This window comes from Homo sapiens, chromosome 9 (genome assembly GCF_000001405.40).
Source record: "Homo sapiens chromosome 9, GRCh38.p14 Primary Assembly".
NCBI lineage: Eukaryota > Metazoa > Chordata > Mammalia > Primates > Hominidae > Homo > Homo sapiens.
The window spans coordinates 67668586-67739899 of record NC_000009.12 but is presented as its reverse complement, the minus strand read 5'-3'; the positions used below and the strand labels follow the sequence as shown (position 1 = coordinate 67739899).

The following is a 71314-nucleotide window of genomic DNA, read 5'->3' as shown; positions in this document are numbered from 1 at the left end:
AATACTTCCAGGTCCTCTTAGGGAGAAAAACTGGTGACACTGGAAGGTTTTAGAATGAATGCATTGACCAGTAGTGCTTATCTACCTGTGATATGGCTTTGGTCCATATTGGATGTCAGTGACCATGGTTCTCACTTGTGAGTGCATTATTGGTATTGACCCCCCGCCTTCTTGTAGCACAAAAATCACCATTGCCTGAGGGGACATACTCTTTGACAACTCAGAATTCAAGCCATAACAGTGGGGCATATCCTGCCTGCCACCTAAACTACCCAAGCCCCAGTGGATTATTTAACAAAAGCAGTACTACATGGTAAGTGGAGAATAGGACATTACTTTATTAATTCAGGACTACAACAAACTATCCCTTTTAAGCAGCCTGTAAGGATCCATTGGATTCTCCTGTGGCAACCTGGGGCCCAGGACTCATAGACATGCTTACTGACAGCATGGCATTGTCATGCATCAGTGCATCAGTGTGAAGAGACTACCAAACAGGTTTTTTGTGAGCAACAAGACTGTTTATTTCACCTGGGTGCAGGCAGGCTGAGTCCAAAAAGAGAGTCAGTGAAGGAAGATGGGGTGGGGCCGTTTTATAGGATTTGGGTAGGTAGTGGAAAATTACAGTCAAAGGGGGTTATTCTCTGGCAGGCAGGGGTGGGGGTCACAAGGTGCTCAGTGGGGGAGCTTCTGAGCCAGGAGAAGGAATTTCACAAAGTAATGTCATCAGTTAAGGCAGGAGCCAGCCATTTTCACTTCTTTTGATTCTTCACTTGTTTCAGGCCATCTGGATGTATACGTGCAGGTCACAGGAGATACGATGGCTTAGCTTGGGCTCAGAGGCCTGACATTCCTGTCTTCTTATATTAAAAAGAAAAATAAAACAAAATAGTGTTGAAGTGTTGGGGTGGTGAAAATTTTGGGGGGTGCTATGGAGAGATAATGGGTGATGTTTCTCAGGGCTGCTTCGAGTGGGATTAGGGGAGGCATGGGAACCTAGAGTGGGAGAGATTAAGCTGAAGGAAGATTTTGTGGTAAGGGGTGAAACTGTGGGGTTGTTAAGAGGAGCATTTGTCATATGGAATGATTGGTAATGGCCTGGATGCAGTTTTGTATGAATTGAGAAACTAAACGGAAGACACAAGGTCTGAATAAGTGAAGGAGAAAAACAGGTATTAAATGACTAAGAATTGGGAGGACCAAGGACATCCAATTAGAGAGTGCTCAAGGGGGTTCAGCATAATTACTTGTTTGGTTGGTGAGTTTTGGGGCTCTATCCTTGACAGAGTCCTCTTTTTTAAGTTTTAAGTTGGAGGCTGAGCTTGGTGAGGTGTGTTTTTAAAAGACAATTTGTCCGTCCTACCATTCCTGAAGATTCAGGATGGTAAGGGCTATAAAGGTTTTACTGAATACCAAGAGCCTAAGAAACTGCTTGGGTGATTTGACTAATAAAAGCTGGTCCGTTATCAGACTGTATAGAGGAGGGAAGGCCAAACCAAAGAATTATGTCTGACAGAAGGGAAGAAATCATCGTGGTGGCTTTCTCAGACCCTGCGGGAAAGGCCTCTACCCATCCAGTGAAAGTGTCTACCCAGACCAAGAGGTATTTTAGTTTCCTGACTCAGAGCATGTGAGTGAAGTCAATTTGCCAGTCCTGGGTGGGGGCAAATCCCTGAGCTTGATGTGTAGGGAAGAGAGGGGGCCTGAATAATCCCTGAGGAGTAGTAGAATAGCAGATGGAACACTGAGAAGTGATTTTTTGAGGATAGATTTCCACAATGGAAAGGAAATGAGAGGTTCTAAGAGGTGGGCTAGCAGCTCGTAACCTACATGGAAGAGGTTATGCAATGACAACAGAATAGAATGGGCCTGTGAGGCTGGAAGGAGATATTTTCCTTGGTCAAAGAACCATTTGCCTTGTGTGGGAAGAGATTGATAGGTGGAAGTTTCAGTCGGTGAGTAGGTGGGAGTGACCGATTAGAAGGAGAAAAACTGGCCGTGAGGGACAGAAGTTGGAATGCTAGCTGCTTCTTTAGCTATTTTATCAGCATAAGCATTGCCCTGAGCAATGGGATCTGATGCCTTTTGATGGCCTTTGCAGTGAATGACTCCAGCTTCCTTTGGAAGTAAAGTGGCCTTGAGAAGAGCTTTTATTAAAGAGGCATTAATGATGGAGGACCCTTGCGCAGTGAGGAAACCTCTTTCTGCCCATATAATGGTATGGTGGCGTAGGATATGGAAGGCATATTTAGAGTCAGTTTAAATATTGATGTGTAGTCCCTTTGCAAGAGTGACGCTCGAGTTAAGGCAATGAATTTGGCTTGCTGAGAGGTAGGGGAGTGGGGCAGAGCGGTAGCCTCAATGATAGATGTGGAAGATACTATAGCATAGCCTGCCTTTGCTGGTGAGTGGCAATTAGGCCTGGTGGAACTGCCATTGATAAACCAAGTGTGATCAGGGTGAGGAACAGGAAAGAAGGAAATATGGGAAACGGAGTGAATGTCAGGTGGATCAGAGAGATACAGCCATGGAGGTCAGGTGTGATATCCGGAATAATGTGGGAGGCCAGATTGAAGTCCGGGCCAGGAAAAACGGTAATTGTGGGAGACTCAACAAAGAGTGAGTACAGCTGAAGGAGCCAGGGAGCAGAAAGTATATGCGTCAGGTGTGAGGAAGAAAATAGATTTTGGAAGTTATGAGAAATGTAGAGAGTGAGTTGAGCATAGTTTGTGATTTTTAGGGCCTCTAAAAGCATTAGGGTGATGGCAACTGCTGCACGGAGACATGATGGCCAGAGCAGATCCTGAACTAACATGTAAGACTTGTCTGGAGTTTGAATAGGTAAAATGGGAGAATTGTAAGGAGAGTTTACAGGTTTTACAAGCCCATGCTGTAGCAGGGGAGTGATAACAGGCACCAAATGTCACACACGTCCATGTGAAGAGACCACCAAACAGACACTGCATGAGCAATAAGGCTGTTTATTTCACCTGGGTGCAGGCGGGCTGAGTCTGAAAAGAAAGTCAGTGAAGGGAGATAGGGGTGGGGCCGTTTTATAGGATTTGAGTAGGTAGTGGAAAAGTATAGTCAAAGAGGATTGTTCTCTGGCGGGCAGGGGCGGGGGTCACAAGGTGCTCAGTGGGGGAGCTTCTGAGCCAGGAGAAGGAATTTCACAAAGTAATGTCATCAGTTAAGGCAGGAACCAGCCATTTTCACTTCTTCTGTGATTCTTCACTTGCTTCAGGCCACCTGGATGTATACGTGCAGGTCACAGGGGATATGATGGCTTAGCTTGGGCTCAGAGGCCTGACAGGCATGGTTTACTGATAGCTCTGCCAGACGACATGCACTGGACCACCATTCAGCCAGTGGTTGGCTATCTTTTGACTGAGACTGGACATGGGCATTCTACCCAACGGGCCAAACTAAATGCAGTGGTGATGGCCATGCAGGCTACCTCTATCGCGTATCTTGCTATATTTTCAGTGACTTATGGGCCATTGCCAAAAGCCTGGCCATCTGATCAGGACAATGGCAATGGAAGGATTGGACTGTTAGAGGATATCCATGTGAGAACAAGGACTAAGAAAAACAGCTTGTTGTCTGAAAAAGACAAATATATGTCAATCATATGGGTGCTGAGGCAACTATAGCCACACTTGAGAGGAATTTATGCCATCCTTTTACATAGCCCATGGGATTTTACTTGGACCAAGGAATATTTTTTACTATTCAAGCAACTAGATAATGGGTACACATTAGTGAAAAAAGATGGGCTTTTTAAGTACATTGTCATCCTCAGGCCAATAGAGTTATTGAATAATGGAACTCACAAAGCAACTGAAGAAAGAACATCAAGATGTCCTGCTAGTGAGGGGGTAGCCCATCTGACTAGGGCAATAGGGACACTAAACACTATGCACCAATGCAAAGGAAACAGCACTGCAGTGCATATTGAGGGACACTGAGCTTGGTTGGGTTGGAGGTGGATGAGAAACCCACCTGACTAGGCTGTCTGTGCCTGTAAAGTCTCAGTCTGTGTTCTCAACCATTCTTTTTCCTTTTCCCCTATAGAGTACATGTCCTGGGGATGAATTGCAGTTCAGGGTGCCATAGTACCCCAGAGAGGCCACCCTGTCTCTAATCTGGAGTTTATACTTCCCTTGGGTACCTCCCCTATAAGGGGATTCCACAGGGGTCGGGGACAGGACTAAGGAATGACAGACTGCTAGAATCCCTCTAATGATGCTGGATGCCTCTGATCCTTCCATTTGGGTGGATGATGTTATGAGATATGCCAGCTTTGTACTGGAGTGGATGATTGAGGCAGAAAGGTTTGAGTCAAGCAACAAGGGCAATGGATGTCTGCAGAAGTAGCTTGGGACTAAAACAGACAGACCGGGTTGCTATACCAACTCAGCCTAATTCTTATTCAATAGGTAGAGAACATCTGAGACCCTGGAAAGGGTGAGAGGTGGGCATTAAACTGTCAGTCTGCTTTTCCACATGGATGGGGCATTATAGGCCTGTGAGCATAATGCCTTAGTGGCCTCTTCCAAAGTGCCATGGTTACACCATGGGTAACCTGACAAAGTGCTGGATGCTCCATCCACGACCTCGTTCTCTCATTGACTAGAACGATCCTTTCATCTTGCCTGTGGTTAACTACTCCAGCACTCCTAATGCCACAGAGTACAGTAATGGACCCTAAGTCCTAGCTTACTGAGTGAGGACCTAGCACATGCCACATAGGAAGAATTCAAAGGTGCTATCTTTTAACTTAAATAACTTTGTGGAAAAATGTCATGACCACAACTAATGAATCTTTGGTGGGCAGGTGCTTTGATGCACCAGGCTCCTTTAATTACAAAGATGTGTGCTCATGATGATGAAGAGAACAAGTATCGGAGAGTGCTAGCCCTCTGCATAGAGGCTTTAGGATTGTATGGGGTAAAATGTATGATGAAAACTCAGGCAACTACTGCCATCAATGAGACTTAGCTAGTGAGTGCCAATACCTTCATCCTCATAAATAATACTAGCACAGGGGGTCTGTGTGTGCCAGAGGGCTACATCTTTATCTGTGGGCAATCTGGGGTGACTGAAATGCAGGGTGGGCAAAGTCATGCCTGGAAAACTTACAGGTCCTGCCCCATTGAGTGTGCTAGGGATGCTCCTAGAATTCACCCCCAAAATGAAGTGCTCCATTGACTCAGGAGCCTAATGCTGTATACCAGACTTACCAAAGACCTGACTGGATGTGTAACTGACTTTGGGTTTACGTCTTTTATGAGATCTTTGGTACCATTCATAGGAGTTATTGCTCATAAAAAAATGAAAATAAACCTGTCCCAAACCATGGCAAATATTGCCTCCTCCATTGCCACTGTCTTAGAAGCCAAGGAAACATCTCCCAGATCCACCTAGAAAGTTATTTTAAACAACAGAATTGTTCCAGACTCTTTTTGTTTGAGATGGAGTTTCGCTCTCGTTGCCCATGCTGGAGTGCAGTGGTATGATCTCAGCTCACTGCAACCTCTGCCTCCCGGGTCTAAGTGATTCTCTTGCCTCAGACTCCAGAGTAGCTGGGATTATAGGCGTGCACCACCACTGCTGGCTAATTTTGTATTTTTTTTTTTTGTAGAGACAGGGTTTCTGCATGTTTGTCTGGCTGGTCTTGAACTCCTGACCTCAGGTAATCCACCTATCTTGGCCTCCCAAAGTGCTGGGATTACAGGCATGAGTCACCGCACTCGGCCCTCCAGACTTTCTTTTAGCTCAACTGGGAGAAGTGTATACAATTGCCAGCACCTCTTACTGTATTGGGATAAACATCTTAGGTATTGTAGAAACATAGGTAGAGGAGATCCAGAAGCTGACCCATTGGTTGTAGACAGTGGGGCCACCTGAAGAATCCTTCTTTAACCTCTATGGCAACCTCTTACCTAGATCTTTGAGACCCAGGGCTAAATTACTACTGCAGAGAGGTCTGGCTGTGCTGCTAGTGGTAGTAGTCCTCCTGGGACTAGTAAAATGTATTCTGGCTATGACTCAATTATGTTTCACTGAGACAGAGTCAGCCAAGGTGTTACATTGATCTGACAAGACAAACCTCCACCTCCAGATCTGGAGAGGTCAATGGGCATATGAAATACACCAGCTTTTCTAAGGGAAATATCTTGGTTGGAGCAGGAGACTGCAGGTCAACTTTCCAGGTGTCCTTGGACTGACCCAATTATCCCCTCTTTCTTGCTTGCAGTTGTCAAGAGCAACTGTAGTATATGCTGAGAATGCAATATCCTGAGACAGGGAAGAACTGCCTGAAACAGCCTAGGCCTTGTTACTCTCTCCCTTGACAGAGAATGTTCTTCAAAACTTTAGGCCATAGTTTCCCATTGGTCCTGAGGTGTGTAACCTAGGGCAAGCTGTCTTGTGGGGTCCCTCAACTGTGGTACAAGTGGGCCATGCACAATCACTCCATCCACTTCAGGCACTTCACATGCATTCCATCCACTTCAGGCAACTTTGTTGAGCCTTGGGCTACTGGCTCGTAATGGATCGGCTCACATAGGTACCTGTTGTCTCTTGCTGTTTGTCTGTAAATGATACATCTGCTTTATGTAATTTGTTGCATATGAGTGTGTTCTGTTTAACTGAACTCAGACAAGCTAGTAAATAGTACACAGTGTACCTGCCCCACACCCAGGATGTACATGCTAAAGCTAAACAGTGTGACTGCCTGCCAAAAGGAACAGTTTAAATAGAGCTCAGAATTCTCTGCCATGATAGACAAAATGTCCAGAATATAATTACAAATCACCAATCATACAAAGAACCAAGAAAATAACAATTTGAGTGAAAAAAGACAGTTAACTGACACCAACACCAAAACGCATCAGATGTTGGAATCATCTGAATATGATTTTAAAATATCTAGCAAAAATGTTTCAACATCAAATAGAAATTATCTTAAAATATATAACAAAATCGCAAAATATTAACCAAACTTGATTTGTAAAAAAACAACAACAAAAAAGAACCAAATGTAAATTATAAAAGCAAACAAACACTGTAACAGAAATGAAAAATGTGTTGGATGGAGTCAATAGTGCCATTGAGATGCGAGAAGGTAAAATCAGTGAATGTGAGGGCAGAATAGTAGAATTTAACCAATTTGAACAACATAAATAAAACAGACTGATACATAAAATGAACAGAGATGTAGGTATGTGTGAGGCAACAACAAAAGATCCAACATTTTTATTACGTGTACCAGAAAAAAAGTAAAATGAGGCTGAAAGAATACTTGAAGAAATAGTGCTTCAAAAAAACCTCAAATTTGCAGAAGACACAAATGTATAGATTCAAGAAGCCTAAGATACCCTACACGGAATAAACACATTTCAAGAAATATTTTGATTAAACTTTTAAAAACTAAAGACAAAATATTTTTATTTGGTAGTTTAGAAACATAAATCTACCACTTTAAAATTATAAAGGTCAGAAATCTTAAATGGTTTTCATTAGGCTAAAATCAAGGTGTCAGCAGCACCGCTTTCCTTCTGGGGACTCTAAAGGAGAATACATGTTCTTGCCTTTTCCAGCTTCTAGGGGCTGTCTTCATTTCTTGTCTCTTGTCCGCTTTCCCCATTCCTTGTCTCTTGGTTCTTTCCTCCAGTACAATTAGCAATGTAGTATCTTTAAATATTTTCTACCACACTCTTCCACATTTAAAGGATCCTTGTGATTAAATTGGCCCCCCCCCAGATAATCAAGTATGATCTCTTATTTTAAGTTCCGCTGTTTAGTAAGCTTAATGTCATGTGCAACCTTAATACTTTCTTGCATTGTAACATCATATATTCTTATATTACATAGCATATCCTTCCTGACATGGAGAATAGGACAGGGACAGTCTTGTGGGGGGTGGGGGGGGCATTATTCTGCTTATCACAGTTAGCAAACAAAGATTTTGTGCCATGAAAACATGGAGGAAATACGCTTATCCTTATTTTTCTTCAGTCTTTCTCATCAAATAGATCTTTAGATCCAAAAGAGAAGACTCAACATTGCTTTTAATTAAATCTCAAGATGAACGAAGAGGCACTATGAGCCCTGGGCCCTAGTATTGGAGTAGAACTCATTCCAAAACAATAAGAAAGTTTAGGAAAGAGATTTTTAAGTTGCTCTAGATATCTTTGAGGATTATGGAGAATAGTAAAAGTTTTAGAAGACAAGAAATGGGCAGTGTACTAATTTTTTAAAGGAAGATAGATCTCATAAACTATAGGTGAATGAGTTTGACATTACTTCTGGAAGCAATTTTAAGAAGCATGAAAACAATACTTTAAAAGCACTTAAAAGAACGCTTTGCAATCATGAAACAACATGGGCACACCGAGAAGAAATTGTATCAGAAAAATGATATTTCTTCCTATTTTTTGAATCTTTATCTTGTCCTTTTATTGTTAGTTGGCATGCAATAATTGTACATATTTATGGAAACAGAGTGATATTTTGATACAGGTGTACAATGCGTAATGATCAAATCAGGGTAATTAGCATTTCAAACACCTCAAACATTTATCATACTTTTGTGTTGACAACATTCAAAATCTTCTCTTCTAGCTTTTTGAAAATATACCATAAATTATAGTTATTTCCATGTGACCAGCTATAGAGCACTACAACAGAACTTATTCCTCCAATATAGCTATAATTTTGTGTCCATTAACCAACCTCTGCTCCCACATCCTTCCCAACATCTAATAACCACAATTCTACCATTTACTTTAATGAGCTCAAATTTGTTTAGCTCCTGCATATGGGTAAGGACAGACAGTATTAATTTTTCTGTGTCTGACTTATTCCACTTAACATAATGTTCGCTAGTCTTATCCATGATTCTGCAAATGACAGAATTTCATTCTTTTTATGGCAGAATATTATTCATATATATATATATGAATGTATATACAAATTTGGTATATGTATATACCACATTTTTTATCCATCCATTGATGGATATTTAGCTTAATTCCATATCTTGGTTATTGTGAAGACAGCTGCAATAAATATGGAGGTGCAGATACCTCTTAAGTGTAATGATTTCCTTTCCTTTGGATAAACACCTAGTAGTGGGATCACTAGATCATATGGTGTCTCTATTTTTGTTTTGAGAAACCACCATACAGTTTTTCATAATAAGTGAAATAATTTAACTTACCACCAACAGTGTATGGTAGTCTAATTTTTCATGTCTTACATTTAAATTTTTAATCCATTTTGAGTTTATTTTTGTATAAGGTGAGTGATAGGAGTTTAGTTTCATTCTTCTGCATATGGATATCCAATTTTTCCAGAAGCATGTATTGGAGATTGTGTCCTTTCCCCAATGTAGGTTGTTGACAAAACTAAAGACAAAGTCTTAAAGGCAGCCAGATAGAAACAGTCACCTATAGGTGAAACATCACCTATAGAGGAAAACCAATGTAAATGAAAATACGTTTTTTCGTCTGAAACAATGGAGGTCAGAAACAAGTTACACAATATTTTTCAGGTAGTGAAAGAAAAGAGCTGCCAACTCTGAATGCTACAGATGTTGTAACTATGCTTCTGGAGTAAAGGAAAATTATATTTTTTGAACTGTTTAAAAAGTTGTTGTTAGCAAGCTTACCATTAAATGTTTACTAAAACTGTTATTCAAACAAAATAAAGAAAAAAAAGGAATTTTGAACATCAAGAAAGAAGGAAGATATATTAATAGAATTAGCAGAAATATGAATACATCCAATAGATGTGTTTTCCTAGTGAGTATTATAAATCATAGTTGATGATAGAAACAAAAATTATAACTCCACTTGATACTAAAGGAAGTGATACTTAAAAGTATAGAAGATAAAGGAAAATAAATATAAGCTGAGCTTCCTTGCTTTAATCAAAAGTGTAAAACCATTGGTATTTATATATTGTTTTATAAATCGGATATTAAATCAGGTATTAAAATATGAAGAGTAGCATAAAAAGTATATACAAATTTCCAAAGCAAAGATTGTATATTGTAGATGTATTCAAACATTGTAAGTAAAGCAACATGAAAGCTCGAGTAGCACACAGTAAGTCCAAAAAAAAAGGAAAACTGAAAAATGAGAACAAAACAAATGAATATGTAGTAAATAATAAAATGAAATGCTTAGGTGTTAGTACATTAATAATTACATTAAATATAAGTGACATAAATACACCAATCAAAAGAGAAATTAGCTGAATAAATTAAAAAATGCAACCTTAACTATTGCTATAGTAAGAAATACACTTTAATTCAATAGTATCAGTATGTTGAAAGTAAAATAATATAAAAATACATACCATGGAAATATTTATCAATAAAAGGGCAAAAGTGGCTATATTAATATCTGATAATCTAGAAGTTAGATTCAAAAAATCTTACAAAGAACATTACTAACAACAGAGGAGGCAGTTAGAGGCTGGCTAGGCAGATAGAGAGGAAGGGTCTTGGGAGAAAGACAGCACCCATGGGAATGCACCTGCACTACCTTTGTGGTGTAGCTAGAATGTGGAAATGTGGTTAACAACTTCCTCTTATACCAAGATGTCTCTCAGAAGGGACTGTCCCAATTATGTTTCAATAAATCAACTAAATGTCCTTAACTTGACCCAGAGCTAATTGTAATATCATTAGCATTGCAGTTTTGGTGCCCCCATGAATTTTGCTTAGGCACTTATGACTAATAATCAAGATGGAGTCACTGCTGCCAAACCTAGGTATGCACAGACAGAACACTCCCAGCAGGGAATTTTACCCCTTCCATTAAGGCAGGACCCACAAAGGACTTCCTTGTTTCTGTCACATAAAGGGATCAGAACTCAGCCCCATTTCTGGCAACCCTTGTTTGGGTCCACTCTTGCTGCTGAGAGCTTTTCTGTTGCTTAATGAATGTTAATTTGCCTTACTCACTCTCTGGTATTTGTGTGCCTTATTCTCTTGGTTGTGGGACAAGATCTTGGACCTCACTAAATTAAGGAGTGAGGAGACTGCAACACTAATAATAAATGGATCAATTCACCAGTAAACATAACAATTCCAAATATATATGCACCAAATAACAAAGTCTTAAACAACATGAAGAGAAAAATTATAGAACTAAAAAATAATAAATTATAGTTGTGGGTTTTAACAGCCTTATCTCAGCAATTGATAGAATTATTGGACAAAAATTTGACAATCAGCAAGCATGTAGAAGATCTGTACAGCACAATCAACCAACAAGATTTTATTCACACACACAAACTCACACACACACACACACACAGACACACATATACAGATAAATATATGTCAATTATATATATATCTCTCTCTAAATATAGAATCAGTCCACAAAAAACAGCAGAATATACAGTTTTTCAGGAGCTCATGAAATATTAACTAAAATACTAGATGATTTCTTGCACCATAAAACAAACCCTGATACATTTAAAAGAATTTATGTCATATAGAGTATGTTCTCTGACCATAGTGGAATTAAAATAAAAGTCAGTAACAGAAAGAGAGCAGGAAAATGTTTAAATGCATTTCAATTATGCAACACAGTTCCAAATGATCTATGGATTAAATATAAAGTCTTAAATAAAAATCTAAAAATATATTTCAACAAATGAAAGAAAATACAACATATCAAAATATAGGAAATACAGCTAAGGCTGTGGTGGGAAAGAAATTTATAGTACTAAATGCTTCATTAAAAATAAGAAAAGATCTCAAATCAATAACTTACACTTGTATCTCAAGAAACTAGAAAAAGAACAGAGTAAACTGAAAGCAGGCAGAAGAAGAAAAATAATCATCACAATAACAAAAATTCATGAAATTGAAAACAGAAAAAAATGTGAAACAAAAAGCTGGTTTATTGAAAAAATCAATCAATTGATAAACATCTATCAAAACCGACAAAAATAAATAGAGATGACACAAAACACAACAGCAAATTTTTTAAAAAATGCAAATGATCCAATTAGGTAATGGACAAAAGACATCAATGGACGTTTTAACAAGAAAAATATTCAGATGTCAAATAATCCATGAAACATGTTCAATATTATTAATCATCATGGACATGTCAAATAAAACCATAGTGAGATATTTCTACACACCTATCAAAATGACTTTTAAAAATTGTGACAATAGCAAAAGCTATTCAGGATGTAAAAAATACGATCACTCATAAGTTGCTAGTGGAAAAGTAAAATAATAGAGCCACTCTGAAAAATAGCTGACAGTTTTTTAAAAAGACAGATATGTTATTCATTCTTTCCACATTTTTTTTCTGTGTGTGCTGATTAACCTTCTCTACCTCCTCTCCAATGCCCCAGTATCCTTACTAGCTTCTGTGGGCACTCAGTGTACCCATAAAATTTTAAGAAAATAATTAAAAATTTTTTAAAGTAAAATAAAAACCAGATATGCATAGACCATAGATCCCAGCAATTGCAGTTGTGGGTGTTTAATTTGGAGTGATGAAACTGTGGTCCCACAAAAACTTGTTCACGAATGTCTACAACAGCTTAATTTGTTACAGTTGAAAAGGTCAATAAGCCCAGGTGAATGTTTAATTTGTGGTGAATTTATACCAGAAACCATGAAATACTACTCAGTCATCAAAGGAACAAAATATTAATTAATGCAATCATTTGGATGTATTTTTAGGAAATTTTGTCGAGTGAATAAAAGTCAATTATATACATTATGTACAACAGTACAAGTAGGCCTTGAGACCTACGGGATCATTCTGTGTTGCAGCAAGGCCCTGCCTGCCTCACCAGATGTGGTGAGCCTATCCTATCTCACTCGGAGGGGTCCAAAATCGGATCTGAACGGGAGTCTGGAGAACACAGCAGGCATCTTGAAGCTCCACCTCCCTCCGTGGAAGTCGGCTCAAGGAGGTCCTGAGGACAGGACTCCTAGGGGTTTGGCCCTGGGACAGGACAAGACACCCGCGGCCCCCTCTCCCACGCCGCCCCAAACTGGACCCCGGATCCAGCCGCCGCCGTGGCGGCAGGAGGAACCTCGCTGCCGCCGCGCGGCGGTGGCGGTATTTAAAGGGGACGCAGCCATACTGCCAGGAGCGGAGCGCGAGTCGGCTCAGCCAATGCGCATGCGCGAGGCGCGAGCGGTTTCTCCCGTCACAGTGGTTCCCATGGTTGTCTTAGAAACCAGTCCCCGAGGCTTGGCAAAGCAGGAGCCCTCTGTGGCAGTGCTTGGGTGTCGGGGCTCTGAGGATCCGGCCTCACCTCTCCACGGGGTCGACGGGAACGTCTCCGGATGCCAGGAGTCGCAAAGGGCCGACCACGATGAGGAAACCCCAGGCGGGGACGGGGGAAGCAGCACGGGATCCCAGCCTCAGGCCTGCCCGGACGGTGTTGGTTGGGGTGAGTCTCCCCAAAAGTCGTGCCGCCATCCGTGATCTCGAGGACAGGTCGGCCTGCGTGCCCCTGGGCTGCTCTCTCACCCGAGAGTCGTTCTCGTCGTGAGCAGAACCCCGCAGCCTCAGGGGTTGCCTGGTGGTGTGTGTTTCAATGCCTCTGCTGTATGACGCTGTGTGTGTGTCTCTGTGTGTGTGTGTGTGTGTGTGTGTGTGAGTGTGTGTGTGTGTGTCTGTGTGTGTGTCTCCCAGTCTCTCTTCTCTCTCTGTCTCTCAGTCTCTGTGTGTTTCTTTCCCTCTCTCTGTGGGTTTGTGTGTGTATGCCCGTGTGCGTGTGTGTCTTTGGCCGAATGTGCCCTGTGCGCCACAAAGCGGTTTGTCGCATGGCGGCCTGTCTTTGGTGAGCCTCTTTCTGCGTCTCTACCTGGGTCATGAGGCCGGCTGTCAATCGTTTTCGCCGCGGCGGATCCGCTTTGGGTGCCTGAAAGCCTGGCCCACGTGAGGAGATGCGTCGCTCCCGGAGCAACTGAAATCTCATCCCCATCCTGAGTGGCCTCTTTTCTAGGATCAAGATGAGTACACTGCAGCCGAGAACAAGAGCCCCAGAGGAACTCTTTGTCCCACAGGAGAGCAGCGGATCCACGCCAGAGAAGATGCTTGTATCTTTTCACGGCTCTTCTCTGAGAAATGAAGCCACACCACGATACAGTCAGCAAGAGGAAGCCGGGAATGGGAGATGGCAACAGTCCCTGTCACTGGAACGCTGGCCTCCCTGGACAAGCCACCCTTTAGGAACCCCACCCCTTATGTCTGTGGCGGTGGCACGGTGCTGTATCCTGCCTGGGCTCTGGCCTCTACTCTCTCCTCCCTCTGGCTCTGCCTCCCCTGTTTCTCAGGGGCCTGGATGCCTCTCGCTCTGGCCAAATGCCTTCAAAAAAGATGACTTCCCAGTCCGTCAGGGAGACACTTCCTGGAGATCCGTGTCATGATCGTTTCTCTCTCCAAACGTGTTTCTGCTTAATTGGGCAGGTATCATGAGCCGAGAGCTCTTGGCTTCCATACGTGTCTCAGGCAGGGAAGCTTCCTTCTTCCCCACGTTTCCCCTCATGGGTGGGTGGATTGCCTAGAATGAGCGCTAGGCGACCGTGACTGGCCTTGACTTCCAGGACAGGTGGTGTCCCATTTCCTTTGCACTTCCTGTCTCATTCTTGAGGGACATCCTCTCCTCTGCTCCTGGGTGGCCTGACTCCCTTGATCTTCTGGACGAAACAAATGTCAGGAAACCAAAGGGACTGGGCTGGGGCTGGGGCTGGGGATGGGGCTGGGGCTGGGTGCAGCCGAAGTTGCGTCAGGGCTACCAGGGCGATGGAGGCTTGGGGGTGGGGCGATTTTTGCCAAAACCTCTTTGCTCCTCTGGTAGGCATGTGAAAACGTGGCTTGGGTCAGGCACAGCCCCCCATCTCGACCCGCACCCCCCGAGCCCCAGGTGTTCTTCGACTTTCCTTGGCATTGATGGAAAGGTCACTCGTTTCCCCCTTCCACCAGCACATGCCTGGACACCACCCTTTGTTTCGCCGTCGCCCCGTATGCCTCCGGCGACACACATCCACACCATCTGCTGTGGGGTAGGCCAGTGCCACGCGTGGTCACACGGTCTCCACCTCGGATTCGCCCCTGTTCCTGGTGGCACGTGTCCTGTAAAGCGCGGTCGGCTTTCCGGAGCCCCTGGGCTTTTAGAAGCGGGGCAAGCCACTGATATTTCAAAGGAGGTGGGAGGCAGAGGGCTGATGGATCAGTGAATTTGCAGCTGACGCTAGGCCTTGAGACCTATGGGATCATTGTGTGCTGCAGCGAGGCCCTGCCGGCCTCTCCAGATGTGGTGAGCCCATCCTATCTCAGTGGGAGGGGGCCAGAATCGGATCTCAACGGGAGTCCGGAGAACACAGCAGGCGTCCTGAAGCTCCCCCTCCCTCGGTGGAAGTCGGCTCAAGCAGATCCTGAGGACAGGACCCCTGGGGGTTTGGGCCTGGGACAGGACGAGACACCCGCGGCCCCCTCTCCCACGCCGCCCCAAACAGGACCCAGGATCCAGCCGCCGCCGCGGCGGCAGCGATATTTAAAGGGGACGCAGCCTATCTGTCAGGAGCGGAGCGCGAGTCGGCTCAGCCAATGCGCATGCGCGAGGCGCGAGCGGTTTCTCCCGTCACAGTGGTTCCCACGGTTGTCTTAGAAACCAGACCCCGAGGCTTGGCAGAGCAGGAGCCCTCGGTGGCAGTGCTTGGGTGTCGAGGCTCTGAGGCTCCGGCCTCACCTCTCCACGGGGTCGAAGGGAACGTCTCCGGATGCCAGGAGTCGCAAAGGGCCGACCATGATGATGAAACCCCAGGCAGAGACGGGGGAAGCAGCACGGGATCCCAGCCTCAGGCCTGCACGGACGGTGTTGGTTGGGGTGAGTCTCCCTAAAAGTCGTGCCGCCGTCCGTGATCTCGAGGACGGGTCGGCCTGCGTGCCCCTGGGCTGCTCTCTCACCCGAGGGTCGTTCTCCTCCAGAGCAGAACCCCGCAGCCTCAGGGGTTGCCTGGGGGTGTGTGTTTCAATGCCTCTGCTGTATGACTCTGCGTGTGTGTGTGTGTGTGTGTGTGTGTGTGTGTGTGTCTCCCATTCTCTCTTCTCTCTCTGTCTCTCAGTCTCTGTGTGTTTCTTTCCCACTCTCTGTGCGTTTGTGCCAGCCGAAGTTGCGTCAGGGCTACCAGGTCGGTGGAGGATTGGGGGTGTTGCGAATTTTGCAGAAACCTCTTTGCTCCTCCGGTAGACATTTGAAAACGTGGCTTGGGTCAGGCACAGGCGGCCCCCCACCCCCGGGTCCCAGGTGTTCTTTGATTTTCCTTGGCATTGATGGAAAGGTCACCCGTTTCCCCCTTCCACTGGCACATGCCTGGACCCCACCCTTTGTTTCGCCGTCGCCCCGTATGCCTCCGGTGAGACGCATTCACACCAACTGCTGTGGGATTGGCCAGTGCCACGCGTGGTCACATGGTCTCCCCCTCGGATTCGCCTGTTTTCCTCTTTGCAGGTGTGGTGTAAAGCGTGGTCGGCTTTCTGGAACCCCAGGGCCTTTAGAAGTGGGGCAGGCCACTGCTCTTTCAAAGGAGGAGGGAGGCAGAGGGCTGATGGATCAGTGAATTTTCAGCTGACTCTAGGCCTTGAGAATTATGAGATCATTCTGTGCTGCAGCGAGGCCCTGCCGGCCTCACCAGTTTTTGTGAGCCCATCCTATCTCACTCGGAGGGGGCCAAAATCGGATCTCAACGGGAGTCCGGAGAACACAGCAGGAGTCCTGAAGCTCCCCCTCCATCCCTCCATCGGTGGAAGTGGGCTCAAGCAGGTCCTGAGGACAGGACCCCTGGGGGTTTGGGCCTGGGAAAGGACGAGACTCCTGCGGCCCCCTCTCCCACGCCACCCCAAACAGGACCCAGGATCCAGCTGCCGCCATGGCGGCAGCAGGAGCATCGCGGCCGCCAGGCGACAGTGGCGATATTTAAAGGGGACGTAGCCTGACTGCCAGGAGCTGAGCGCGAGTCGTCCCAGCCAATGCGCATGCGCGAGGCTCTAGTGGCTTCTCCCTTCACAGTGGTTCCTTCGGTTGTCTTAGAAACCAGTCCCCGAGGCTTGGCAAAGCAGGAGCCCTCCGTGGCAGTGCTTGGGTGTCGGGGCTGTGAGGCTCCGGCCTGACCTCTCCACGGGGTCGACGTGAACGTCTCCGGATTCCAGGAGTCACAAAGGGCCGACCAGGATGAGGAAGCCCCAGGGGGGTACGGCGGAAGCAGCACAGGATCCCAGCCTCAGGCCTGCCCGGATGGTGTTGGTTGGGTGGGTCTCCCCAAAAGTCGTGCCGCCATCCGAGATCTCGAGGACAGGTCGGCCTGCGTGACCCTGGGCTGCTCTCTCACCCGAGGGTCGTTCTTGTCGTGAGGAGTACTCCGCAGCCTCAGGGATTGCCTGGTGGTGTGTGTTTCAATTCCTCTGCTGTATGACTCTGTGTGTGTGTGTATGTGTGTGTCTCCCATTCTCTCTTCTCTCTCCCTCTCTCAGTCTCTGTGTGCTTCTTTCCCTCTCTCTGTGGGTTTGTGTGTGCATGCCCGTGTGCGTGTGTGTTTTTGGCTGGAGGTGCCCTGTGTGCCACAAAGCGGTTTTTCGCATGGCGGCCTGTCTTTGTTGAGCCTCTTTCTGCTCTCTGCCTGGGTCATGAGGCCGGTTGTCAATCGTTTTTGCTGCTGTGGATCCGCTTTGGCTCTGTGAAGGCCTGGCCCACGTGAGGAGATGCGTCGGAGCAATTGAAGTCTCATCCCCATCCTGAGCGGCCTCTTTTCTAGCATCAAAACGAACACACTGCAGACGAGGAGAAGAATCCCACAGGAGCTCTTTGTCCTACAGGAGAGCAGCGGACCCACGTCAGAGAAGATGCTTGAGTCTTTTCACGGCTCTTCTCTGAGAAATGAAGCCACACCACGATACAGTCAGCAAGAGGAAACCGGGAATGAGAGATGGCAACAATCCCTGTCCCTAGAACGCTGGCCTCCCTGGACAAGCCACCCTTTTGGAACCCCACCCCTTATGCCCTTGGCGGTGGCACGGTGCTGTATCCTGCCTGGGCTCCGGCCTCTGCTCTGTCCTCCGTCTTGCTCTGCCTCCCCTGTTTCTCAGGGGCCTGGATGCCTCTAGCTCTGGCCAAATGCCTTCAACAAAGATGGCTTCCCAGTCCGTCAGGGAGACATTTCTTCGAGATCCGTGTCGTGATTGTTTCTCTCTCCAAACCTGTTTCTGCTTGATTGGGCTGGTCTCATGACCCGGGAACTCTTGGCTTCCTTAGGTGTCTCAGGCAGGGAAGCTTCCTTCTTCTCCACGTTTCCCCTCATGGGTGGTTGGATTGCCTAGAATGAGCGCTAGGCGAACGTGACTGGCCTTGACTTCCAGGACAGGTGGTGTCGCATTTCCTCTGCACTTCCTGTCTCATTCTTGAGGGACATCCTCTCCTCTGCTCCTGGGTGAACTGAAGCCCTTGATCATCTGGCAGAAAAGAATGTCAGGGAACCCAAGGGACTGGTCTAGGGTTGGGGGCTGGTCCTGGGGCTCGGTGCAGCCAAAGTTGTGTCAGGGCTGCCAGGGCCTTGGACGGTTTGGGGTGGGGCGAATTTTGCAGAAACCTCTATGCTCCTCTGGTAGGCATTTGAAAACGTAGCTTGGGTCCGGCACAGGCCCCCCCTCCCCACACCCCGCGTGTCCCACGTGTTTTTCGATTTTCCTTGGTATTGATGGAAAGGTCACCCGTTTCCCCCTTCCACCGGCATGTTCCTGGACACCACCCTTTGTTTCGCCGTCTCCCCGTATGCCTCCAGTGACACGCATTAACACCAACTGCTGTGGGATAGGCCAGTGCCACGCGTAGTCATATGGTCTCCGCCTCGGATTTGCCCCTGTTCCTCTTTGCAGGTGTCCTGTAAAGCACTGTCGGCTTTCCGGAGCCCCAGGGCTTTTAGAAGCAGGGCAGGCCACTGCTCTTTCTAAGGAGGAGGGCATTGAAAAACACACCCCCAAGCAATCCCTGAGGCTGTGATGTTCTGCTCTCTACGAGAAGGACCCTCGGGTGAGAGAGCAGCCCAGGGGCATGCAGGCTGACCTGTCCTAGAGATCACTGACGGAGGCATGACTTTTGGGGAGACTCACCCCAACCAACACCGTCCGGTCAGGCCTGAGGCTGGGATCCCGTGCTGCTTCCCCCGTCTCCGCTGGGCTTTCCTCATGGTAGTTGGCCTTTTGCGACTCCTGGCATCTGGGGACATTCCCGTTGACCCCAAGAAGAGGTTAGGCCGGAGCCTCAGAGCCCCGAAACCCAAGTACTGCCACGGAGGGCTCCTTCTTCGCCAAGCCTCGGTGACTGGTTTCTAAGACAACCGTGGGAACCACTGTGACTGGAGAAGCCGCTCCCGCCTCGCGCATGTGCATTGGCTGAGCCGACTCGCGCTCCGCTCCTGGCAGTCAGGCTGGGTCCCCTTTAAATACTGCCACATCTGAGCGTGGCAGCAGCGAGGCTCCTGCTAGCCCCGCGGCGGCGGCTAGATCCGGGGTCCAGTTTGGGGCGGCGTGGGAGAGGGGGCCGTGGGTGTCTTCTCCTGTCCCAGGGCCAAACCCCGAGGAGTCCTCACCTCAGGACCTGCTTGAGCCGACTTCCACTGAGGGAGGGGGAGCTTCAGGACGCCTGCTGTGTTCTCCGTCCTCCTGTTCAGATCCAATTTTGGCCCCCTTCGAGTGAAATAGGATGGGCTCACCACATCTGGTGAGGCAGGCAGGGCCTCGCTGCAGTGCAGAATGATCCCATAGGTCTCAAGGCCTAGTGTCAGCTGCAAATTCACTTATCCATCAGCCCTCTGCCTCCCTCCTCCTTTGAAAGAGCAGTGGCCTGCCCCGCTTCTAAAAGCCCTGGGGTTCCGGAAAGCCCACCGCGCTTTACAGGACACCTGCATAGAGGAACAGGGGCGAATCCGAGGTGGAGACCATGTGACCACGCGTGGCACTGGCCTATCCCACAGCAGTTGGTGTTAATGTGTGTCACCGGAGGCATACGGGGCGACGGCGAAACAAAGGGTGGTGTCCAGGCATGTGCCGGTTGAATGGGGAAACAGTTGACCTTTCCATCAATGCCAGGGAAAATCGAAGAACACCTAGGACCCGGGGGGTGGGGGTCCTGTGCCTGACCCAAGCCACGTTTTCACATGCCTACCAGAGGAGCAAAGAGGTTTCTGCAAAATTCGCCCCACCCCCAACCCTCCACCGCCCTGGTAGCCCTGACGCAACTTAGGCTGCGCCCAGCCACAGCCCCAGCCCCAGCCCCAGCCCCAGCCCAGTCCCTTTGGTTCCCTTACATTCGTTTCAGCCAGAAGATCAAGGGAGTCAGTCCACCCAGGAGCAGAGGAGAGGATGTCCCTCATGAATGAGACAGGAAGTGCAGAGGAAATGCGACACTACCTTTCCTGGAAGACAAGGCCAGTCATGGTCGCCTAGCGCTCATTCTAGGCAATCCACCCACCATGAGGGGAAACGTGGAGAAGAAGGAAGCTTCCCTGCCTGAGACACGAATGGAAGCCAGGAGCTCCCAGGTCATGCGACCTGCCCAATCAAGCAGAAACAGGTTTGGAGAGAGAAACAATCACGACACGGATCTCGAAGAAATGTCTCCCTGACGGACTGGGAAGTCATCTTTGTTGAAGACATTGGGCGTCAGCGAGAGGCATTGAGGCACTTGAGAAACAGGTGAGGCAGAGCAGGAGGGAGGACAGGGCAGACGCCGGCGGCCAGGCGGGATATATCACCGTTCCACTGCCAGGGTCATAAGGGATGGGGTTCCAAAAGGGTGGCTTGTCCAGAGAGGCCAGCATTCCAGTGACAGGGACTGTTGCCATCTCCCATTCCCGGCTTCCTCTTCCAGACCGTATTGTGGTGTGGCTTCATTTCTCAGAGAAGAGCCGTGAAAAGATACAAGCATCTTCTCTGACGTGGGTCCGCTGGTCTCCGGCGGGACAAAGAGCTCCTGTGGGGCTCGTGTCCTCGTCTGCAGTGTGTTCATCTTGATCCTAGAAAAGAGACCGCTCAGGATGGGGATATTTCAATTGCTCCGGGACCGAAGAATCTCCTCACGTGGGCCAGGCCTTCACACACCCAAAGCGGAACCGCGTCGGCGAAAAGGATTGACAACCGGTCTCATGACCCAGGCAGAGAGGCAGAAACAGGCTCACCAAAGACAGGCCGCCATGCGAGAAACAGCTTTGTGGTGCACAGGGCACATTCGGCCAAGGACACACACGCACACGGGCACACACACACAAACCGACAGAGAGAGGGAAAGAAACACACAGAGACTGAGAGACAGAGAGAGAAGAGAGAATGGGAGACACACACACACATACACACACAGACACACACACAGAGTCTTATAGCAAAGGCATTGAAAGACACACACCCAGGCAACCCCTGAGGCTGTGGGGTTCTGCTTTCGACGAGAACGACCCTTCGGTGAGAGAGCACCCCAGGGGCACGCAGGCCGTCCTGTCCTCGAGATCACCGCGTCACGACTTTTGGGGAGACTCACCCCCACCAACACCGTCCAGAGAGGCCTGAGGGAGGGATTCCATGCTGCCTTCTCCGGACTCTGCGTCGGGTTTCCTCACCCTGTTCGGCCCTTTGTGACTCTTGGCATCCGGAGACTTTCCCCTCGACCCAGTGGAGCCGTCAGGCCGGAGCCTCAGAGCCTTGACACCCAAGCACTGCCACGGAAGTCTCCCCCTTTGCCAAGCCTCGGGGACTGGTTTCTAAGACAACCGTGGGAACCACTGTGACGGGAGAAACCGCTTGTGCTTCGCGCATGCGCATTGGCTGGGCCGACTCTTTCTCCCCTCCTGGCAGTCAGGCTGCGTCCCCTTTAAAGAACGCCACCGCTGAGAACTGACCCTCACATCTCCCTTCCTGAATTTCTTTAGGGAAAGCAACAACCATCCCTGTAAGCCATGGGTTTTCATGCGGAGGAAGGAGAGGGCTAGTTGTCTGAGAGGGTAACTGCTTAAGGCTGCAGACTAGGAAATGGGATTCCAGGTTTAAGATAGCTCCTTTCTGGACCTCAGTCCTTCACCTAGTCACCTAGTCACAGGGTGGATTGCCTCTAAGGATACTTAGGGGAAAAGGAACCAAATTTGGGATGGTTCTCCTTGCTTTAAGCCTTGATAGGAGACGGGGAGGCCAACCCTTCTCTGCAGACCGTGATCCTCACTAGACAGAGGAGCTCCAAACCTGCCCATCTCATCCCATGCACCGACGGTGCCTGGCCTGGCTCCAAACTCCCGAAAGGAACTATTTTACAGGTGCCAAAAAGGGGACAGTGTTGATAATAATAATAAAATGAAACAATCTGATTGGGGCATTGCTGGATCAGAAAATGTGTGACCTTTTTAAAGTTAAATTGTTAAAAAATTTTAACTATTAAACATTTTAAATATTAAGCCTGATCTGTTTGGTAGCCCTGGAGCAGGGCTGAGGCGTAGAGAGAAACCTTTCCTTCAGCCAGGTTGTCTGTGTCACACTGATTTATTTTTATTTTATTTGTGGATTTCTTAATGGACCCAACGGTGGTTCCTCTTTGCATCCCTCGGGTTGACAGGCAATTCCATCCTAGCCCAGTTCTCAGCTCTGGTTTAGTTTTCATAACTTTTGGGGGTCCAGGGAGCCATGAGACTGGAGATAGAAAGCAGAAGTGCACTGGGGCGGTGGGTCTGCCTTGGCTTACCCCCAAATTTCTGGATTCCAGGTGCCTTGCTCCAGTCCCTGCCCCATCCTAGACTCAGGATGCTCTCCCACGCTACTAACCACTGGTCCGGTCAAAGCCCAAGCTGCTGCCAGCCACCATGTTATCTCCTAGCCTGGCTAGGGTGCCTGCTAGCCAGCAGTGGCTATGGTGGTGTGCAGAGTGAGGGTGAGTTTTTGTATTGACTGCCATTCCGTTTACCTCAAGAAGTATGTTTGGGCAACCATTCTGTGCCAGGCAGCAGACAGAGTCCCTGCACTGCAGGAATTCCTAGTCCTGTGGGCAGGGGTGTGTGGAGGATGGCACATGGTGGTTAGCCTGGTCCAAGGGTCTCCACTCCCTTCCTAGCATCCTAGAGATCCTGGAGGCTAGGTTGGCCACAGAGACTGAGTTCAGGACAATTCCTTCACGCAGTTAATGAAGTTATCTGTAACTTCCTGGTTAAAACACACACACACACACACACACACACACACACACAAACACAAAAACTGGCAGTCGTGGGAGGTATTTCCCCACTGGGCTGGTTGGTAGCAGGGGAAGAACTGTGGACCCCTCGCCGAGTGGCGCCTGGAAGGAGGCTGACGTAAGAGTGGTGTAGCTGTGAGTAGGAGAAGTGAGATCTAGTGGGGTAAGTCCATGTTCCCTGTTCCTAAAGTCAAATTCTCCCTGAAAAGACCCAGGGCAGCACTGTTAGGGAGCTGAAGGAGTCCCTCTGTACCCAGAGGGAATTAGGCCACTCAGGCCTCAGAGAAGGAGGGCGGGTGGTGAGGACAACCTCCCCAAGCCCCCATCAGAGCAGGCCCAATACTTGGAAATTCACTCCTCAGTCCACCAGATTCTGGTCCCATCCTACATCCCCACCAGGGCACAGGAGGCCCACATAAAAACAAGCTTTATTTGGCCAAATTAACTCACTTTCCTGGATTACCTTACTTGTTGGAAAGCGAAAGCACACCCCACGCTCCTCACCCTGTCCCTGCCTAAACCTCTTTATCTCTGAAGCCCACTCTTTGAGACCTAAAAATTAGGGTTCAAGAGAAACGCTCTAGGACTACAGGAGTGACACGACAGTCCCTATCCTACAGTGCACTAAAAGCCAAACTGAAGTCTGCTTCCTCGGTGGAGAGTGTCTCAGGGTGAGGTGGCAGGACTGTTAGCCGCTTCTCATTTTACAAGCTCCTTGTCCACAGTCATCTGCACCAGCCCCTCACAAAACTGGTTCTCGCCTTCTGGTGGGTGCTGGTGTTTACCCCTTTCCTCCCACTATCTGTTCAAACCGAGCCCACCCACCCTCCATTCACCTCCCCTCCTTAAGGCTCCCTGAGCTCTATTTACCCTTTTGTAACTCCATCCCTCCATAAGTACACAACTCTTCTAGCTGGTTTCCTAGAGGGTAGATACAGTGTTTCCAGTTGGCCCTCTGCAGATATCTGTGAATAAGTCTCTCCCAGCCCCTACATATAAATGTGTCTGTTCTAGAGAGACGGGCCTAAGTCCCAACGTAAACACATCACTAGATAATTACACCTTATATACATACAGATCTCTCTATAGAGTTATATTTGAAAGTGTCTATAACTCTAGAGAGAGATTGCAGCATGCACATATAGGACTATAATTACTTATGTCTATTTTTATAACTATGCAGTTATAAATAGATATGCCTATATATAGTGATAATAATATAGAAATATCTCCATAGCCATATATGGCTCTAAGTGAATGCTCTAACTACTCTATTTCGCAATCAATAAGTATATATCTCCTGATACATAATTCTAACAATATACGTTTTAATCTATATAGCTCTTCAGAGATATAAATCTGTCAGGATATCAAATGTACATAAAGCCGGATGGCTGTAAGGGAGTCGCATATTTTCCCATATATAAATCTGCTCCTATAACTACTGTATATGCACAAATACAATGGAAATAATTATATTTCCCTCAAACGTAAATCTGTAAATACAACCACAGCACATTTAGGTACCATTAGACATAGAGCAATATTTCCTAGACATCAGTCTGTCAGTAGAGCCACCAGTGCCTCCAAACAGAGAGTTATAGAGGGAGTTATAAATAAACTCTCCAGATGTGAACGGATCAGTAGAACTAGATGTAAACATGACTCCAAGCCGTTCCTCCTCCTTCTTCTTCTTTGTAAGATATTCCTGAAGCAAGCCCAGTCATATAACAGGGTGCAGAGGTGTCTGGGTACTGGTATTTTTTTCCCCAAGGAGGGTCGGAGGTCGCTGGACTTTGGGAAACTGTGCAGGAGTGGGTAGGGGACAATGCCCGCTCCCAACACAGCCCAGAAGCCCCTTCCGTCTGTCTCCTGGTGGCTGAGAGCTCGGGCAAGTGGAGAGGCCTAAGGGAGAAAAATGAAAAAGCAGAGTCTGGCTTGAGTCGTTCGGCCCTTCGGCCTAAAACCCTCTCAACAGGGAAGCCCCGAACAGGCGTCGGAGCGGAGAGAGCCCACGAGGCCCAGAGGCTGGGGGAAAGGGGCTGCAGGCCGGGCTGCGGAGGCCGAGCAGAGTCGCCAGCCGGTGCCTGACCGCCCGGCGCCCCATCTCCCGGGGCCGCTGCCTCGCCGGCAGCCTGGAACACAAAACCTGGGCCCTAGCCCTGCGCCCTGTGCTCAGCACTTCCACTGGTCTTATTTTATTGCTGTTTTGTCCAATTAGGTATCGCAGCGTCCTCCACCCGGTGTTGTTTTCAAATGCGAGGGCACCCAGGGCTTTCTGAATGCGTGTGTGTGTGTGTGTGTGTGTGTGCTGGCTTTAAATAAGTGACTCAGTGGATAGTGTATTTCTCTTTTCAGACCAAATGGGTCACCGGCTACTGAAAAAGAATCCAGACCTCTGAAAGGGTTCGTGACAAATTTTTTAGAAGTTCTCACGCTCATCTGTTACGATGATTTTCTTTTCTTTTTTCTCTTTTAAAAAAGTTGGCTAATTTGTGTTTCTATATTCCTCTTTAATTTTATTTTTATTGGGGGTACAAATGTTTTTAAAGGAGGGATTTCGTTAGACCCGAAACTGTGGGGTGGCTTCCTCTCTAGCAAACTTACTATCTCTACGCCTGTGATTCCCATCTCCCCCAAGAAAACAAACGAATTAAATGACCAGAAAACTGTACCTGGAGAAAATGAGGTATATGTTGCAGGATCCGGGACCGCGGCCCTTGCTTGCTTCATGAAAAATCGGCTGGTCTCCAAACTCGCGAAGGAAAATTCAAGGCGCCTCAACTCCTCCTTTTAAATTTTTTAATAAAGAGCCTAGAAAGGGAACTTTCCCTGGGCCTGCCGGAGCCCCAGCCTGGCTCTCCCAACTTCCCAGCGGCCATAAGTGTTTTTCTGCTTCCATTCGGGCCCCCCGTCTTCCCGGGCATCTCTGAGCTCCTGCCGGATCAAGGCTGTGGTCATCACCTCATTCATCTCTGCTGCTTGGCCTGAGCCTGCACATTTGGCCTCCTTCTTAAAACAGGGGCTCCTAGAGAGTCCCAAAATCCATTAACCATTCCCATATGTGGGATCCCTTCCCTGATCACACAAAGCAGAAGCCTGAGAAAAAAAGCAATAAAGAGTGGCCTCCTGGCTCTCCTTCTCCTCTTCCATCCCTTGTCTGGGAAAGGGGTTCCCAACCCCAGCCCCACCAAGAGCATATTAAGAAGCTTTCTTCCTCCCTTCCTTTCCTATCTCCCCCTCAGATGCTGTGATCCTGACTCCTTCTGTCTCCACCTCAAAATATTTCCTCTTGCATTTTATTGTTATTCTGTTATGCAGTGACTGTTAACTACTGTTTTATTATTATTATTCATTATTTATTGTTATTAAGATTGTCGTTAGAGATTTGTTCACCACCGTTCAAGGGACAGCAGCCTGGCCCAGGGGGAAGCCTGCCTCTCCCTGTCTGTCTCTCTCTCTCACACACACACACACACACACATACACACACACACACCCTAACACAGTGCACACTCACGCATATATGCTCACAAATGCCTGCTGTGTTCAGGCCCCTGCACAGCAATCCGAAGAGGCAGGCATCCTACCCCAGCACGCAAACAACACACTGCCCACGCACACCAGCATTCAGGCAGAACACCACCCCCAGACCAACGCCAAAACCCACACGCACCGAGCTTGCAAGGAAAGGAAAATACATAAAGAATCCCTTCTCTCCAAAACCTGGAGGGGCGAGTCAGGCCTCTGTCTCTTCCCCCCAGTCGCTTTCGCTTTCTCTTTTTTTTTTCTCCTTGTTTACAGCTTCAGAGAGCTCAAGGCCCATAAATCTTGAGGGGTCTACAGAGCGCAGAGCACATTTGTATGCATCGTTGGGACTCACTAATACATTACTAAGCCCATTAAGGAGAGTGTATGCGCATGGTTTCCGGTGTGTATTAACTTATAGTTAAATTCTGGAGGAAAGGGCATTGTGAATTAACATATACCAAATCCATCATGGGCTTTTGTCATATCAGATTAGTCAGTCATGGGTTTGGGGGAGTAACTTGCCTGGGTCGGGGTGTACCCACCCTTCAAACTTTGTGGAGCAGGCCCGGGGGTCTTGGGAAACACGAAGGCATTCCTATCCAGCCCCAGTCATTCGGATCCCCCAGGCCTAGCGGCTGCACACTTGTGAGATGGCGGAGGGACTGCAGACCCAGGTGCGGGAGGCCAGTGCTAGCGAAGAGAGGTGGGCAAGGGAGGCCCCTCCAGCGTCCTGCTGGGGTTGAGTTGGGGTGACTCGTCCCGTGGCCGCTGGGTCGTCTGGTTTCCCCTTTCCGAAAGAAATGAGAGGAGAGGCAAGTGGAGTAGCTGAACTTTGATTAAACCGTAGAGAAGACAGTGGGAGGAGGGAAAAAAAAAAGATCGGAGAAGGAGGAGGAGGTGGCCGAGAGATCGAGGAAAGGAAGTCCTAGAGGCTCCGGGGAATTTGGAAATCTCTCCAAGGGGCTGAAAGCTGGAAGTTGTATGAAGGTGTTCCTTTCTCACACCCCAGCTACTCCGCCCCAGTCGAAGAGGCTAATTCCGGGCCTCTTATAAAAATAAGAAAGAAAAGGTAAAGAAAAAGAAAATCTAATTATGTGGCATGTTTCAGCCAGGTGTTCCTGGTTCCAATGACTCAGACCCTATTGGAGCCCCGAGGATCTGGATAATTGGGCCTGCCTAGACAGAGATGAAGGATGCCATTTCTAAAAGGAGGAAGGGGAGAGGAAAGTCCATCTCTTGGGGTCTTGTAGAAAATGCCAAAGACCAACCAAGCTAAATTATTGTGTCCCTGTAGATCTATTTGCCTATTTACGTACAGCAGGCTGTGGGGGTGGGGGGTGAGGGAAGGCCGGGAATAAACGACCAGGATGGAGCGGGCTGGCAGGAGAGAAAATGCGCCCCCCACTCTTTGCGGGAACAGCCAACGGGCCTCCTCAGCTCGCAGCTCAAGCGGCCGCGCGGCGGGCCAGTCCGGGGCCGGGGGCCGGGGCCGGCCTGGGGGAGGGGAGGCGGGGGCGGGAGGGGAGGCGGAGGCGGGCCCTCCCCGGGCGCTGTGAACTTTAGCTGGGCCGCCGCCTGTCAGCGCCAGAAAGCGTTAAAGGTGCAGCAGCCCGCGCCAGCCTCCGCAGCCGCCTTTGTACGAGTGATTTATGACTTCAGTCTTGGTTCACCAAGAGTTCACACGGCTTTCGCTGCTGTTGAAGGTTAAAAGATGGTCTTCGCTTGACAAGTTGGACTATTGAAAATTCCTTCTTCTTCTTCTTTTTTTATTTTAGAAGCGAAGAGCAGAGGCTCAGGAGAGAAAAACATTGGGGAGGGGGCGGGGGACAGGGGTTGCAGGTGGGCCAAAATGGTAAGTCAGGAAGGTTTGTCTTCCTATATTTAGGATTTTTTGTTGTTAGGATTTGCGTGCGTGTTGGGGAGAGGGTAGAGAATAAGAGGGAGCTAGGCAAGAGATGTAAAGATCTCTCATATTTAGAGGCCAAAGGAGTGAAAAAAAAACTTGCTTCCACAGTTAATTATCTGGGTAACTTGGGTCACACCCCCTAACTGATCCTCCTCTAGAGACCGGAAATGGGCCAGGTAAGGGAGAGAGTTTGGGTAAAGGGTAAGGTTTGTGTGCTTCTCACTGGGTGTACTTGATCATCCACCTTACCTGGGTAACTACTTTTTTTTTTTTTTTTTTTTTTTTTTTGGAAATGGGGTCCAGCTCTGTTTCCCAGGCTGGAGTGTTGTGGCACCATCATAGTTCACTGAAGCCTCAAACTCCTGGGCTCAAGTAGTCCTCCCACCTTAGCCTCTTAAGTATGTGAGACTGCAGGCATGTGCCACACCGCCAGGCTGGGTAGCTGCCTTTCAATGTGCTTCTGCACCCACAGATTTGGAAAAGGGCATTTTTAGGCAGCAGTCTTTCAACTCTCTTCATCCTGTAGGTTTAGCCTGCCATTTACATTTGATGCACATGAAGAGGCTAATGGGAAGGAAATCTATAGAACTGGAATTGGAAGTCCTTTCAAATCCCAAATTCCCTTGGTCTAAGAGCCAGTCTCTCTTCTTTCTAGCATTTTGACAATGGTCGTGCCACAGCAGAGGTGGTGGTCAAAGATCTCCCAAAGACCAGGATCTAAGGCCCCTTTGTGATCTAAGGCTCTGAGTACTTGGAGAGACAAAACTCACTCCTTCTTTGTAGATTCAGAGAGACAGAGAGAGAGAGAGAGAGAGAGGGAATGAGGAGATACCTTGAAGCTGAGGGTCTGCTTGGCTTTTCGAGGTTTTTTTTTTAAGATATGTTTTTAAAAAATTTTCTGGAGTGGGAATTGGGATTGTGTGCACTGGGAAGGGGAACAGCAGAGAGCTGGGTCTGGAGTTGGGTGTGCCTCCCTAGCCCTATTAAGGCCCCATCTCCATTACCAATGCTAGGTAAATGTCTTCTTAAGAGATAGAGCCAGCCCCTCAAATCCAGATCTGGGAACCAAAGGCATCCACGCTAGAAGGGGCACTCCCTGCTTCTCTTTCTACATAGCATTAGAGAGGTATTTTCCCACCATGTGAGGACTTAGATAAGAGAAGGAGAAGAGCCAGAAAGATGTCCACATCTCGCCGGGACACCTAGCACCAGGCCCTCCTACAGGGGACCTCATATGTAAATAGCAGAATGGGGAGCAGGACCCATTTACCGGGCAGTGATACTCTTCTATTAGCTCTAGAGGGTCTCAACTTTCGCTGCACATTGGAACCCCCAGCGAGTTTTTTTGTTTGCTCATTTTTGTTTTTGAGATGGTGTCTTGCTCTTGTCACCCAGGATAGAGTGCGGTGGCACATCTCGGCTCACTACAACCTCTGCCTCCTGGGTTCAAGCAATTATCCCTGCCTCAGCCTCCCGAGTAGCTGGGATTACAGGTGCTTGCCACCATGCCCAGCTAATTTTTGTATTTTTAATAGAGACGGGGTTTCACCATGTTTGCCAGGCTTGTGTCAAACTCCTCACCTCAGGTAATCCGCCCACCTCGGCCTCCCAACGTGCTGGGATTACAGGTGTGAGCCACCATGCCCAGCCACAAGTTTTTTAAAATACTGATGCCTGGGTCCCACCTCCAGAGATTCCAATTTGGTTGGCCTGTAGTAGGGCCTGGGCATATGTATACATGTGCCATGCTGGTGCGCTGCACCCACTAACTCGTCATCTAGCATTAGGTATATCTCCCAATGCTATCCCTCCCCCCTCCCCCCACCCCACCACAGTCCCCAGAGTGTGATATTCCCCTTCCTGTGTCCATGTGATCTCATTGTTCAGTTCCCACCTATGAGTGAGAATATGCAGTGTTTGGTTTTTTGTTCTTGCGATAGTTTACTGAGAATGATGATTTCCAATTTCATCCATGTCCCTACAAAGGACACGAACTCATCATTTTTTATGGCTGCATAGTATTCCATGGTGTATATGAGGGATCTAGAACTAGAAATACCATTTGACCCAGCCATCCCATTACTGGGTATATACCCAAATGACTATAAATCATGCTGCTATAAAGACACATGCACACGAATGTTTATTGCGGCATTATTCACAATAGCAAAGACTTGGAACCAACCCAAATGTCCAACAATGATAGACTGGATTAAGAAAATGTGGCACATATACACCATGGCATCTGGATTTTTAAAACTCCCCAGGTTGCTAATGTGTAGCCAGAGGTTGAGATGCAGGCCCTAGGAAATGATACAAGAGATAAGGGGAAGGCTGACACTTCTGCCAGAGCAAGAGAGGGGAGGGATACTCAGCTGAGAGCTGCTTCTCAACCTTGGACATCCCCTCACCACAGGCACTGCTTCAGTCCGGGAGGTTTTCACTTAGAATTAGCTTCTCTTGAGATCCCAGAATTTCAGAGACTCTCACCCTTTTCATTTCCTATAGCTATTAGAATTTACAAAGGGGCCACCCCCAGAGGAGACAGAGGAATTGACAAATTGACCTCTAAGAGGCTCATCTCTTATCAGAAAAGCATATGGTCCCCAGATCACCAGTGATAGAAGCAGAGGCAGATACCTCTAGTAGTTGGAAAATTTGTAGTTACATAGTAAATGCAGTTTCTACCTGGTTGCTACAATAATAGGCCAAGCGATTAGGATACAAGTTTCCAGGATCTTTTCCTATATTTCCAAAAAGATAAATCACCCCTAGGAACAGAATCTGCATATTGTAATTAACTGATAAATATTTCATGCCTGGCTCAAACTTTCTCCTCTTCTATTTAATGGCCACAAACTTGAGCACAGAGGAAACAGCAGTGAGGAGAGTGGCGGTTGGCTGTAGTGGGGAGGTTCTACCTTGGCTTCAGGGAGGGAGAAACTGTCTTGGTTAATTATTTACTGTCCTCCTGTTCTTTTAAGAAAACATTGCTCACCTGGAGAAAATCAGGTCCCAGGTGGTAAAGGGTGTGACTTGGGCTTGTTGGCCTCAGCCCTGACCTCCCCCAGGAGAGGCCAGGTTTTGGTGACCCTGGGGGTGCTGGGAACTGCAGGCTTTGGAGTCAAGGGCCCAGTGTTTAAACAAGAGCTCTGTTCTGTCACTTATTAACTGGATAGCTTTAGGCAATTTACGTAATTTATGTGAAACTCAGTTTCTTCATCTGTAAAACAGACATAATTTTTACCTTGTAGGGTGGCCTATGCTCAGTTGGCTCTCAATGCATGATAACTATTATTATCAACAGTAACAATGAATAATTAATAGCCCATTGGATTGTACTCTTTCCCTTTCTCAACCCTGCTCCAATGTGTAGGGCACCTAAACTACTGAATGCTTACTGTGAGTATGGTGAATGCCTTAGCTCAGTTAATCAACATAATTCTTTGAAGGGAATGTCTTATCATCCCTACTTATCTGTGTTTTGCAAATGAGGGAACAGGGCATGCAGAAGTTAAATACCCTGCCAGGTGTCACACAACTAAGTGGTTAAGAGCACAGGCTCTGCAGTCTGACTGTGTAGTTTCAAATTTGGGCTCTGCCGCTTAATAATAGACTCTCCTTGACTTACGATGAGGCTGTGTCCCGATAAAGCTGTAGCAAGCTGAAAATATTGTAAGGTGGATATGCATTTCATACACCTAACCCACCAAACATCATAGTTCAGCCTCGCTTACCTTAAAGTGCTCAGGACACATTCATCAGCCTACAGTTGGGCAAGATCATCTAGCACAAAGCCTATTTTATAATAAAGTGTTGAATAGCTCATGTATTCAACATGAGATATTTATTCATCTCATGTATTCAACATGAGATTCAACATGTTATAATGTACTGTACTGAAAGTGAAAAACAGAGCTGTTGTATGAGTATTAGAAGTACAGTATCTAATGAATGCATATCACTTCGGCATCATCATAAAGCTGAGAAATTGTAAGTCAAAGCATCATAAGTCGAGGACCGTCTGTGATCACTGCAGGATGGAACATAAACTGCTTAACCTCGCTAAGCCTCAGTTTCTTCATCTGTAAGTTGGGGATATGAATGGTACCTACCTGAAAGGTAGTTGTGAGAATTAAGTGAGAAATGCGTGTATAGTGCCTGTCTCAGTACTGGCATGTGGTAAGTGCCTAGTAAATGTGAGTTGTCAGTACCATCATCATACTACCCAGCAACTCAGTGCCATGGCGTCTCCTGCTCTTTGGTGGTGTTTGGGAGGTGAGTGAGTGTGACGGTCCTCCAAAGGTCACAGAGCTGCTCTTTTAACTCCCCCTGACAGACACACACACTTCAGTATCTAGGACTCGGGAGAAAGGACACTAAGCAGATTATGACTCCATTTCAGGAATTAAATCAAAACTCAAGACTATCTCAATTTGGCTTCTGACTAGAGGGAAAGGTTAAAAGGGAGTGAGGAGGCGGCTGGGTGTGCGTTCAGAATTGCAATTGGTTCTGGATCCCACCTCCCAGCCCCTCCACAGGGCCAGGCCCAAGGAGTATCCCCCAGGGGTGGAGGAGTGAAGGAGCCTTAGAACCTGTGTTATCTGAATGTGGGTGAGGTGGGGAGAACGTGGTCAAGGAGTTGGGAAATTATCCAGAAACATTTTCCAAAGGGAGATCTTCCCGCATACCACCTCAGCCTGGCTCTGGATTGCAGGGGAACCCCAGAACGGATGGGGTCTGGGGGCTTAAGACAGGTAGGTGGCCTCAGTAGAGGGGAGAAACAGTCCTGCTGGAGACAGTCGCCTCCCTGGAGAAGTACCTGGGCTAGTGTTCTCTTTAAAGACGTCTAAGCAGTCCTGGTATGCTAAAAACATTATGTGTATGTGTATAAACATATATTCTGTGTGTGAGTAGCCACTCAGCTCTTACTTGGCTTCGCACATTTGGCCCAGATTATTCTGAGCATTGTAAACTAAAAGTGAAATTCGGTTTCTACTTAAGAGAGAGCGTGATTTTCCTCAGTATTATCTCCCGTGCCCCCAACACTCCACCAGGCTTTAAAGGCCATTATACAGAAGGGAGAACTGAGACTCCAGGAGATGGGTGGCTTGTTCAGAATCACAGAAGCAGCGTGGATCCAAGAAGGGATCTGTTCCCAAACAGAAACCAGTGTCTTGGGAGAGAGAGAGCAGAGGAAGCCCGCACCTCTGCCCTAACCTGAGGCTTTGAGCCTCCCGCAAAGCCGAGTGAGTTGAGAGCGCCCAGAAGGCAGACGCTGCGGAGGGAGAGACTCCTGGGCTAGCCAAACAGCAGGGCCTCGGGCAAGAGCGTCACCTGCGCGTCCTCATTCTGCGATTACTGTCAGGGGACCATCCATCAGCGCCGCCCTGGACGCTGGGCCAGACTGCCCGCCGCCCGCACCGACCGGGTCTCTCCAGATCGCATTAGCATTAGCGTGGGGCGAGGGCTCAGTGCGGCACTGGCTGCTGAGGGAGAGGCGTGGCGGGGAGGGGGGCGGGGCGGGGGGACGGGGACATCGCGGTGGGGCCATTGCAGGGCAGGGGAGTGGCTGCTTTAGGACCCTCCTCCTTTTCTTCCAATCTCCCGCCTCTGGCATCTAAGGTGGATGAAAGGGGCACTGGAATGGGCGGCTTTTGGGGGGCAGGGGGTGCAGAACACTGAAGGCATCAGGGAAGGGTAGTGATGGGGGCAGTTATCAGAAGCAGAGAGGAAGAAATACCTGTAAAGGGGAAAGCCAGAGAAATTGTCTGGGGAGGGGAGAGACTGAAAATGGGGGTGCAGAGATTGGGGGTTAGTGGAAGAAAAAGACTTAAAGGGAAAGGAAAAGAGAAGCTGTAGAGGGAAAAAGAATAGGCAAGGAATTGACGAGAGAGCAGGGAAACAGGAAACCACAGATCGTCAGGGGCTGACAAAACCTTAGAGACAATCTACTGCAGCCCCTCATTCTACAAATGAAGAAATGGAGGCCCAGAGAGGGGAATCCCTTCTCCAAAGACCCACTCCACCTGCTGGCTGGGCAGGCTCTTGACCGCAGGCTCATTCATTCAACCCATGTGTTTTGAGCATCTGCTGTGTGCTGGGCACTGGTCTGCCGAGATGATGCAGGATCAGCTCCTGCCCTCCAGAAGCTACAGTCTTTCCTCAGGGGCTTGGAGAGGCTGAGCATCCAGGAAGCTCCCTCACCCCCAGCCAGGAGGGACTCCCTGAGCCCCACCTCTCCTGGCCACTGAACCTTCCTTGCCCTCTGCTGTTCTGCTTATCTCCTCATGGAGGGTGGCCGTTCCCTGGAAGATCTTCCCTCTCCACTTTCCTGGGGACTCCCCAGGTGTGGAGACAGGTACTCGACAGTTTGGCCAACTTGTTCTATCTCCCACAGCCAACAGCGTAGGCCTAAAAGCAAAGTCCATATTCCTTGCTGGGTTTCACCTCTGGGCATGGACAAATCCCACAGGTTGGACTGAGATCCAATTGAGCTGTGGTAAGGAGGATTGAGGCTGGACATGAAGAAGTACTTCCAGGTCCCACAGTGTGGGATCATTTTCCTGCTGGGGCTTTAAAGTAGCTGTCCTTCTGTGAGCACAGTGTTGGCACCATCTTCCAGGGAAGGACTTGTCTTCCTCAGTCTCCAGTTAGCCTTGTGCGAGGCATTATGCTGGGAATGTTGGGGTTCCAGATACCTGGTCTCTGACCATGGGGTTTCTGCTCTAGACATGGGTGAACTGACATCTCCCTGGCATCCTCCCAGTCACTGCCAGCTCTGCAACATCATGGAACCCCTGAGTCCTTCACAACTCCCAGATCATCTCATCCTTCCTCCTTGCTCTGGGAAGACCATGTCTGAGTAGTTCCAACCAACCTCTCACCTTAAACCCAGTCCCTGATAATGAGAAGTACCTCCTTAGTCTGGACTTGACCTTCCTTGCTGCCATGGTCCATCAGCAATGACCAGGGCTGAAGCAGCACGTTTTTTCTATAAACACCGCTCCCTCCCAGTGATGCTCACCCAATCCTCGGTGGTCAGGCAGGGAGTGGGGACAGCTTCCTGCCAAGAGCTCTGGAAGGCAGCTCTGCCTCCTCTGCCTGAAGCAAGCTCCTGTATACTCTGAGATGGTGGTGTTCATTTTAAAGAAGGGACCATCTTTCCTCCACAGCCCAGCTTACATTTGGAGGGAGACAAATGTGAGTTTCCAATCCCAGAATCTTAGCCACTGTACCAATCTCCATGGATGCATGGGATTCAGGAAAGGAGAGAAATGAGCAGAGTGAGGACATGGATAGAATCCATTTCCTACCCCTTGTTCCAGCCCAAGTCCCAGGGAAAGGCCCACAGAGGGCAAGAGAGGTGGACATTGAAAATTCCAGACTAAAGACCAACAGACAGATTTCAGCATTATTCCTTCTTGTAGGCAAAGTGGTACCTAAGGATCTAACCAAATGAAAAAGCCTGGGAAATAGGCTATTTCTGCACCCCCTGACCCTTCATGCAGAGCAGGATATCGGCTTCAGCCCAGGAGCAATGCTAGAAGTTGAGAGGTTTGGAGTAGACTGTGAAGCAGTTCCTCCAAGGGCATGCCAGATGAGGGGGTTGGAGCACCCAGCCCAGAACAGCATCCAAGGAAGGAGGCCTTGGCAGTAACTTTCTGTCTCTGTATTAACTTCACATACATTTTCTTGTGTGATCCTCAGTGCCAGGTTCAGCACCAGGCACAGAATACATGCTTGCTGTACAAATGCATAAGTGAAGAGCCATGGGAGGAAGGTCAGGATCCTCAATTACAGATGAAGAAACAGACACACAGAAAGGTTAAATGACTTGCTCAAGGTCACATATCTCATCAGAGACAGGGCCAAGTTTCAGTGGAGAGCCACTTTAGTGGTAGAGGGTGGTAGGGAGGAGGGAGGCAGGAAGGGAGGGAATGAACCATCAGACACCACACGGGGGGAGAGGAGAGCTGTCATCTTTCTCTTTGTGAAAAGAGATTACTTCCTGGGAAAGGTGGCATTTAAGACCACACAGTTTTAAAAACGACCCATTGAAGGTTGATTTGAGCATATGCAAAGTTCTGCCAAAAACATGGAGAGGTCAATGAGTAGACGGGGTCATTGAGGATCAGAAAAGAAAGACAACACTGAGAGTCTGGACAGCTAAGCCCCAGAATTTTGCTAGTCTTAAATGCTGGGTGACATCAGGCCTTCCACACCCCTCTCTGAGCCTCTAGAGAATGGAGATGCCAGACGTGGAGGAGGGTACACATGGGCAAGAGGAGGCAGGTCATTGCCTTCAGGGTAGCAATTGGAGGCATCAAGTTCCCACTTCCCTAGACCTATTCTTTGTTGTTATTATTGTTGTTGCTTTCATCTGATTTTAATTGTTTTATGTTTTTTGAATAAGAAATACACGTACATGGTTCAAAACTCAAAAGGCACCAAAAGTTATACAGTGACAAGTAAGTCTCCCCGGAACCTCAGAACTCCCAGGCCACCCATGTCCTCACTCCGTTAGTACTGCAGTAACCACTGAATTGTATAACCTCCAAAGGTATTTTCTGCTTCTCCTGGCTTGTACCCTGAGGCCACCACAAAACCGAGTTGAGCACTGATATTCTGAGGAGATGTGGTAAACATGTTTTGGCCCCTGGACTGGTGGGGCCTTGGAATACTAAATACTCTCACTTTCCACTCTGAAAAGATGGAGAAACTTGAGGTCAGGAGAGAGGACATTTCTGCGTGCTTAGAAGCTCAGAAGCCTCGCAGGTGAGAGGATGGAGTTGGGAGCCAGGCAGAGGCAGGAACCCTCTCCAGGGCTCTAGTACCACACTCCCACCCCAGAGCCTCACAGTGCCCTCTGGGTTAGCCTGGCTCAGGTATGCACCCAGTTAGGTCCTGCTCAAGTTTTCCAGAGAAAAAGGCCCAGTGCTTCCCCTCCACCACCTGTCACATTGTTGGGAGGCCTTTCTTGATGTCTCACTCTAGTTCCTTCGACTTTAGGTGTGGCCCATGGCTTTTGATTCTGCCCTCAGTGGAGATGGAACATGCTCTTGGAGATGATAGCTTCCAGGGACCCAGGCTCTTCCTCCCACTTGCGTACACAATTTTCCTTCAGGCCCTCTAATTCCACCTCAATCTTTTTTCCAGACTTAGAAGACACATGCCTGTTCTTTCAGCTACCCCCCCCCCCACCTGAATTCCCGGTCTGCCTCCATTCCCAACCACCTCATTCTTGCCCTGCACATCCCTTTGGCATTATTATCCCCAAGTATTCTTTGGTCATGATGATGGTAAAATCCCAACCTAAAGCCAAGTCCTCCACCAGATTCCAGAGGTAAATCCAGCCTAGTCTCTTTGATAACTGAATCTCTCCATTTTGGGTGATGCCCTAGCCCGACTCTTGAACTTGTGCCCAACACTCGGACTCTCAGATCCTCACACATGGCCTGTTGTGAGATAAGGCACAAGTTCATCCCAAGCCTGGGATGGCCTCCCCTCTGTTCTCTTCTCCAAACCCTCCCCTGGTGAACCTCATCCTTTGTATTTACTCACTAAGCAATTATTATTGAGTACTATTCCAAGTTCTTAGAATACATTGGTGATCAAAACAGAGAAAGACCCCCCACCTGTGTGGAGTTTACATTCTAGCAGAGAAAGACAGATAATGAACAATATTCTTACTAAATAAGTAAATTATATCATATATTAGAAAATGATAATTGTTACAGAAAAGGAATAGATCACGTACAGAAGGATCAGCATGGAGGGGAAATCTGAGGTTTTTAGTATGGTTGTCAAGGAGAGCTCACTGCGAATATGGTATTTGAACAAAGACTTAGAGGTGAGAGAGGAAGTTAGCCCCATAGACATCTTGGCAAGAGTATTCCAAGTAGAGGGAGTGGCTGGTGCTAAGGCCCTGAGGCAGGAACATGCCTGGCAAGTCTGTGGGAGTGAGCAAGAGTGGGAGGAGATGGCATCAGAGAGGTAAGGAGGGAACAGATGATGTTCGGCCTCGTAAGTCAACTTAAGGACTTTGCTTTTTATTCTGAGTGAAGTAGAGAGGAAAGACATGATTGGACTTCAGGGTCTTGTTTTGTTTTGAGAGACAGTCTCACTCTGTCACCCAAGCTAGAGTGCAGTGGCACAATCTTGACTCACTACAACTTCTGCCACCCAGGTTCAAGTGATTCTTATGCCTCAGCCTCCCAAGTAGCTGGGATTACAGGCACCTGCCACCATGCCCAGCTAATTTTTGTAGTTTTAGTAGAGATGGGGTTTCACCATCTTGGCCAGGCTGGTCTTGAACTCCCGACCTCGTGATCCACCCACCTTGGCCTCCCAAAGTGCTGGGATTACAGTCATGAGCCACTGCACCTGGCCTGGACTTCAGTTTTTAAATAGTCTTTTTGTCTTTTGTGTTGAGAATAGATCACAGGGGGCCAAGGGAAGATGCAGGGAGACTTGTTGAAAGGTCATTGCACTAATCCAAGTGAGAAATGTGTGGTTTGGACCAGGATGGCAGCAGTGCGTGTGGTGAGAAAGGCCCAAATTCTGGATTTGGTGACAGTTTCCTCTTCCTTGGCTTCCATCCTTTTGCTCTCTTTGCTTCCTCTCTTCTTTTCTAGGTTGTATGTTTTCTCTCTTCTTGAAGACTGAGAGCTCTCTGTGGGTGGGGCTCAATCTCTGTTCCTGGGATCCAGGGCAGGACCCCAGGCAAAGGACAGACAGGCCCCGTGCTGCCTGGGAACAGGCTGACAAGCCATGCAGCTTCACAGCCCTCCCCAATTACAGGGTCCCTGAGCCAAGGGGAAGAGGCTGCTGTTTCTAAAGAGGATGTGATCGACAGTTATTGAAGGTGCTTAGCTGGGGGCTCCACTCTAGTCTTAATCTGAGCCGCCCTCAAGGAAATCATAACCAGCTCTTAAAAACATGTTGAGACCAAAGCTGGTGTGTGTGTTTGAGCGGAGCTTCAGACAGCTACTTAACACTGGGGGCCTCTGGGCTTTTGATTCCTCCACTTCTAGCCTGCCATCTCCCCCCAGCTGGCTGGTGCTTATCAGCCAAGACGTTGTTTAAATCACACTCATTTCCTATAACCATTTCATTTGAAATGCCATCCTCTGCTCCAGAAATTCATCTATCACCAGCCTAGGGGTATAGTTGAGGAGCCTTGGGGTGATCACTCCCCATCTCTACCCCTGCCCCCAGTCACCCCTCCTCCCATGACCCATATTCTCAGGTTTCACTCTATAAGAACTACTTCCACTCGGTGTGACAGGGCACTTAGTGCCAGAATTATTTATAACATTGAGATGGCAACAGGGCAATGGAGAGCAGCCCAACCCATGGACACTTTCTCTTTGAAAGCTCGATCAATGGACCTAGATCACTGTTTACTACTTGGTGTCTCGGCCTCTGCCATGTTTCCTGCTGGCTTTGGGGGATGGGGAAACAGGGGTCTGGACCAGGTCAAGGCTGTCCTCAGAGTTTATGATGCTTATAAGCCAGGCCTCCAATAAAGTTATGCCTTCACTGTACCTCTATTCCTTGGCCAGGCACTTCCCTGCCTCAGGTGAGCTCTCTTCTTGGAAATGAACCATTCTTCGGGCTTTTTCTCAAACAGGAGCCCTCTGCCTCCCCCAGGAAAGCTGGTATTATGTCCCTACCACAGTGGCAGAGCTAGGACTTGAGCTGAGGAAGTCATCTGATATGGATCAGAATGGGGATGTAGAAGATTCTGGGAGTTCTTCCGAGGAAGGGCTTGAATTGGCCCCACCCAGTCTGGAGTGGAGGTAGAGGGATGGATGAATTCACTTCTTAAGGACTGAAAACCTTTTTACCATCCTCTTCCTCCCCAGCCATAGCCAATTACTAGTTGTCCTAATTTGAAGGCTCTGTTGTCTGGACTGGAGGATTTTTACCCATTTTCCAGCCCCTCTCCCGGTCTCATTTATTTGGGCAGTGTCACATTAAAGGCATTGTCAGACTTCCTAGTCCTTCCCAAAGGCCTGACCCAACTCCTTCCCAAATGGTGAAGCACCTCTGCCTCCCTCCCTTTACACCTGTGGACCTACCACACTGGGGAACTCCTAGGTGAGTCCCAGAGAAAGCCCAGGTGAAAGACTATGAGCCTGTCGGAAGGGATCAGGGTAGAACCCAAGTTGGGACAGGCAGGGGAGGCAGTCCCAGTCTTTAGGGGGGTCAAGTAATTCCCCTTTACAAGCCAAATGAAGAAAAAAAGTTCTAAGGGGAGCATATGACTCCATAAAATAAAGGACATAATTGGGAGTGATATCTAATTTATCTATTGAATGCCTCCTACGTACTCTTTTATCACTTAGATGGACAGAATATAATTGGTGTGCTGTGCGCCATCAATCTCAGAGCCTGGGCTTCCTGTGCTGGCTACACATATTACTGTCAGATTATGACACTGTAATACCAAGATCAATGACATTTTAAACGTGCTCCAGTTATGGGCAATTGCTGACAATAAAAACAGTGACAAATTGATGAAACTTGGGCAGCGATTATCTGGTGTCAAAAATAAACCATAAAGAATCTGATTTCCAAACAGAGAGAGGTGCCTGGGACACCAGCTTAGGGAGGAAAGGCCCAGCGAGAAGAGAACTTATCCTGCTCACATGATCTTGGCCACTCAGGAAGCCACCTGCTCTGGAAAACTCCCTCTAGGCTGACCTGCAAGACCCCAGCAGGAAGATGGAGAGGTGGTCTTTGGTTAAGGCTTGGGTTCCCCTTAGAGAGAATCGTCATCACTGAGACTCTGGGAAGTGTCTGTGTGTGACTGCCAAGGTGGGCTCCACACAAACTCACTGAGATACTGGTGGGTTGTCTTTCATGTCCTGCCCACACTGAGGAATTAGGGCAGACTGGTTGAGTCATAGAATCACACTTAGCCAATGTTAAAGCTAAAAGAGACCTTGAGAGTCTCTCTTCATGGAGGGTCAGGCTCTGTCCTCCAAACTGTCCCTCAGCAGAGGGACCTGGATCTTCCCTAACTTGACCCAGGCATTATTTCCCCAGGCTAATCCCCTTCCCCACCCATTGCAGGGAACTCCAGGCCTTCAACCAGCAGAACTATTTTGGCGTACATTAAGAAGGTGGGCCTCCTCCAGCTCCTCTTTTTTTTTTTTTTTTTTTTTTTTTAGATGGAGCCTCGCTCTGTCGCCCAGGCTGGAGTGCAGTGACAAAATCTCCACTCACTGCAAGCTCTGCCTCCCAGGTTCATGCCATTCTCCTGCCTCAGCCTGCCGAGTAGCTGGGACTATAGGCGCCCGCCACCACACCTGGCTAATTTTTTTGTGTTTTTAGTAGAGATGGGGTTGCTCCATGTTGGTCAGGCTGGTCTTGAACTCCTGACCTCAGGTAATCCACCCACCTTGGCCTCCCAAAGTGCTGGGATTACAGGTGTGGGCCACCATGCCTAGCCTCCAGCTCCTTATTTTTAGTGGATTACCTTAATTTGTAGTATTCCTTTCATACATTTTTCTCACTTTAATAATCACAGTTTTAAAATATGAATACTTTAGTAGCATTGCTAATACTACTTTATATAATAATACTTTAGTAGTATCGCTAATACCACTATTACAAGGATAACTACTATTGGGAAGCATTTATTGTGCAACTACTATATGTAAACTCTGTTCCAGGTGTTTCATGTGTATTATTTTTCATCCCCAGAGCAGCCCTGTGAGGTGGGTATTGTTCTTCACATTTTAGAAGTGAGGAAACAGGCTTAGAGTCGTAGTGATGTGCCTAAGATGACACAGCTGATAAGCAGTGGAGCAAGAAAGGAGCCTGAGATGTGGCTCAACATTCATCTTTTTTCCATTGCCCCTTTCACAGACCTTTATAGTCCCATTTATAGACAGGGCTGAGGGCCTCCCTAAAGAACCTATAGCTAGTCAAAGGCAGAGCTAGACCTAAGCCTAGCTTTTCTGACCCTTCTCGTATTAGACCTGCACCGTATGTATTTTTTTTTAAAGACTGGTCAAGTGCAGTAGTGAGAAGGGGGAAGGAGCAGAACAAGGAGTTTGATCTGTAACTGACTGTGAACAATCAATTGAGATAAGGCACTACCTTCGGAACACCCCCGACACTCTTTCCAGATGCACCACAACAGTCCTTTCCCCAGGTCACCACCACTCACTCAGCCAGGGGCTTCAGCCTTGGCCTCTAAGAGTCAGCAGGGGGTCACAGTTGGCTTTGAAACCAAGCAGACAGGTGTTTGAATCCCCACTCTGCCACCTTACAGCTGTGTGGCCTTAGGCAGGTGGTTGTGAGAATTTAAATGGCATAAGCATATAAAAGCATTTGGCGTAGAGTCTGGCACATAGTAGTGCTCACTAAATGGTAGTCATTAAAGATACAACCTGGGACAGTGGCAGCTAGTTTAACAAACCACCACACCCCATAGCACCTCTCACCTGGGTGCAAGTTCCCCAGGCCACACTGCAGTAGCTGCTCGCTGAGGGTGTCCCCGGATATATAAGAAGCCTCTCTGAGGGCCACAGAGGTTTTTTGATGGCAGATGGTTTAAAACATCATTTTTATATTAAGTTGTATAAAATATACTACGTTATAAAATGCAAAGTTTGCATCATTTTAGAGCTAAAACTTAAGGCCACAAAAGAATCTGCTATTTTCTTATTAATAAAAAATCCTATTTTTATATAATGCAAATAATGAAGATGAAGTAACCTATTATTTAATTAAACATGTCTTTTTTTAAAAAAAAAAAAAAAAGAAATAATTGGTCCTTGCTAATGGCCCTTCAGGGCAATCCCCCAGACTGCTGGGGTCCAAGTTTACCCTCCTGCCTCTAATAACAAAGGGACTTTGGCAGAAAAGTTTGAGAAACCCTGTCAGGAAGAGAGCCTACACAAGGACCAGGAAATCTGACTTCTTCATTCTTTAGAAGAACAAAACAAATAGCAACATTGTGTTTTCTACCTTCCTAGTGTTTTACCTTCAAGTTTAGCATTAAGAACATGAAATGTTTTGTGTAAATTCGTGATTCTTATTTCTGGTTCCTTTCTGTTTAATAATTACTAGCTGAATCATTAATCATCAACCAAGTGAATGGTCACACTTTATAGAAGGCTACAAGGTGGAACACAAGATTAGTTGGATTCTTAAGAAAGAAACTAAAAGCTGCTTGCGACTTAGATGCTCTTAAGTTTTATGACTGTGGTGGGAATTTGAGCATCCGGGCCTTGCTTCTGATGGTCCTCTCATTCCAGTGCCCCAGTTCTAATCCTCTGTGGGTGCCCTCGGTAGTCACAGCCTTGGGGCTGCCCAGGGCTCAAGGCGTCCATGTTTTTAAAGTGCCCAAAAACGGCTTTTGATTCATCAGAAACTCCACAGGACACCCACCTAACTGGGGCTCTGATACCTAATTCAGCAGCACCCACCACCAAGTCTTTCTAAGTTTTATTTTTTTTAATATTACATGCAATATATGTTAATTATAAATAAATGTAATAATTCAGGTAGGTGAAAAGGAGAAGGAAAAATGGCCCAAGTAGTTTCCCCACTGAGGAAGAACCCTGGTTAGCGAGGCAAGTCACGTGACTTTCGGAATCATGTTGAATCTACACCCATTTAAGGTGGAAGTCTATATAGCCTGATTCTTTGATGGTTTAGAGCTCTGCTCAGTTTAGAGTTCAGGGAGGTGGTATCTACAGGGTGTATTGCTCTGATAAAAATTAGCAGCCTGCCCAAGTTCAAGGTATGAGGGGACCGATCACAGATTGGTTTGAGAATCATTATGTTGGCCCTTTGGTGACTCTAAGGATTAGATCCAGAGTACAAGGGGCCCACACTTCCAAGGGATCCCACCACACCTTCAAATAGCAGACTCATGGAAAGGGGATTCCAAGATTCTCCCCCTCCAGCTACGGCATTGCTTTACAATATTTAAAATTCCTTGACTAAAGAGCAAGTCTAAATTGCAAGTACTCCTAGGACAGGGACTGGCTTAGATCCATGACAGCTCCCTCTCTGAAAGAAGGGCATGCCTTACTCCACCAGACCAAACAAAACTAAAGTGACTTCTCTGCTACCCCCAGAGAGGGGCACTGGGGATGGTAAAAGCATTTCTGTCCCTGCACCCAGGGATGAAGTAGAGAAATGCCACTTAACCATAGCCAGGACCCAAAGAATTGTGAGTGGAAAGAGTGACAAAAACAGAGAAGGACAGAACTGTAAGCCACCGCACTTCATTTAGGAAGTTAGTGCTAGGGTAACAGGAAGGATCGGGTGGGCTTTCAGGGGAGTGGAACCTGTTAGAGAAAGAACAAAACTGAGTGGAGACGCAAGGCAGGAGACCATTTATAGGTGAATTAGCAGCAGAGGGTGGGTGGTGGCTGTGCCTGGGGCAGGGGTGGTGGGGTGAGGAAGTGGGGGTGGCAGTGACTTTGAGGGAGCTCTTGCAGAAGGTAGCTTTTTGAGGTGAAGAGCCAGAGCTCTGGGTCTTAAGAGTTGGAAAGCAGGTTATATTTCACATCCTTCCCTGAACAGAGAAATTGAATTTGGTCAAGAATAAGTCCTAAGAAGCAGTTGTGAGCACCCCACTTTTCCATCTTGTTGATGAATATGGAGTGGGAGCAAAGTTGAGTGTGGGCATCTGACAAGGTCTTTATGATCCTAGATGCACTTACTATACCTTCCTCCTCCTCCTCTGCCTTGGCTAATGGGCTGTGGGTACCCACCACACAGAGGGCTATAAGACACTCACTGTGGCTGATGGAGAAGCTGGGCCCTGCCCTCCTGGCCTTCTGAGGAAAGTGATTATTGTTTTTGGCTTGTTTTTCAACTATCCCTTTGCCCCCAGCAGGACTGAACCTTTCCACTCTTACCATCTCTGGGTCCCTTCAGATCTTTTATAGCCTTGAACTATCCGCTACAAGATTTTTTTCTGTCCTAAGAACGGAAGTCTGGTCTGCTTCCTAACATTAATCCCTTCCACACAGCACAGCCTCGTTTCCTCTAGATCAGAGAGATGGCTTCTGGATTCATCTTTCCCTGCAATCCAGCTTCTCCTCCTGGGGCCCTCATAATGGAGACTGGGATCATCATCCAGGCTTTTGCACTGGGTTAGGAATTTGGGAGTCATCCTGGATCCATCTGCCCCTGTCAACCTTTCTCTGTCAACAGATATTTACTGGGCATCTCCAACAGCCAGGCCCTGTTCATGGTGCTGAAGAACAGCATGTATAAAACAACCCTGCCCTCACAGGGCGATCACCAGTGACCTGTGGTGTGGAGTCTCCTTTTACCTCTGTCTCCTCCTTCCCACTGTCACCATCCTTGGTCCTCCTCTGTCACCTGGAATACTCCACTTGGTAACCAGCATGATCTTCTAACACTAGTTTTACCCTTGTCAGCACTTTGCCGAAAACCTCAAATAAAGACTTTTTTTTTTTTTTTTTTGAGACGGAGTCTCGCTCTGTCGCCCAGGCCGGACTGCGGACTGCAGTGGCGCAATCTCGGCTCACTGCAAGCTCCGCTTCCCGGGTTCACGCCATTCTCCTGCCTCAGCCTCCCCAGTAGCTGGGACTACAGGCGCCCGCCACCGCGCCCGGCTAATTTTTTGTATTTTTAGTAGAGACGGGGTTTCACCTTGTTAGCCAGGATGGTCTCGATCTCCTGACCTCATGATCCACCCGCCTCGGCCTCCCAAAGTGCTGGGATTACAGGCGTGAGCCACCGCGCCCGGCCAAATAAAGACTTTTTTAAAAATGTGCGATGGAAAACTAAAGTTATAAATTATATCATAACCATTGGACCTCTTTTTAAAATGCACTGAAGCCTTATAATGTTATCCATGGATATATATCTATGATAAAAATAGAAAAAATATATGATGGTGGTGCTTCTGAAAGGGAGGGGAACGGTACTGGGGAAGGGACAAAGGGAACTTCAACTTTATCTGTAATGACCTGTTTATTTTGAAAACTCAAGAGCAAAATTGACAAAATTTTAACAGTAACTTAACAAAACCTCAAGTCTGGATAGTGAGTTCAAGAGTGTTACTTTATATGGACAGGCAGTGACTCATGCCTACAATCCCAGCACTTTGAGAAGCCAAGGCAGGAGGATCTCTTGAGCCCAGCCATCCTCCCACCTTGGTCTCTTGAAGTTTGAGACTAGCCTAGGCCGCATAGTGAGACCCTGTCTCTTCAAAAAAAAAAAAAAAAAAAAATTGAAAGCAACTCAGGAGGCTGAGGAGGAAGGATTGCTTGAGTACGGGAGGTCAAGGCTGCAGTGAGCTATGACTGAGCCACTTCACTCTAACCTGGATGATAAAGCAAGACTCTGTCTCAAAAAAGAAAATTAAAAAAAGTGTTGCCTGTAATCCCAGCACTTTGGGAGGCTGAGGCAGGTGGATCACTTGAGCTCAGGAGTTCGAGACCGGCCTGGCCAACATGGCGAAGCCCTGTCTCCACCAAAAATACAAAACATTAGCCAGATGTGGTGGGATCAGTCTGTAGTCCCAGCCACTCAGGAGGCTAAGGCAGGAGAATCACTTGAACCCAGGAAGCGCAGGTTGCAGTGAGCCAAGATCTCACCACTGCACTCTAGCCTGGGCGACAGAGTGAGACTCCATCTCTAAAAAAAAAAAAAAAAAAAAAAAAAAGGAGTGTTACATTAGTTGTCTATATGTAGATACACTTGTCAAAATTTAAGCCATAAAACCCTCAGTGTCCCTCACTGTTCCCACCCCCTTAGCCTGGCATACTGGGTCTTTCACAAGCTTGTGTCAACCTCCTCTACAGACTCATCTCTACACTGAGGGACTTGCAGTTTCCAAGTCCTCTGGCCTTGGGACCTTTGCCCATGCTGTTCTCTTCTGAATGCCCTTTCCTGCTTTGCTACTTTGTTCTTGCCCTTCTGGATTCAGCTCCTGGGAGGCCCTGTGGATTGAAGTCAGATGGCTCAAGTAGGCAGCTGGTTAGGACCCAGGAGACAGAAACGTGTCTGGGGAGGACAACACTTTCTTGTCCTGGTTTCTATTCAGCTGCAACTAGAGAAACAGATCACCTGTTTCTTGTTCAAAACTAGGATCAGTGAGAGGAGGGTGGAAAGAGTAAGATCCTCCACAGTGCCCTCCCACCTCCCAGCCTCCCCCTACATAGCCTAGCCCCAAGGCAGAAACTTCCCAGCAGAAAAAGGAAAACTGATAACCTCATTCCTTGGTCTGGCTCTGTTAGGATTATCATCTGGTTTCCCCTGCTGGTGTTGGAAGAACTGTGTTGGTGCAGGCCAGTGCTATCCTGTGACTAGAGGGAAGAAGCTCTGCCTGGGCCTGATTTGGCCACAAGCTCCTAGTAAGATGCTGAAAAGGAACACAAACTCTCGGCCCAGGACACCCTCCCCATGCCATCCCACACTTGACTTCTGCGCACCTTGTGAGCAGATCAGATTTGGTGTTGCTTCTTCCACATCATCCTCACATCCCCTTTCACAGACTCGGATAGATCCCCTCATGGGAACCTATGGATCTATGGCATATCTATGGATATGCCACCCCATGGCAACTGTCCTTTCCCCTTCATAGCATACATCACCCTGAATTATAGCTGCCTGTTTATGTATGTGTCTTCTGCACCAGGTAGTACTCTCTGATGGGGCAGGGATTGGGTCTGTCTTGTTCACAGTTGCATCTCCAGCACCTGCAACTCTGCCTGGCTCAGAGTAAGTGCTCAATACTTTTTGTTTTTGATTGAATGATAGAATGACGAGTGAACTCTATTTCCCACTAGACTGTGAGCACCATGTTGACAGGGACCATGCCCTGATCATCTCTGGATCCTTAGGGCCTATATAGTGCTTGCCACATAGGAGGTGCTCAGTAGACACTTATGGATTTGAGTGAATGGACTTCAGTTTCTCCACTTACAATCTGAGTAAGAGGAAGATATTCTTTGCCCTCTCTCCCTCCTTCTCCAGCCACATTGGGGGTTGTGGTTGATGCTGTGAGGTCGTTCCTGCCTTATTCAACTTCATGTCCAAATCTTCTATGGCAAAACACAACATGGTGGCCAAGTCTCAGAGTCCAGGCATCCCTCCCATAGCCCATAGCCAAGTATGGGAGAAGGGTGCTTCAGGGTCTCTCTCCATTCACTTTAGTCTCCAGCATTAGCCAAGATCCCACTGTCTACCCTGAATTCTTCCTGCTATTGCACAAGGTTTCTTTCATCTTACTGTATTGTCAGGGAAAATATAGCCAAGATTATCTGCTCCTCAACCTGAAGTAAAATATAGATTCTGCCTAATTTTAGAACCGGTGTTAGCCAGGTGTGGTGGCTCATGCCTATAATCCCAGCATTTTAGAAGGCCAAGGCAGCAGGGGAATCGCCTGAGTCCAGGAGTTCAAGACCAGCTGGAGCAATATGGCAAAACCCCATCTCTACAAAAAAAGCAAAAAAATTAGCTGGGTGTGGTGGCACACACCTGTAGTCCCAGCTACTCAGGAGGCTGAGGCAGAGGATCATTTGATCCCGGGAAGTGGAGGTTGCAGTGAGCCAAGATCGTGCCACTGCACTCCAACTTGGATGACAGAGTACGATCCTGTCTCAAAATAAAAATAAAGAATAAAACCAGTGTTTCCACATCTGGAACTTTCTTTTCAAGTTTATATCACCTCTCCTTCCAAATCAGGTCTCCCCTCTTCCAGGAAGTACTCCTTGATTAAGCCAAAAATGTTTTAATTTTCACCACTTGTCCTATTACTCTGCATCCCCACAGCACTTGTAGTTTGTACTTATTCCCTATCCTGTTTAAGTGTGTTCATCATCCTAACCATACTGCATAAGCAGGCACTATTTTAAGTAGGCTTGATAGATTATCAGAAATTGACAAGAAAAAATACACACCAAGAAGAAAGTAGAAGAGGATTTTTTTCTTTTCTTTTCTTTTTGCTTTATCATAGAATTTCTTGTCTTGGTGCTTACAAGCTGTGTAGCACAATGAGAGGAGAATGTGATTTCTGCAAAACATTTCAGGAAGCACAAAGAAGTATCTGTAAATACCCAGGAATAATGACCATGTCTTTTATTTGTATTATTTTTCTAATTCCTCCACTCTATAGGGTTTGCCCAAAGTCCTTGATTTAAGCCCTTGAGTGTTGATTGGCTGACTTAGCTTTGGATTGTGGTCCACTGAGATCGCTGGATCTTTTTAAGCTTTAGAGTTATGCCCTGCCATGTGGATGCAGGTGGAGGAAGGACTTCTCAGTGTGACCCATGAGAGGAGTAGCTCTCCTGGGCCCCAGGCCCCAGGCTGCATGTGTATGGGAGGGAGGAGGAGAAGCAAGGAAAGGAGGAGAGACAGAAGTATATACTGAGCTGGTATTTGGGGGAAGGGTTGGCGGGTTGGGAGAAGGGAAGAGAGGAGTCTGGGCCAAGGCCAGATGTGTCTCCCTGGGGAGTCCTCAGAGCGGGCAGCCGGACGTCGCTCCATCCTTCCCGCCTGACGGATGGGTCTGCTGCGCAGGCACAAGCTGTCGGGCCAGGCCCTGCCAAGGCAGAACAGTGGCGCTTCTGTGCGCGCTGCTCCGCTCCGCTCAGGAGGATGGGGCCCGCCCGGGAAGCCAGGGAGTGATGGAGAAAGCAGACGTCCCAGAACAGGAGCCGCGGGGTCACAGAAGCACAACTGCGTCCCGAAACAAGGAGCCACAGGATGAGGTGGGAGGGGACCGGGAATCAACGCGGGGGAGCGTTTGGGGGAAGTGCTGGTCGAAAGAAGAGAGGCAGAAGGACGCGCGCTGAAGGAGCCTGGGGATGAAGAGCTCGATGATTTGGCCACAAGCCCCCTCACCTTTAAGAACAAAGCTTCCTGCATTCAGTTGCAGAGTTTTGTTTCCCGGTCAGATGCTCAGAGACCTTCCAACCTGTCCCCCACCCCTCAGCCTTGCCCATCTCCACGGGCATCTTCCGCGCCCTCGCCCGGGACTCGGAGCCCACCACCCTCCGCCTCCGCCTGGCCTGGCCCGCGAGATCCCTGACGCTCCAGTTCGGAATCTGGGATCCGCAGGCTCCCAGATCCGCCGCTGGCCCGGCTCCGACCCGCCCGTCAGCCGCCTCCCCCTCAGCGTTAATTAAAACTTGCGAGATGGAGAGGCTGGCGCGGGCGGCTCCGTTTAATTTGCAGCATCTTTCATGCTGCTGACGATCGTAAAGGGCTTTAATATTGAAATATGGGCCATTTTCCCAGCTCCAGCCCTCGCCGCGCGCTCCCCGCACCCCCACACCCAGCCACCCCGCGCTTGATGAAAGAGCCCCTGCAAATCCATTAAGGAGAGATAATTGAAAACTCCGGGGTAATATTTAAGACCGCGTGCCGACGCGGGGTGGAGGGCCTGACTGCGCCCGCTTTGCCCCTCAGTGCTGGTGCGTGCCAGTCCCTAGCGCTCTAGGCCCACCAAAGCCCCGCGGACGCCCAGCCAAGGCCCGCCGTCTTAGCGGTGCCTCCTCACTCCCTGCACTCAAAGGGCTGGCTCTGCGCTAACCTGGCTCTTCCGAAGACTTGCCTGGAGACCCGAGTTCCAAAAGGAGCCACAGGGCATGCTGTGTGACAGATGCATTAGGGCCAGAATGCACGGGGGCCAAAGCATCTTGTCCCACTCCTTCAGCTTCGGTTTGATGTACCAGCATCAGGCACTGCTCAAGCTTCTGAGCACAGCATCCCCTCTGCCTGCAAACTTTTCCCTCCAGCACTTTCTACTTGGGGAATTGCTGTTCCTCTTTCAAAACCAACCCAGTTCCACCCCAAGTAATGGTGCAGTGGGGTATGGAACGTGGGTGGGAGTATAGACACGCCAAGATCCTGGTGTGACCATTGTTGCAGTTGCATGATGAGGACACTATACTGCTCTGTTTTCATATGTTTTCAATGTTCCACGACAAACATGTTTAGAAAGCAGCTGAAGCATCTTCTTTTATGCCTCCCTCTCCCATAAATACAGACTACCTGTTATCTTGTACATTGATGTTCCTTAGCACATCGTGTTGCCATTATCTGTTTAAAGTCTTTCTGCCTACTCAGCTGTGACATCTTCAGGACAGGGATCAGGTCTAATTTCACTCCTTAGCCCTTGCTCCAGGCCCAGTGCAAGGCACATAACATGCGCTCAGTAAACATCACTGAATAGGCTGCTCTCTGGGTACCTAGAAGTCTCTAGGGCTTAAGGTTAGGATACAAGCACAAGAAAGGAGGGTAGGGCAAAGCGTGGAAGAAGGGTGGGGTCTGTGAGGCTGGGTTGGGGATCATGTCTCTCTCCCACAATGACTGGCTTCAGGATGTTCCCAGAATGGGAAAAGGGTAGAGGACCCTGTTCTGCACTGTGATTTAGGAATCCTTAGGTCTCTACCTGGGACTTTTGGGGATGTTTCTCCACTTCACTCCATTTGGCTTACTCTCCCAATCAGGTTAGACACACACACACACACACACACACACACACACCACCACCACCACCACCACCACCACCACACACCTTAGACAGGGAAAGAGTGGGAAAGAGGGAAGCAGAAGAGATTATTTGAAGACCTACTTGTGCAAAAGGCATGAGTAGTTCAGGCATTTCCATGGATACCCAGCTAACCCCCTACCACAGGGCCTTTCCTACTTACCCCTGTTGCACAGTCTTCCCCAACACTGTGTCCAACACCCATACAGGGGTTATACTTACAGGATGGCACTATCGAGGAAGAGGGGGCTGTTCTGACTCAGCCCCCCTAAGCGCACATTGGCCCTGAAGCCACAGTTGCAATGATGCCCTCTCTATGGCCAGAATGAGATCCAAACCATTCCAAAGTTCCATTTCCAAATAAGGACTCCTCGTTAGAACTACAAAACATCAGAGCTGGAGGCAACCAAAAGAGCACTGTGTCCCCTCTTAGTATCTGTGGGGCAACTAAGACTTAGAAAGGGTCTGTGATGTGCCCCAGGTCACAAAGCCATTGGTAACTGGGCGGGCGGGGTGGCTCACGCTTGAAATCCTAGCACTTTGGGAGGCCAAGGAGGGTGGATCATTTGAGGTCAGGAGTTCGAGACCAGCCTGGCCAACGTGGCGAAACCCTGTCTCTACTAAAAATACAAAAATTAGCGGGCAGTAGTGGAGCATGCCTGTAATCCCAGTTACTCAGGAGGCTGAGGCAGGGGAATTGCTTGAGCCTGGGAGGCAGAGGTTGCAGCAAGCTGAGATCATACCACTGCACTCCAGTCTGGGTGACAGAGTGCGACCCTGTCTCAGAAAAAAAAAAAAAGCCATTTGTAACAAAACCAGTGCTAGAATCCCAGAAAGTTAGTGGTGGAGTTGGAATTAGAATCCCAATCTCTTGACCCACTTAAATATATACAATTGGTATTCGAAGTGCTTTTCACAAACATTATCTCATTTAATTCTCTCTCTCTCGATAGGATCTCACTGTGTCACCCAGGCTGGAGTGCAGTGACATGATCATGGCCCACTGCAGACTCAAGCTCCTGGGCTCAAGCAATGCTCCCACATCAGCCTCAGGCACATGCCACCACACCTGGCTAATTTTTGTATTTTTGTAGAGACAGAGTTTCAGCATGTTGCCCAGGCTGGTCTTGAACTCCTGGGCTCAAGAAATCCTCCTACCTTGGCCTCCCAGAGTGCTGAGATTACAGGCATGAGCCACCGTACCTGGCCTCACTTAATTCTCACAAACCTATGAGATAGCGTCACAATTCCCATCTACAGATGAGAAAAATGAGGCTCAGGGAGAGCCATGATTTGTCCAGTGTCATACACGGGTGCAAAACAGATCCAGGATTTGAACCCCAGTTTGACTGGCTCCAATTCCAGTGCCCTTTCCACTCACTTCTCCAGTATCTCCCCCTACACCCCACAGCCAAGTCAGACCAGTTTCCCAGACACTCACCCTTCATCCCTGGACATCTCCAGCCAGAGGTCTTTTTTCTCCTTAGCCCAGCTTCCCCCACCCAGGGCAATGTTCTTTGCCCCAGATTTGGAGGTGGGGGTGTGGTAGTCTCCGCGGTGGTTCTGGGTACAGGCCTCCATGAACTGAAGCCATGCACAGCCTGGCCTCCTTTGCGTAGCCCTACTCCTGTTCGTGGCCACGGAGGCCTCAGCCATAAATCCCCAGGTCTCGGCTCATAACCATTAGCAAGCGATTGGGCTCATCAGGACTCCTTTATGAGACTCGGGTCAAATAAAATGGATTGCCGGAGGTCAGGAACAAGGGATCTCCTTGCCTTGCCTTGCTTCCGAGATGCTCCCACCGCCCAGAGGTTGGCAGATTCTGTTTGACTCACAGCTGTAGGTGGAAGTGGGGGCATTGTCACAGTGGGATAAAGATGTATCCCCTGGTACTCCACACCCATGGAAGGAAAAGCGCTTGGAGATGCACATCCTCATATAGCCCACAGTCATTAGGGCTGGAGGAACACACACACAGAGGCACATATACACACTCAGACCCCCATCTCTGATTCAAATCCACTCTTCAGCAACCAACCCCCCAACCCCACCCACCTCACATCATCTGATGTCCTCACACTCCATCCCTCCTGTGAGGTATTTCCTGAAACACTGCTTCTCAAACACCACTGTGCATACAAATGACCTGGGACCTGGTTAAAATGCAGATTCTGACTCAGTAGATCTGGGGTGGCACCTGAGCTCTGTTTTCTAACCAGCTTCCAGGTAAGGCCAGGGCTGCTTCTCCAAAGATTTTAAGCAGTGGTCCTCCCACATTAGAAGGGCAGGGGCTTTCAAAATGTAAAAGAGATAGGAGAGTGCAGTTTGGGAAAGCTCCTCTCCCACTCCCATCCCCCAAATGCTGCTGTGCACACCCAGGTGACTGAACTGTTTCTAGAATGCTGTTACCTCACTCTTTACATGGCTCCCTCTCATTCTTCAAACCTCAGCCCAAGTGTCACTTCCTCAGAGAAACTTTCTCTGACCACCCAATTTATTTTATTTTATTTTATTTTATTTTATTTTATTTTATTTTATTTTATTTTATTTATTTTGTTTTTTTGAGACGGAGTTTTGCTCTTATTGCCCAGGCTGGAGTGCAATGGCACGATCTCAGCTCATGGCAATCTCCGCCTCCCGGGTTCAAGCGATTCTCCTGCCTCAGCCTCCCAAGTAGCTGGGATTATAGGCATGCGCCACCACGTCTGGCTAATTTTTGTATTTTTAGTAGAGACAGGGTTTCTCCATGTTGGTGAGGCTGGTCTCAAACTCCTGACTTCAGGTGATCTGCCCGCCCCAGCCTTCCAAAGTGCTGGGATTACAGGCGTGAGCCACCATGCCTAGCTGACCACCCAATTTAAAGGGTCCCTGCTCCACCCTGTCTGTGATTACCCACTTCACAACAGGTCTCAAAATTGCATGTATCTATTTGCTAACTTGCTTACTTATTTTTTTGTCTGTTTCACTCTCTGAAATGTATGGTCCTTGAGTTCAGGGATTATGCCTGTTCCATTTATTCATGAATTCTTGGCAACCTGTGCCCAGTGCATAGTAGATACTCAGTAAATATTGCTGGATAGGCCAGTCACAGTGGCTCATGCCTGTAATCCCACCACTTTGGGAGGCTGAGGGGGGCAGATCATTTGAGGTCGGGAGTTCGAGACCAGCCTGGCCAATGTGATGAAACCTCGTCTCTACTAAAAATACAAAAATTAGCTGGGCATGGTGGCACAAGCCTGTAATCCCAGCTACTCTGGAGGCTGAGGCAGGAGAATCATTTGAACCTGGGAGACACAGGTGGCAGTGATCCAAGACTGCCACTGCACTTCCACCTGGGTGACAGAGGGAGCCTCTGTCTCAAGAAAAATAAAAAATAAAAATAAAAATAAAAAAATAAAAGATTATCTGAAAGAGTATCTGAATCCAGGACTGAGGCTGTAGGTAATCTGAGAAAGTATCTTGGAGGAAGGAAAATTGGAGGAAAAGAACATTGTGTGAAGGACTTAAGAAAGGTGACTCAAGGAAAGTGGGAAGGCAAGGGTATCCAGATAAGATTGGCCCCATTGGTCCTGGGTTGATATGACAGGGGTGAGGAAGGGTCCTGGAGGGAGAGATCCTGGGGGTAGCAGCAGATGCCGCAGGGTCTCGGAAACCATGGCAGGCACTAAGAAGACACGTGGGCTTCCCTCCACCTCATGGACAAGGACCTTCATTTATTCATTCTTTCCTACACTTGACAAATTCTTACTGAGATCTTATTAGGCGCCAGGCACTGTGTTTGGTGCTGAATATTCAGGAATGAGCACAATGGGTCTGGTTCCTACCCTCCTAGAGATTACAGTCCAGTGGGAGAGACTGACAGTAAACATATTAATATGTTACAGTTGGGCCAAGTCTACAAAGGATAGGGTATGATAACATGTATGATGGGTGGTTCCCTAGGGAGAAGTTTCCCTAGGGAGTGACAGTCACCCAGAGTGCTGATGGGTGGAGGTCTTTTTTGCCAGCCCCCTGCCAAGCTTTCGTCCTGGACTTTCCTGCATTCCTCTGCACTGTCCCTTTAAGAGGAGCATCTCTTCCCTGAGCAAAGGCAGTTCGGGCACACAGCCTGAGCCTGCCAAGGTTGTGGGCCATAAATCAACGCTGGCACTCCCTTGGCAGTGGGCTCTCCTCTGAGCTGCCCAGATGGCAGGCAAGCCTGGGGCTCCAGGGGCAGCCAGGCACTCAGGAGGGGGGAGGCGGGCAAGGTGTGGACACAGCTGGGCCCCAGGCTCCTGATGGCAGCTGCCCACTTCTGTCTAAGGGCCCTAGGCCAGGGAAAATGCCAAAGTCCTTCTATTCTAGTCCCAGGGACCTTCTGACTCCCAAGTCAGTCTAGCATGGGGCTGTTGAGATTATTGTTCCCACCCCAGCCAGGGACCAGGGCCTCATAGGCATCCTCTGAGACCAAGGGTCTTGGATGATCTCTTGGGATCACAGTCTGCTCTAACATTCAACCTGAAAGTTCTGCCTGTGGTTTGACCTTCTTTCCTCTTGCTGTAGCCAAGGTGTCTTCTTTTACCCTGCATGAAAGATGAAAGACAGTAGCTCCCCATTTAGTGGGGGCTTTGGGACTGTGTGATATCTCCCTCCGCCTTCACTTTAAGCCTCCCAGAAAAGCAGGATAAAAAGATGCTTCAAAGTCAGTTGGAGAGATGGAACTCTGCCCTCTTGGGGGTTGCCATCCCTCTGCCACCCTCACAGGTGCTGTGACAGAGGGAACATATGTTGCTCCTACCCCAGAGGATGGAGACAACATCTTAGCAGCCACAGCCCCACAGAGCTGGGCTCAGCAGGCCTTGACAGAACTGAAAAGGCATCCTCTCTCCTGGGCCTGGGCCTGGCCTAAGCCTGGGTTGTGGGCGGAGGGGTGGAAGCAAAGCCTGTAGACCCCTTCCAGAAAGGAATCAACAGGCTTGACTGCTCTCCCCACGCTCACTCCCAAACAGTAGAACAGTGGAAAATTCATGGGTTCCAGAACAATAGAGATTTCCTGGGATGTCCTTGTCCTCAGATTCTCTGTGAGAAGTCAGAGTTTACAAGTCCTTAGAGATTCTTTCTCACACACTCATCATACAGATGAGGAAACTGAGATGCAGAGAAGTTCACCCAGGTCTTTTTCAGGTTGTTTTTACTACACCACATTTGCCACATGAACAGAAACTCCCAGAGCTACCACTAAGCAGGATGTATTAGACTCTAAAGGTAGTAGCATAGATGGAGGTTAGGTAACAAGTAGAACTTTCTCAGAATAGTAGGTCACAGAAGAAGATGAGAAGCAAAGTAAAGAAAGTGCATTCTCTAAAACAGTGGGGTGGGGGTGGGAGGGATGGAGCCAAAGAATCAGGTTAGAATTTTGCAAAAAGATAGAAATATAGAGAACACAGGAGAGGGAGCTGGCATAGAGCCCAGAGCAAGGACAACTGGGGTGTGGAGCTTCTGGGGTTCTTCATTCAGGACCCCTAGATTTCATCTGTCCCAGGCTTCTGGGTATCACCAGTAGTTTAAAGTCAGGACTCATCTGGGCTGATTCTCTTGGCTTTCTCCTTGCTCTCCCGGGATGGCTTATCTGGCTGCCAGAGTCATTTGCCGTCTCTGATTTGTGTTTAAATTAAAGTTCCCACAAACAGAGGTTTAATGTGCTGTTACCAAGAACTCCCAGGCCCCCTGCAGCTCTGGGAAGTTGAAGGGGCTGGGGAGAAGAGGTCAGTCTGTGTGCATCCCATCAAAGCTGATCCCACTGGCATTGGACCTGGAGTGGACAGCCCAACTAAGTGTCTCCGTCCTTGCTGCTCCATCCAGAATGGTGATGACAGGGGGCAGGGCAGGGAAAAGCATGCTCACAAAGGGCCTGGGACCAACATGCCCGTTCAGGGGCTCCTGGGTGGCTGTTCACCCTTTTTCAGGATGGTGAGGAGAAGGCAGGGGAGGTGGGCAATGAGAAGAGGGCAGGGGGTGGAAAATAAGGAGAGAGCAGGAGGCTCCATTCTTTAACACTTGTGTATGGCGCTCACTGTGTGCCAGCACTGTTCCTGGGCACCTCACAACTACAAATTCAACCTTCTACACAACCTGTAAGGCAGGTGTTGTTATCATTAGCCCCATTTTTATAGATGGGGAAACAGAGGCATGCCCAGTATCACACAGCCAGTAAGAGGCAGATCCAAGGAGTCAAGCCAGTGCCATCTAGCTCCAGATTCCCAGTGCTATGCTGACACTTAAGCCAAAATTTATCTGTCACCCTCCCAATCCCTTGATCACAAGGTGAGGCTTCTCTTTGCCAGAGCAACTGAGACAAAGTGAAGCTCCCATCCTGCTCCCCAGATCTTTACCTCTCTGGGCCACAGTCTTCTCATCTGTAAAATGAGGATAAGATACTAGGAGGGGTTGAGGGTCTGGGAAGGTTTAATGAGACAGCTTGTCAGTGACCAGCACAGGGTAGGTCCCCAGCAGTGGCTGTTTCCTTCTCTGTAGTCTAACCATAAGCCTTCCTGCTGTGCCTTCCTGCACTGCCTCTTAATTCTGCTTTCAAAGGAGCTAGTGGCAGTGACCCTCGCCCCTTAAAGAAACTCTCAGGAGAGCATTGTTCCTCATTCATTTGTCCAAATTCTCTCTCTTCCTCTGGGAAACCCTGAAAAAGAGGGATAACAAAGCTGAACTGGAGCCCCAACCTGCTCTGTCCCCACCTCCTCTGCACCCAGGTGAGCCAGTCAGGGTGGCAACAGAAAATAAATGACACATTCGAGAGGGTTTCACTGAAGGGTTTAGTGATGTGGCAGTTTCTAAAGGCATAGACCAGATGAAGAAAACTAATACGGGCTAGTGTGGCACCAGGATAGAAATATCTCTACCAAAGCCCAATGCCAACTGGGCTCACGGGACACAGGAGAGAGGCCACTCAGCAAAACTGTGACCAAGGAGGAAACACAACCACCACCAGAGCTTCAAGCAGGCAAAAAGGGGGGCTGACAGGGAATGGAGGAAACAAATACCCTGACTCCTCTCTCCCCCTTCTCAGCCGGGAACTCTATTGGCCGAGAGATCAGGGGGCCCATGTGACACAGTCTGCAGAGGTCAGCCTCCCTGGGCAGAGCAGCACAGAGAACACAGTGGGACAAACATAAAACCATCCCCGTCTCATCCCACCCGTGAGTCCCTGCTCTGATACCAAAGCCTCCTCTCTGCTGCTTTATTGCCACCACTGTCACTGCCTGCAGCCAAACAGTGACTGACAGGGAAGGAGAGTCAAGACTCCCACAAGCAAATACTCCAGCTCACAAGGAAGGTGGGATCCAGGCAGAGGGCAGCTTGAGGGAAGAGGGCTGTGTCTGAAGGGCAGCAGAGCAGGGACTGCCCACTCCCAGCATGGAGAGACAAAGAGAAGGACCGCACTGGGGGTGAGGATGTCAAACGGTGATAGTAAATGACTCTCTTTCCTCAGCATATGATACAAATCACTGTGGATCTCCCTTCCTCCTCCCCTCTCTAGACCGGGAGCCCTTGTGGGGAAGGGATTTTGTCTTGTTCTTCCTTGATATCTAGCACAGTGCCTCTTAGGGGCATAATCAGAATTTATTGAATAAATAAGCAAATAGATATGTAAATGAATGAACAAACCCATTTGCAGCTCATATGCACAGCCCTGGGCCCTGGTCAGGGAGCACTGTTGAATGAATGGCATGCAGCATTCCTACAGAAGTTTTATTTCAATCAGTTCCATCACCTACCACCTCAGGTTTCCTTTCAGCCACTGAGTCACGGGCCACACAGCCCACATTTGCCTCCACGCTGGCCAGAGGCTGTGCTTTGATAGCACCCACTCAAATGTACAGTGACCTCATCTAGCTCCTCCTGATGGAGGAATGAGGGGAGTAGCAAGTGACTTCCTTTCTCACAGCAGCCTTTCTGTGAGCTCTTTCTTGAGAGAAATCTTGATCCATGGCAAACCGTCTGTGGTATTCTCGGCTGTAGCCCTTGGTGGGAGATGGGGGGAGGGAATGACAGTGCCAAGGATGCAGCTGAAGGATCGTCACCCTGGGAGCCACAGCTCTGGCTTACTTTTTCCAATGGGCCATAAAGACTGAGGGAGGCAGGCGGAAGCAGGGGCACCAGACTAACAAACTAGAGTTTCAAGTGTAGTCCCCATGCGATGCCCACCTTGCGAAGTGGTTACAGATGCTGGGGCTGGGCTCAAGATGCCTGTTCTACCACATGCTGGCTGTACAACCTTGGGTAAGATACTTGATTACCATGCCTCAGTTTCTGCATCTTAAAAAATGTGAATAACAGTAATGCCTACTTCACATGGTGGTGAAAAAGTAGATGAGTTAATAGTTATGAGATACAGCCAGGCCTGGTGGCATGGGCCCATAGTCCTGCTACTCAGAAGGCTGAGGTGGAAGGATTGCTTGCACCCAGGAGTTCAAGACCAGCCTGGGTAACATAGCAAGACTGCTCCCCCACTTTTTATTTTGAGATGGAGTTTCACTCTTGTTGCCCAGGCTGGAGTGCAATGGCATGATCTCAGCTCACTGCAACCTCCACCTCCTGGATTCAAGTGATTCTCTTGCCTCAGTCTCCGGATTCCAGGGATGAACCACCACACCCAGCTAATTTTTGTGTTTTGCATTTTTAGTAGAGATGGGGTTTCACCATGTTGGTCAGGCTGGTCTCGAACTCCTGACCTCAGGTGATCTGTCCACCTCGGCGTCCCAAAGTGCTGGGATTACAGGTGTGAGCCACTGCGCCTGGCTGCAAGACACCCATCTCTCTAAAAATGAAAGTTTTGAACTATTTAGGAGAGTACATGATCCATGGTAAGCTCTATATAAATTTTGTTACATAAAATTAAGGTTCTAGTCCCATAAACTTTTTTCTGTAATAAGCTGCTCAGCCTTAGATAAATCTCATATTTGCTGTGAGAAGTGAACAAATGCATGTGAAAACTGTAATGTGTTTATAATTTTTATTATTTGTCATCAAGATCATGTAAGAGACCTGATTTAGTAGAGGGTGAAGGGATGCGAAAGGGGCTGTCAGTCATCAACTTTTGATTATCTGCCTTGTTAAGGTCCCCTTCTTGTCAACATAATCAGCTCTTTGGCTTGTTCAAGTCTTTTGTTGACAATATCCAGGCCTCTCATGGTTCCTCCCACACACAACGGGCTGCACAGCAAGGGCTGGAAGGAAAAAGCCTTTGAAGGCAAAACGGGTCCTTCCCTTCCTTAGCCTCGAAGCGGGAATAACCACTAGACAGAAGGCTGTGAGGGAGGACTCAGGCACTTCCACTGTGGCTGCTTTGCCTTTGGGCAGGAGGGGAAACTGATCAGCTCCCTCTGTGGTAGGGCCGCAGGAAGAGATGTTGGCATTTGTTATGAAGTGCTAGGCATAAAAACACATACATGGCCGGGTGCAGTGGCTCACGCCTGTAATCCCAGCACTTTGGGAGGTCGGGGTGGGCGGATCACAAGGTCAAGAGTTTGGGACCAGCCTGGCCAACATGGCGAAACCCCGTCTCTACTAAAAATACAAAAATTAGCCAGGAGTGGTGGTGGGCACCTGTAATCCCAGCTACTCAGGAGGCTGAGGCAGGAGAATCACTTGAACCCAGGAGGTGGAGGTTGCATTGAGCTGAAATCATGCCATTGCACTCCAGCCTTGGCAACAAGAGCAAAACTCCATCCCAAAAACAAATAAACAACAACAACAACAAAAACAGAAACAAAAAACAACAAAAAAACCCATACACACATACTTATCCCAGTGTCCAGAGCAAATGTTCTGCCACTTACTGCTATGGGTGTGATTTCAGATAGCTACTTAAACCCTGAGTTGCGGTTTTTCTCATCTTCAAAATGGAAATATTGATGCCTAATTCAAAGGGTGAAAATTAATGAACTATAGAAACCCCTTGGTGTATGTCTGGTCCAATAAATGGTAGCTCTTTTTAGCTAACATTTTGTAATATCTGCCCACTATCTCCTCCAAGGGATGGAGAAGTAATGCTGACTTCCAGACTAGGAAAGGTAGCGGTAGCAGAAAGTGATTTACAACTCGACATTTTTCACATTTTCTTTCCAGAGCACATAGTAAGTTCTTGTTGGTTCATTCATTCATTGAACAGTGTTTAGAAGTTTGAACAAGCTTGAACAACTTGCCATCATTTTGTTCACTTGTATTCATCTTACTCTCACCACTAGAACTGCAAGGTCCATGAGGGCAGAGGCAGTGTCTGTTGCTGGGTGAGTGACTGGATTGACCTCAAAGCATGTCTGAAGACTGAAATGGGCCAGGCAAGGAGATGGACACTGGAGGCCTGGATTCTGGGCTCAGTCATACCTCCAAGAACATAACTTTCCCTCGACCCTGGAGTCTTCACAGACCTTCCTTCCACTGTGAGGCACTGGATAATCACTTGAGACCAGACTCAGGGAACTCCTCCCTCATGGGAAGTCATTCATTCATCCACTCCATGTCTCTGAAGCCCCAAGAGAAGGATCTGAATCCCCTAGTCTGAAGAGTCAGCAAGTTTCCAACACAGCAATCATGATAAAAAGGGAGAATTGATAAAGGAGGGAGCAGCCCCAACTCAGTAACAACAGAGGGAGGAAAATTCCAGCTAGTACATGTACTTAATACGAAAGCAGACATGTGCCAAGACCCTGCTTTCATGGATATTAGGTGTTCCCAAATATAAGAAACACCCATTCTTGCCCACAGGCCTCACTGGATACTATCCAAGATGTCTAGACAATAAGAGGAAAGAGAGAATCATAATATCCAAAAGGTGGAAAAAACCCAAATGTTCACCAATAGATGAACGGATAAACAAAGTGTGATATATCCATACAATGGAATATTAGTCAGCCTTGAAAAGGAATGAAGTACTGATAAATGCCACAACATGGATGAACCTTGAAAACACTATGCTCAATGAAAGAAGCTAGTCACAGTAGGTCTCTTATTATATGATGCCATTCATATGAAAGTCCGGAATAGGGAAATCTACAGAGACTGAAAGTACATTAGTATTGTTAAGGGCAAGAAGGAATATGGGGGGATAGGGAGGTGATAGCTAAAGGTTACAAGATCTCTTTTTGAGGTGATGAAAATGTTCTAAAATTAACTATGGTGATGGTTTGGCATACCTGTGAATATACTAAAACCATTGAATTGTACATTTCAAATGGTGAATTGTATGACACATGAATTATACCTCAAGAAGGTTGTTTTTTAAAAAGACAGCGTAAGGGGTAGGGGGAAGTTGAGATGAAGCAGGAAAACTGTGATCAGAAACAAAGCTCAGGGGCTGTCTGGCCTGGCTGCCCCAAGTCAAAGCCTGCATTTCATACAGGCAATGTTAGGGTAGCCCCCAAGCCATGATTCAGAAAGATAAATTGACCCCAGAAGATATAGGGCTGGGTCCCTTCTCCCCTGACAGCTCCCTTTCTGTGTTTTTTCTGGCACAAGAAACTCTGTCATCTTGTATAAATAGGAGAAATTTATGACAGTTTTCCCTCTTCTTCTCCCTGGTGGGCTACTAGGAAAGGTCCCGGGGGAGGAGGGAGCCTGAAATTCCAAAAATATAAATGTGGAAAGACTGGAGGGGGTTGAGGAGTCTCTTTGCCTGCCTTGACTCTGGCCCCAGCTCTCCTTTCCCTTTGCATGTTTGACCATCTGGGTGATGCAGAGGGTAGAGAGCTGGTGCAGCCCGTTCTCTCTGCAAGCCCAAAAGAGATGGGTCCCAAAGCAGATATCCGACAGGAGGGGCACAAGGGAAATCAAGAAAATAGGCTTGGCTGTCCCATGAAATAATTGGAGGAGACACAGACCACTTGCCCTCCTTCCTGGATTTGGCTATTTTTGTACTTCCCTGTTTGTTGAGGCAGCCTGATACAGTGGGAAGAGAACTCGTCCTAGATTTAGAAAGATTGACAGAGAAACTAAGTGTGTGACCTTAAGCAAGTCATATCTTCTCTCCGGGCCTCACCTGTAAAAAGAGGGAGGGGACTGAATTTATCAGGGGTTTTCAAATGAGTTTAACTCTGGGGTCCTTCCTTCAAATAAAACCGTATGTAGTGACCCAACATGAACACGAGTAGTAGCCTGCTGAGCTTCTTGAAGGTAGGAATGGGAGTCAGGGCCCTGTGGTGACTGGTGAGAGGCTTGTCCAAGCACAAGATGATCTCCATGGCCTTTCCAGCCCTGTCCTCAGGAGGGATTTGCCCCCATGGTGAAGAGGCTCAGTTCTGTACACCCAGTGGGCTTGAAATCCAGCTCCACCCCCTCTTGTGTGTCCCTCAGCACATAACTTACCTTCCTTGAACCTGTTTCCTCTTGTTTAAATTGGAATAGTAACACATATCTCAGAGGATTGTCACATAGATTACACTAAATAATGTGCATAGAGTCCTTTGCATACTATCTGGCCCAATAAATATTATTATAGTTATTCCGTGATCTGATGTAATCAGTTTTTTATTTTGAGACAGAATCTCATTTTGTAGCCCAGACTGGTGCACAGTGGCATGATCTCGGGTCACTGCAACCTCCGCCTCCTGGGTTCAAGCAATTCTCCTGTCTCAGCCTCCCAAGTAGCTGGGATTACAGGAGTGTGCCACTGTGTCCAGCTAATTTTTGTATTTTTTAGTAGAGATGGGGTTTTACCATGTTGGCCAGACTGGTCTCGAACTCCTGGCCTCAAGTGATCCACCTGCCTCAGCCCCACACAGTGCTGGGATTACAGGCATGAGCCATGGCACCTGGCCTGATATAATCTTCTTAATTTGAAATATCTGGTGTGAGAAGGTGAATTGGAAAGGATGACAGCAAAACTTCTATAACACAAAGGCCCCCAAACACAGTAGCATATAGAAAACAGAAGTTTATTTCTCACTTAGTCTGGGAGGAAGTTGTTCCAGATAGCAGGCAGCTCTGTTCCTCCTAGTCAGTCAGGGACGTGTGTTCCTTTCATACCTTTGCTTTGTCTTCTCTTAGGGATGTCTTTTCAGTTGCCTGGTCAAACCTGTCTCAGGCACATCTGCCCAGCTCATGAAAGAGAGAACACAAAGGAGAATTTACCCAATCCGTCAGGCTTTGAGGACATGCTCACCTCACATTCCCCTGTGTCTACACCTGGCAATAAGAGCAGCTGGGAAATGGAGTGTCCAGCTGGGTGTCCCTCCACCCTCGTGCAGCAAGGAAAGAAGAGATTTTAGTGGACAATGGGCAGTCTTAATCCAGGGCTCAAACCCACACCTGAGCTGTCCTCTTCCTCTTCTCTTCCCAAAGGAAGGGAAATAAAGTCTACAGCCCAGAAAACAATGTGACCACCCATCCCCTACCCAATCAGGTCCCTGCCATTTATCCCAAGATCAGCTGTCTTTCTTGGGAAAGTGGCTTGGAAGCCTCTCTCCAGAAAGACCACCCTTCTGTCCATCTTCTTCACATGGGTGGATTTGAGAAAAGTTTCTGTCCCCACTGCCTGCCTGCCACTCCCTGTCTCAGTTTCAGCTCACGCTCTAGCCCTTCGTTCCCAGTCACCAAGAATGACTACAAATGCGGGGGAACAGGAGGACTTGAAACAGTCATGGAAATTGAGACTGGGGCACAGAAGCCATGCTCAGAGGCAGCGTAGGTGAGGGTTCTGATGCCAGGAAATCCAGCTACTACTGTGTAACCTAAAGCGGGGATTAAGCTCTCAGAACTTCAATGAACTCTTTTGGAAATAGGGATAAGAAACCCACTTGTCAGGGCTGTTGTGAACATCAAATGTGATCATGTATGTACCTAGTACATAGTATGCCTTCAATAAATGGTAAGGCAAACCCAAGGCAAATTGAATTCATGTCCATTACTCTGACCCAGCCTTTGCATAAATTGTTTTTTCTTCTCCTTCCTTGTCAATGCATGGCTCCCTCCCTCTTCTTTACTTCCTATCCTCATTCCCCTACCATCTGAACCCTGATGTGGAATCTCTTTTCTCAGGAAATCTTCCATGATTGAAACATTCCTGCTTGGCCACTTCCCACTCCAATACTCTATCTTCGCCCATCTTCCATCTACCCCATGGTCCTGGCCCAAGTTTACACGTGTCCCATTTCTCCCTTCAAAAAGCATGCAGCAATGGAAGGGCTTTAAGTTTGCCATCAAGCAGATCAGAGTTCACATGCCAACTCTGCCAAGTTCTAGCTTTAGGACTTTGTCAGATCACTTCCCCTCTTTGAATCTCTGTCTTCCCAACCCTCTGGTGAGGTCAAGTGTGTGTGGGCTGGTACATAAAGGATATTTAATCTCCTCTGCTCTACCCAACCTCCCCCAACTCACACTCCCAGGACTAACTCTCTACTAAAGGGAGTTATCAGACCAAGAAAGTAATTCTCCCATTACCAGCCCCACCCCAACCCTGCTGAGGGAAAAAGAAGTGACTTCGAGTCTATGGGTCTTGGAGGGACCACCAACCCAAGAGCTAGAGCAGAGGAAGGACTTGGATATCCCAGATTCCAGGGTTATAGGATCTCTCCCCAAGCCCTCATATGCAGCCCCAGTTGCAGGACTAGCTTCAGGGATAGGAGTGAAAGAGTTGATCTGATTCCAGTCTTAGCCTGTAAGTAGTAGCTCACCTGTGCCTCTATTTTCAACCTTCCTAGATCAGAAGAGCAACAATATCAGTGACAACTAATGCTTACATAGTGTTTCCTATGGGATGGGCATTGTTCCAGGCTCTTCGTACATATAACTCATTTAATCCTGACAGCAGCCTTTGAGCTAGGTACTATTAACCCCATTTTACAGACAAGGAAACTAAAGCACAAGGGGTTAAGTAACTTGCCTAGGTCATACAACTCACATAAGGCATGACTGAGATTCAAAACCAGGCCGTCTAGCTCCAGAATCCATCCTGTTAACCACTCTGCCATAAAAAGAGCTAACATTTACTGGCAGGTTCTATGTGTCAAGCACTGTGGAAAACACATGGCATGTATTTCCTCTAATTCCAAATAACCCCCTGAGATAAGTTCTATTATTGGTATCCCTGTTTTACAGGTCAAGAAACTAAGGCAGAGAGAAAAGTTAAGCAACTTGCCCTGAGTCACACAGCTAGATATTAATAGTTTCAGAACTCCTAGCTGTTTTGCCTCAAATCCCACCTCCCCACCCCTGCTCAAAGCCCCTCCCCTTCTAGGTGGGTTGTTTTAGTTCCTATCACCAGTTCTTCACAAATCGGCTTTACCCCCCACAGCCTACAACCCTTGTTCTCCAAAACTCCTGTTGACCTCCGTCCCTTTCCCTTCCCACTTTCTCCCTAGACCCTCTGCTCCCCACAAAGTCCCCCAAACCATTCTGTCCCTCTCCCTCTGCTCCCCACCCACCCTCCCCCACAACTCCTGCTAAAACAGATGAATTTCACCAAAAAAGACCATCAGACCTTCCCCAAGCAGGCCCCCACTGTGCCTGATTGCACACCCCCAGGGGAGGCACCACAGTGGCTAAGCTGGAGAGCCAGAAATAAAATCCTCATTCTACTTCCCTGCCCCTTCTTCCCATCACTCATCTGGGAATCCAGGGCGAAGAAGGGAGCTAAAGTGCAGAGCATTCATTTAATATTAACAAATTGAAATGAATTCTTTTAATGCCAATTAACTTGGAGCGGCCCCTTATTAATAGTAATTTAGATTCATACTTGGGAGAAGCAGGGATGAGGGCTGGGCCAAATGTGCCCAGAATGTCAATGTGACTGGGGAACTGAAAGGGGAGGGGTGGCAGTTTTACTTCTGCCCAGTTGGGTTCTGTTTCCCTGAGAGAAATGGACAGTCACTGGAGGCGGATCTTTGGGAAACATAAATTACTCTTGTAAGTTTATTTTTGTTACTTCAAGGAATCTGAATAGTTTGACGCCATGTCACACCATTTTAAGAGTTTATTTTCACAGTAATGCTAAAAAGAAGAATTTCCTCAGAGCTGGGATTTACTTCAAACTCTCTCCTAAGCCAAACCTTACTGACCAAAGGGACAAGTCCCCAGGCCAGCTCTCTACCCTTCTTTGTTCAGAGCTAGAGCCAGAGATCAATATGGGCTTCCCCAGTCCCTGCCCCTTCTACCTTACCCAAAACTAAAAGGAAGAATCAACACTGTGTGTCTCTCTGAGAAGTCTCCCTCAGGAGATAAAAGACCCAAAGGGCTGACCCCTAAGCTAACAGCTTACATTTAAGGAAGAAAAACAATCTGCCTGCACTTTTCTTAGAATTTAGGGAAAAAATGAGAATTTAAAATTCAATTTCATGTATCAGAGTTCTCCAGAATACAGCCAAGTGGAAAGAACTTAGTCCCAAATGAAAAAGTTGAGCAGAAATTCTTCTCTCACTCGTTTTGCCGGCTTGGAGGTCAGACTGGAGGTGTCCTGAACTAGAACCAGAGCATAGGTTCTGACCCAAGAAGGACACTGTCTACTTCCCAGGCATCCCTCCTTGGCTGGGAGGAGAGGGGAGGATGAGTCCATTGGAAGCTGAGAATTGTGGAAGCTGGGGATGGGAGTTTTGAGATGGAGGAGGCAGGCGTGTGAAGGAGGTCAGGGAAAGGCAAGTAAATCTACTAATCATTGCAGTTTATAAAATAAAAACCTTAAAAATGGTTTAACATGCAAAAGGTTAAATTTTAAAAAGAGGCCAGGTTTTAAAGAAGGTAAAATACCTCAAATTTAGACATAATAAAAATGAGGAAAATACTCAAAACATTTCAAGCAAATTGTTCTTCAGAAGAGGAGAGGTTGGAATTAATCAAGAGACCTTTGTTACACACACATCCCCCAAGAGTTTCCCAAACAATAAATTCATTTACAAAACAAAATAGGAATCAACACAAAACCTCATCCACATACAGAGAAAAATAAATTGTGGTGATTCTGTAACAGCTGAAAAACTAGTGAGGGAGGAGAAAAATGAATAAACTCTAAATCCATTAGGTGATATTTATAAATAGCAAAATTGGAGGATGGAATGGAGAAAAGAGTTGAACTTATCATTAAAGAAGTAACACATGTGAAAACATAAGGTGTAACTCATCCCCAAAGAAAAGTAAACTCTCCATAAAGTAGCAAGTATAGAAATTTATTGAAAAGGAGGAAAGTACCACTCACCCCCCCAATATAAGCGTATTAATTTGAATTAAAATTTTCTCCAAATCCGAGATAGGTTACGCAAAAGAATACAAAAAGATTATTTTTCTTTCAACTAAGAGGAAAAACAAAATCCGATTTAAATTCACTAATGGGACAAGAAGGGAGGCTGTGGTTTGCAGGTGCTAGTAAACGGGATGAGGGTTGTGAAGAGTTTGAGGGGTAGAGGACCAGCTTACCTCGCTTTGGAGCCGCAGCGGCCAACAGGAGTGGGCAAAAGACCCTGCCAGTGCCTGAGTGATAGGGGAAATAAGGAATAGGGGATTCGGGTGCCCCTAGACGAATGAGGAGGATGGAAAGACTGGGGGTGCCCATCTCCCCTCCTCTGCCCGCCTCCCTCCCTCCGGTACCCAGGCCTAGAGAGCTACTGAAAGTTACAAATTGCTTCCATTATTAGCTCATCCCGGGCGGCCTGGTCATTGGCCAGCCCCTGGCCACGTGTTCCCTCGTACCAATCGATCGAATTTCTAGTCGCAATTCTCTGTCTGTCCCTCAGCTCTGGGGAGAAAGTGGGGGCTGTGGCGTGGGGGCTGAGGTCCAGTTTGGGGCGGGGTGGGAGAGGAGTCCTTGAGTATCCTGTCCCAGGGCCAAACCCCCAGGAGTCCAATCTTCAAGACATCCTTGAGCCGACTTCCGCCGATGGAGGGGGATCTTCAGGGTGCCTGCTGGGTTCTCAGGACTCCTCTTCAGATCCTAGTTTTGACCCCTCCGGGTTAGAAAAGATGGGCTCAGCACATCTGGTGAGGCAGGCAGGTCGTCGCTGCAGCACAGAATGATCCCATGGCCCTCAAGGCGTGGTGTCAGCTGAAAGTTCACTGATCTGTGAGCCCTCTGCCTCCCTCCTCCGTTGAAAGAGCAGTGGCGTGCCCCACTTCTAAAAGCCCTGGGGCTCCTGCAAGCGGACACCGCTTTCCAGGACAGGTGCAAACAGGGATGGTGCGAAGCCGAGGTGGAGACAATGCGATCACGCGTGGCACTGGCGTATCCCACAGCAGATGGTGTGAATGTGTGTCACCGGAGGCATATGGGGTGATGGCAAAACCAACAATGGTGTCCAGGCTGGAGTGCAATGGCGCAATCTCGGCTCACCACAACCTCCGCCTCCTGGGTTCAATTGATTCTCCTGCCTCAGCCTCCTGAGTAGCTGGCATTATAGGCATGTGCCACTGCATCCAGCTAATTTTGTATTTTTAGTAGACAAGGAGTTTTACCATGTTGGTTAGGGTGGTCTCAAACTCCCAACTGCAGATAATCCATCTGCCTCAGCCTCCCAAAGTGCTGGGATTACAGGCATGAACCACCGCACCCGGCCAAATTGCTGCAATCTTAATGGAAATAAATGGAATTAGATGGAAAAAAGTTCAGTCTGGGGCTCAGGATCGGCTCTCCCTTTACTACGACATTCACGTGCAGCGCACCAAGGAATCAGAGAATTCTACACTCGACTTTGACCTTGTGGGTTATTATGGCAATATATTTATCATAATATACTGTGAATATTTATCAAAGTAGGAGAATAGAACATATTTAACTATTTGTTAGCTTCATTTATAACTCATAATTATTTAGACGTAATGCAAATGTGGGCTGGAATTCATGTTCTGATTTTTTGTGGCCTTGAGCTAAGGAAAAGGGACCCAGGGAAATGGGCTTTATATGCTTGGATGGCTTCATGGAATCCCCAACTTCCTTAGCTTCTGTGACAACTCAAGATTGTTACTAAAATCCACTTTGTATTATCTTTAAAAACCAAGGGATATCATTTCTGCTTATATAATATATATTATAATACATATTATATTATGATAAAATATATAATATAATATAATTAATATAATAATATACAATATATAATATTATATAATATAATTAATATAATAATATACAATATATAATA

General features: G+C 47.8%; 4 long non-coding RNA genes across 4 annotated transcripts, besides 1 other annotated feature; 2 read left to right on the top strand and 2 right to left on the bottom strand.

Moving 5' to 3' along the window:
- Positions 1-13156: 13156 nt before the first annotated feature.
- FAM27B (family with sequence similarity 27 member B) lies at positions 13157-14417 on the top strand. The gene is made up of 2 exons (NR_027422.1): positions 13157-13449; positions 14008-14417. It is a non-coding gene; the product is annotated as a family with sequence similarity 27 member B (long non-coding RNA).
- Positions 14418-20720: 6303 nt separating this feature from the next.
- FAM27E3 (family with sequence similarity 27 member E3) lies at positions 20721-22402 on the top strand. Its single transcript, NR_103833.1, has 2 exons — positions 20721-20750; positions 20926-22402. It is a non-coding gene; the product is annotated as a family with sequence similarity 27 member E3 (long non-coding RNA).
- Positions 22403-26166: 3764 nt separating this feature from the next.
- LOC102723709 (uncharacterized) lies at positions 26167-28223 on the bottom strand. Its single transcript, NR_121606.1, has 3 exons — positions 28059-28223; positions 27333-27577; positions 26167-26196 (listed from the first exon to the last, which is right to left on the bottom strand). It is a non-coding gene; the product is annotated as an uncharacterized LOC102723709 (long non-coding RNA).
- Positions 49932-50749: an enhancer, noted in NCBI's record as "H3K4me1 hESC enhancer chr9:67756597-67757414 (GRCh37/hg19 assembly coordinates)". NCBI's record gives its function as "activates a minimal SCP1, AML or CMV promoter by ChIP-STARR-seq in primed H9 embryonic stem cells {active_cell/tissue: H9 hESC(primed)}" and the evidence as "EXISTENCE:reporter gene assay evidence [ECO:0000049][PMID:30033119]".
- Positions 65111-69636, bottom strand: LOC105379453 (uncharacterized). Its single transcript, XR_950695.1, has 2 exons — positions 69597-69636; positions 65111-65291 (listed from the first exon to the last, which is right to left on the bottom strand). It is a non-coding gene; the product is annotated as an uncharacterized LOC105379453 (long non-coding RNA).
- Positions 69637-71314: the final 1678 nt, after the last annotated feature.